The sequence below is a fragment of the Triticum urartu genome, chromosome 6A (genome assembly GCF_056163025.1).
Source record: "Triticum urartu cultivar PI428250 chromosome 6A, HENAU_Tu73, whole genome shotgun sequence".
Classification (NCBI taxonomy): Eukaryota; Viridiplantae; Streptophyta; class Magnoliopsida; order Poales; family Poaceae; genus Triticum; species Triticum urartu.
Genome location: NC_141878.1, coordinates 170,803,959 through 170,876,047, shown reverse-complemented (window position 1 = coordinate 170,876,047; position 72,089 = coordinate 170,803,959). Strand labels below are relative to the sequence as shown.

Sequence of the window (72,089 nt, the reverse complement as noted above, 5' to 3'; positions counted from 1 at the left end):
ATAATGCACCCTTCAGAACTTGCAGTTCTTGGAGCACACGTTGGAGCATATTTGCATTCTTCTGAATTTCCTCCATAAGATGCTTATTTTCAGCCCCCTAAGAACTCTTCCCTGCATTGCTTTCACTTGGACCGGATATGTCCCAATTGGAGGGTATATGTGTATGAGGGGTGTTCTCCACTCCATAATTATGAACCAAATTATGAAAGTTGTTCAGATGTAACCTGTGTAAGGGCCTCCTAGGGGGAAGCCCTTCTCGAACCTCTTGTCCTTCATGATTGTTTGTAGCTTCTATTGCTTGTAGGGATTCAAAATAGTGGAGATGCCCGCCGAAGTACCCCTCTCCGAAGCCGGAGGTTGTTCCTCAAGTGAATCTCCATCATCCTCCTCCATCATGGCTCCCTCGACATCCTCTATTCTAAGTTCCATCTGCATCAACCAGGCATCGCCGTCTGCTTTGTTGGAGGAGGAGGATGACATAATGCTTGGCCTTGGAAACTCTGGCAGAAAACAAGTCAAAACGAAAATAGGGGATTTTGTCATGGTACGGTGGTCAGAACCTTCGGGAGATTATATAATGAATTTGTATCGACCAAAATAAGTATCGTGCAAGAAAACAGAGTTCGGAGGGCACACGAGGTTTCCACAAGGCAGGGGGAGCACCCTCCACCCTCGTGGATGCCTAGTGTCCCTTTCGGACTACTTCTTATTTTCCTATTTTTTAAATATTCCAAAACGGAGAAAAATTGCTATTAGAACTATTTCAGAATCGGTTTACTTACCGTATCACATACCTATTCCTTTTCAGAGTCTGAAATGTTCTGGAAAGTGTCCCCTATGTACTCCTCCTGGGTTACAGTGTCAATAACATTGGTTTCAACATTTATGGGATTACCTGAGATATAATGTTTGATTCTTTGACCGTTAACCACCTTCGGATTTGTGCCTTCGAAGTTGTTGATTTTATGCCACCGGAACGATATACCTCCTCGATAATGTAAGGACCATCCCATTTAGAGAGGAGTTTTCCTGCAAAAAAATCTTAAACGAGAGTTGTACAACAGAACATAATCACCTACATTAAACTCATGCTTTTGTATCCTTTTGTCATGCCATCTTTTAACTTTTTGTTTAAACAGTTTGGCATTCTCATAGGCCTGGTTTCTCCACTCATCAAGTGAGCTAATGTCAAATAGTCTCTTCTCACCGGCAAGTTTAAAATCATAATTGAGCTCTTTAATGGACCAATATGCCTTATGTTCTAGTTCGAGAGGTAAGTGACATGCTTTTCCATAAACCATTTTATACGGAGACATACCCATAGGATTTTTATATGCAGTTCTATAGGCCCATAATGCATCATCAAGTTTCTTAGACCAATTCTTTCTAGATCTATTAACAGTCGTTTGCAAAATTAATTTAATCTCTCTATTACTCAGTTCTACTTGACCACTAGACTGTGGGTGGTATGGAGATGCAATTCTATGATTAACATCATACTTAGCAAGCATTTTACAAAAAGCACCATGAATAAAATGTGAACCACCATCAGTCATTAAGTATCTAGGGACTCCAAACCTCAGAAAAATAACTTCTATAAGCATATTAATAGAGGTGTTATGATCAACACTACTAGTTGGAATAGCTTCTACCCACTTAGTAACGTAATCAACAGCAACTAAAAAATGTGTATACCCATTAGAGGAAGGAAACGATCCCATATTATCAAAGCCCCAAACAGCAAATGGTTCAATAACAAGTGAATAGTTCATAGGCATTTCTTGACATCTACTAATATTACCAATTCTTTGACATTCGTCACAAGACAAGACAAACTTATGGGCACCTTTGAAAAGACTAGGCCAATAAAAACCGAATTGCAATACCTTATGTGCATGCTCAGGTACACAATGCCTAATAACACCATCTACTCCTTTATAAAGGTGTGGGTCATCCCAGAAGTAATGTCTTAAATCATACAAAAACTTGTTATTTTGCTGGTATCTGAAAGTAGGTGGTATAAATTTAGCAACAATGTAATTAGCATAATCAGCATACCATGGAGCAGTACGAGAAGCATTTATGACAACTAATTGTTCATCAGTAAAACTATCATCAATAGGGAGTGGGTCATCAAGAACATTTTCTAACCTAGACAAGTTATCTGCAATGGGGTTCTTAGCTCCCTTCCTATCAATAATATGCAAATCAAATTCTTGTAGCAAGAGAACCCATCTAATAAGTCTAGGTTTAACATCTTTCTTTTCCATAAGATATTTAATAGCAACATGATTAGTGTGAACAGTTACTTTAGAATCAACAATATAAGGTCTGAACTTATCACAAACAAATACAACTGCTAAAAATTCTTTTTCAGTAGTAGCATAATTTCTCTGGGCACTGTCTAGAGTTTTACTAGCATACTGGATAACATTTAATTTCTTATCAACTCTTTGTCCTAGAATAACACCTACAACATAATCACTAGCATCACACATAATTTCAAAGGGTAAATTCCAATCAGGTGGCTGAACAATAGGTGCAGAAATCAAGGCTTTCTTAAGTATTTCAAATGCTTCTACACAATCATCATCAAAGACAAAAGGAACATCTTATTGTAAGAGATTAGTCAGAGGCCTAGGAATTTTTGAGAAGTCTTTAATGAACCTCCTATAAAAACCGGCATGACCAAGGAAACTTCTTATACCTTTAATGTCCTTAGGACACAACATCATTTCAATAGCATCAACTTTAGCTTTATCAACTTCAATACCTCTTTCAGAAATTTTATGACCCAAGACAATACCTTCGTTAACCATTAAGTGGCACTTCTCCCAATTCAAGACAAGATTAGTTTATTCACATATCTGCAAAACTTGTTCAAGGTTGCTTAAGAAATCATCAAAAGAAGTTCCATACACGAAGAAATCATCATAAGTTAGAGAATATAGCAGTCATACATCTTTGAAAGGTAGCAGATGCATTACATAAACCAAAAGGCATATGTCTATAAGAAAAGGTACCGAAAGGGCAAGTAAAAGTGGTGTTCTCCTAATCCTCTTTCGACACAGGTATTTGAGAGAAACCAAAATAACCGTCTAGAAAGCAAAAATGTGTATGTTTGGATAATCTTTCTAGCATTTGATCAATGAAAGGTAAAGGGTAATGAACCTTTCTAGTAGCTTTATTTAATTTGCGGAAATCAATTACCATTCTATAACCTATAACAATTCTTTATGGGATCAATTCGTCTTTATCATTAGGAACAACAATAATACCTCCCTTCTTACGGACACAATGGACATGACTTTTCCACTAACTATCAGCAACATGATAAATTATACCTGCCTCCAGAAGCTTTAGTATTTCATTTCTTACCACTTCTTTCATCTTAGGATTTAACCGTCGTTGGTGATCAACAACCGGTTTAGCATCTTTCTCCACTTTTATTTTGTGCTGGCATAGAGTGGGACTAATGCCCTTAAGATCATCAAGAGTATATCCAATAGCAGCATGGTGCTTCTTCAGAGTTTTAAATAATTTTTCTTCTTCCTTCTCTGAAAGGTTAGCACAAATAATAAAAGGATATATCTTCTTTTCATCAAGATAAGCATATGTAAGAGTATCAGGTAAGGGTTTAAGCTCAAACATGGGATCACCCTTGGGTGGAGGAGGATCTCCAAGAATTTCAATAGGCAAGTTGTGTTTCAAAATAGGTCCCTATCTAAAGAATACTCCATCTATTTCCCTTCTTTCTTTCATAAACATATCATTTCCATGGTCTAGAAAATATTGTTCGAAAGGATCATTAGGAGGCACGGCAATAGAAGAAAGACCAATAATTTCATCTTTACTAGGAAATTCTTTATCATGGGGTTGTCTACGAAATTTTGTAAAATTAAAATCATGAGACATATCCCCTAAACCAACAACAACAATATCCTTTTCATAGTTTATCTTAGCATTAACAGTATTCAAGAAGGGTCTACCAAATATAATGGGACAAAAGTCATCTTGTGGGGAAGCAAGAACAAGAAAATCAGTAGGATACTTAATTTTCCCACACAAGACTTCAACATCTCTAACAATCCCAACTGGTGAAACAGTATCTCTATTGGAAAGCTTAATAGTAACATCAATATCTTCTATCTCAGCAGGTGCAATATCATGCATAATTTCTTTATATAAAGTATAAGGTATTGCACTGACACTAGCACCCATATCACATAAGCCATGATAACAGTGATCTCCTATTTTAACAGAAACAACAGGCATGCCAACAACGGGTCTACGTTTATTTTTAGTATTGGGTCTAGCAATTCTAGCAGCTTCATCACATAAATAAATAACATGCCCATCAATATTATCAACCAAGAGATCCCTAACCATAGCAATACTAGGTTCAAATTTAATTTGCTCAGAGGGTGTAGGTGTTCTAGCATTAATCTTATGAACCACAGTTGAAGCTTTAGCATGATCCATTATTCTAATAGGGAAAGGTGGTTTCTCAATATAAGCGGTAGGAACAATAGGATCAACATTATAAGTGATAGTCTTTTCTTCAACTTTAATAGGTTCAAATACTTTTAATTCAATGGGAGGATGATATTTAAACCACTTAACCTTAGGGAGATCAGCATGAGTAGCAAATGATTCACATAAAGAAGCTACTATCTCAGAGTCAAGTCCACATTTAGTGCTAAATTCACGAAAAGCATCGGTATCCATAAAGATTTAACACAATCAAACTTAGGTGTTATACCTGACTCCTTACCTTTGTCGAGTTCCCAATCTTCAGAGTTGCGTTTAATTCTTTCCATCAAATCCCATATGAATTCAATAGTCTTCACCATAAAAGAACCAGTACAAGAAGTATCGAGCATAGAGCGATTATTGAGAGAAAGCCGAGCATAAAAAATTTGAATACTAATTTCTCTTGAGAGCTCATGATTGGGGCATGAATATAAAATTGACTTCAGCCTTCCCCAAGGTTGAGCGACACTTTCTCCTTCGCGAGGCCAAAAATTATATATATAATTACGATCACGATGAACTAGATGCATAGGATAAAACTTCTGATGAAATTCCAATTTCAATCGGTTGTAGTTCCATGATCCACTATCATCACATAGCCTAAACCATGTCAATGCCTTTGCATTCAAATATAAAGGGAAGACCTGCTTCTTGATAACATCCTCGGGCATACCTGCGAGCTTAAATAATCCACAAACTTCATCCACATAGATTAGGTGCATATCGGGATGTAATGTTCCATCTCCTATAAAAGGATTAGCTAGCAGTTTCTCTATCATACCCAAAGGAATTTCAAAGTAAACATTTTCAGAAGGTTCAGTAGGTTGAGGAGAAACTCTTTGCTCTACTGGTCAGGGTGAAGATACCCCGAACAAGCCCCTCAAATGATTATTTTCCATAGTAATAAGGTACAGTAAATTTCAGCACACTATATAAATTTTTCCTTACCAAATTCCACCTACCAAAGACGCTTCACTCCCCGGCAACGACGCAAGGAAAGAGTCTTGATGACCCACAAGTATAGGGGATCTATCGTAGTCCTTTGGATAAGTAAGAGTGTCAAACCCAACGAGGAGCACAAGGAAATGACAAGCAGTTTTTACTAAGGTATTCTCTGCAAGCACTGAAATTATCGGTAACAGATAGTTTTGTGATAAGGTAATTCGTAGCGGGTAACAAGTATCAAAAGTAAACAAGGTGCAGCAAGGTGGCCCAATCCTTTTATAGGGAAGGACAAGCCTGGACAAACTCTTATATAAAGGAAAGCGCTCCCGAGGACACATGGGAATTATCGTCAAGCTACTTTTCATCATGCTCATATGATTCGTGTTCGTTACTTTGATAACTTGATATGTGGGTGGACCGGTGCTTGGGTTTAAGCTTCTGTCACTCTAGCAACCCATCATCTACATATTACTTCCCAATGCCTTCCCTAGGCCCAAAAAATGGTGAAGTTTCATGTAGTCAACATTCACGTAACACCACTATAGAAGACAACATACATCTCATCAAAATATCGAACGAATACCAAATTCACATGACTACTTATAACAAGATTTCTCCCATGTCGTCAGGAACAAACGTAACTACTCACAAATCATATTCATGTTCATAATCAGAGGGGTATTAATGTGCATAAAGGATTTGAACATATAATCTTCCACAGAATAAACCAACTTGCATCAACTACAAGGAGTAATCAACACTACTAGCAACCCACAGGTTCCAATCTGAGGTTTTGAGACAAAGATCAGATACAAGAGATGAACTAGGGTTTGAGAGGAGATGGTGCTGGTAAAGATGTTGATGGAGATTGACCCCCTCCAGATCAGAGGATCGATGGTGATTACGATGGTGACGATTTCCCCCTCCCAGGGGGATGTTTCCCCGGCAGAACAGCTCCGCCAGAGCCCTAGATTGGTTCCGCCAAGGTTCCGCCTCAAGACAGCGGCGCTTTGTCTCGAAAGCTTCCTTATGATTTTTCCAGGGCAAAAGACACCTTATACCAGAAGATGGGCATCGGGGGGCTTCCAGGTGGCCCACGAGGTAGGGGGCACCCTCAACCCTCGTGGACGGTGGGTGGCCCCCCTCTGGTGCTTTCTTCGCCCAATATTTTGAATATATTCCAAAACTGACTTTCGTGGAGTTTCAGGACTTTTGGAGTTGTGCATAATAGGTCTCTAATATTTGCTCCTTTTCCAACCCAGAATTCCAGCTGCCGGCATTCTCCCTCTTCATGTAAACTTGTAAAATAAGAGAGAAAAGGCATAAGTATTGTGGCATAATGTGTAACAACAACCCATAATGCAATAAATATCAATATAAAAGCATGATGCAAAGTGGACGTATCACCTCGTATTACCTTCCAGCCTAACAGTCAGGGATATCCTATTGAATGATCTGATGGAATCATATCTTCTAACTACTAAGAGAGAGGTGTGTCTGTGGGGGGGGTGCAATGCGTGCGAGAGAGGCCTAAAGATAATGTGTGTGCGGGAGACACGTAGGCACATATATGTGCATATAGAAGGCTAGTAGGAATCGTGCGTGTGTATATATATGCATGCGAGAGAAATAGTGTTTTCCAACTAAGATTAGTGAAAAGAGTGGTACATAGTAGTCAGAAAGAGAGAGGGAGATATATGGAGAGTGTCAGTGTGAGACACCACCAACACCCTGGGAGAGATTGTGAGCATGTATGAAAGAGAAATGCCGAATTATATAAAGTGTGTGCACTTATGCGTTAGATAGAGAGATATATAGTGCGTCAGTGAGAACGGGGCGAGGAATAGTGCATCTAGTGTAAAAGGCGGTTCTACGCATTAAATTAAAATATAAGTGGAATTATTATTTTTGGATGAGATCATGAATTTTGCAATTTGCGTATGAACGAAAATCGGTCTATTAGACACCCATACTCTATTGAATTCTAGCATGTGCATGTGTTTATTTCATATTATCGGCCCATAGAGTGAGAGCGGTTTGAAATATAGGCAATGCATTGCTTTTGCAATTCATATATAAACATTAATTAGTGCACTCCATGTTGTTAGTGTGAAGCACTTTATACATTTGTCACTTACATGGATACATTCCAAATTGCTAGCTACGAAATAGAATACATGTTGAATTCAACAAAATGGGGGTTTCAAAGATTCGAATTCATAGGAAGTGCATTCATCTATTGGAATCCGAGATAATGGCATTTGTAAATCATATCTAAAAGGGGGCATCAATCTTTGTTGTGCGTTTGAACATGCTATATATTCATACGCATGTCTAACTATTTTTTTGCAATCAAGGAGATTATATTTAGAACCATGCATGAACTGAGGTAAGTTGCGTATTTTTTTACTAATATATACTCGTGTACAATGTATATTCAAATGTACCCCCTCCATTCCAAAATAATCGTAGTTTTAGGATTTTCAAGAGTTAAGATTTTTGAAGTTTGACAAATCCTGAAAGTTCAATTCAAGAGAACCAAAAATGTTAATGCTTCTGCTCCAAAATATTGAACGAAGCGCCAAATAAGCCTATGGTCACCCGAAACCATGCGAGACTAATGTTTGGTGGTAGGAAATTACTGTCCTGACTCTGGCCCGTTTGGCCTATCGGCCCAATGTTCAAAGGTCTAAACCGGGGTAGGTTTGTAACCTCACCAAGACGCCAGTCTCAAAAGCCTCCGAGAAGCATTCATACACTGTGGGCGCCTAAACACCCATGCGCTCGGCCGAAATGTATCCCACCCACCATTTGGGACACCTAAGATTACTGTCCTACCCCCAACCCGCAATATGTCCGAAATTTTAGATGGGGGCAAAGTTTGTAACTTTCCCCAAATTTCAAACAAGCGTGTCACAAACCGAAACATTGTTTCCCCTTAGTTCCCCTCCCTCCATTTCCCCATTCATACTCCGTGGGCGCCAAAATACCCTCTCCACCAGCTGCGAAACACCAGCCTCCTCCGTCATCCACCCCATCACGCCTAATCCACCGCCGCCCTCCTCCATCATGCCGTAGCCGGTACCCCAACATCGTCGTCCAACGCAACCGCAACCGCAACGCCCTCAAGGACTTAGCAGCTGAAGCCGAGGTAGAGCTGCCTCCACGATGCCGACGCCGACGTGCACCGTACCAGAACCACTTCAACCACGCCGTCCTGCACCTCACCGTTGCCGCTCAACTGTCGCAACCGTCCACCGCACCGGAGTTGTTCTGGCTATGCCATCGTTCACTGCCTTGGATCTGGTTCCCCACCGCCGACAGATGGCCATCACACCAAACTCAACAACTTGGCCATGGGTTCGTCCAAGGCTCCATCGTCCTCCACAACTTCTCGTTTCCAGCGAACCACAAGAAGATCGTTGGAAAAATAGGTGGACACAACACTGCCAGCAGAAAGAGGTACTCCTCTTCCCTTATTCATGCAAATCTTACGTCTCTGCTCACACCGTATTCATCCCACAAAACAAACTAGTTGAGCGCTTCTTACTGTATCTTCTTCATGATACTAAATGCACAACGTTTCCTCCCATTTATTATTTCACCTTGGCTAGAGGTTAGTAGCATGCCTAGATTTCAATTCAGGGTCAGTTGAATCACAATTAAAAGAAGCAGCTCCCGCTTAGGCACGCGGAGCACCTAGTCCATCTGTTCACCGAGGGAGCGGCGCATCGGTGTGTATCATAGGGCTGTGGGGCGCAGGAGCTACTTGCGCCTGATCTGGAGGTCGGCGGGGCTTGAAGTGATGGCCAGGGGCGGTTCCAAGAACGATGGTGCGGTGAGGTCGAGGGGAGGGTGGAGGCAGAGGACTGGGCCGGTGGTCGCTGGCGTTCCGAGGAAGATCGTAACACTGACTGGCTAGAGGTAGATGAAGGTGATCTGTCCATTCTTTGTACATCTGACGATACAGAAAAATGGACTGACCTATTTGTTTTCAGTCGACTGTTGTTTTCATAGGACCACACCTTGTGGTGTGCTGGAGGAGCATCTGCATTTCCCAGCCATTCCTGTGCTCAAATTTCAAAATCCTATAATCTAGTAATTTCTTGTGCCATGCATGTTGTAGAGCTATCATATGTCTCCCGTCATTTATTTCTCACCGACCTGCTATCTGCTACTTTTACACTGTACTACTTGTGCACACACTTCACCCATACTCACACTATTGTTTTTTTGTGCATGGGTATTTAAGACTCTGAAGCAATGTTGATGAATACACAAAAGAAAAGACAGAAGTGGCTCTAGTGTAATTCGAAGATAAGCACTGAGCATTTCAGTGCTCTAAAGGGTTTAGTATCAGCAGATGGAGACAGTAGACGTAGCTCTGCAGTTGATGATCTCCATTGCCACACACAACCATCCCAGGTGCTTGCTTTAACTTTGCTCTGTCAAATGTGGTTGCATGTTGCATATGGTGTCTAACTTGTATTGCTTCCAATTTGGTTAGATTGCATCTGCTTACTTTACACATTATACCTTTGATAATGACATGCCTTCTTGTTTTTGATACATACTACATATGTCTATTAACCATGTTCGTACATCAAACTAATGCTCTTTTCAATCCCTCATCAATCACTTATGATGAGACAGTCACCCCAGTGGGTTACTGTGAGACGCGCTACTCGTTTAAAGAGTGCAGTGTCATCGTCCCCACATGATTCTCAAGAAACTACAAGGCTAAATGAAGATAGTCAACGTAGCTCTCTAGTTGATGACCACAATTCCCCCACACCACCATCGCAGGTGCTTGCTCTTACTTGGCAGTGTGATATGTGGTTGCGTGTTGCATATGGTGTCTACCTTGTAATGCTTATAATTAGGGTAAATTGCATCTCCTTAGTTAACACATTATACCTGTGAATATGACATGCCTTCCTGTTTTTGGTACATACTACATCTTTCTATTAACCATGTTCTTACATCAAACTACTTTTCTTGTGTATCCCTCATCAATCACTTCTAACGCGACACCTTCAAGTTGACAGTCTAATATTGGTTGCATATTGCATATCATTTCAAACATGTATTTCCTCTAATTTGTTGAAGTGCCACTTATAATGAGACACTGTCGGCATTCTGGGAACGGGGGTCCCCAGAGTTGCCTGCCTGCAGCCCATGGCGTGGCTCTACGAGCGGGACCGTATGGCCCATCTTCACCAGCAAGGACTCAAGACCCTCGCAACTAGGGATGGCAATGGGTACCCATTACCCATGTACCCAGTGGGTAAAAACCCTATTAGGGTAAGGGTATGTGACAAAACATTACCCATGGGTATATAAATAGGAAAATCTCAAACCCATCGGGTAGAGCGGGTACGGGTATGGGATTATATAACCCATACCCGCATACCCATGTACACTTATAAAATCTAACAAATATGGACAATTACCTCTACTCTTTGTCGTGGGTTTGTCAACTTGAAATTTATGACTATGTGCTACTATTTATGACTATGTGTTGATGTTTTGTTGTGTTGTTGTTTACAAGAAAGTGTTGATTTTTATAGAATTTTTTGTTGTTTAGGATATGTTGTTATTGCTATGTGTTGTTGTTTATAAAATATGATTGTATGTTATTGTTTGTAATAACGTGATGCTCAAATTAATGTTATTCAAACATTGGTATTTTTACCCGCGGGTATCCATTTACCCTGTCGGGTAACAGGTATGGGAAAAAATTGTACCCACTAGCGGGTATGGGTATGGGTGATGGGTCAATTCAAATGGGATCGTTAAGGGTATGGGGTGGCTCCACCCATGCCCAAACCCTGTGGGTGCCATCCCTACTCGCGAGGGGCCAAGCCTCGCGAGGCAGACGAGACAAGACCTCCTCAGGAGCGGTGTGACGCCCTGAGACCGTTGCGCCACGTGTCTTCCAGTTATTCGCTGTTGTTGCCTTGTCATGTGTTTGCGTGTCATGCATTTCATATCATGTCATCATGTGCATCGCATTTGCATACATGTGCGTCTCATGCATCCGAGCATTTTCCCCGTTGTCCGTTTTGCAATCCGGCGCTCCTATGTCATCCGGTGTTCCCTTTTACCTCGTTTCGTGTGCGAGTGTTAAACTTTCTCGGATTGGACCAAGATTTGCCAAGCATCCTTGGTTTACCACCGGTAGACCGCCTGTCAAGTTTCGTGCCATTTGGACTTCGTTTGATACTCCAACGGTAAACCGAGGGACCGTAAAGGCCTCATGTGTGTTGCAGCCCAACACCCCTTCAAATTGGCCCAAAACCCACCTAAACCTCCTCCATCATCAACATCGTTCGATCACGATCGCGTGGCTGAAAACCGCGCTCAATTTGTAGCCTCCTAGCTCCTCCTACCTATAAAAAGGTCCTCCCCTTCAAAATCCCGGGTCATTTCGCACCCTAACCCTAAAATCTGCATCTCCGCCGCCGGACATGTCCGCCACCTAGCCGGACAGATCGCCGCTGCCCACTCCCGTCGCGCCACATGGCAGCACGCCCACATCGCCACCGCCGGCCCGCTCAGCCCGCGCGGGGCCCTCCCCGGCCCGAAGCCGCGCGCCGCCCGCGCCATCGCCCCGCCACTGTCTTCGCCCAGACCGGTCGCCGCACCTCGCCCCGCCGCCGTCTTCGCCCGCACCGGTCCCCACACCTCGCCCCGCCGCCGTCTTCACCCGCACCGGTCGCCGCACCTCGCCCCGCCGCCATCAGCGCCCGCCGACGCCGGCCAGCTCCTCCCGCACCGGCGCTGGCCACCGCCACCGTCCGCGCCCACCGGCGACGCCGCTCCCCGCCGCGGCCGCGCCACCGCACCTCGCCGACCTCTCCGGCGACCTCGTGTACAGCTCCGGCGAGCTCGGATCTGGCGACCTCGGGATGTGTGCAAACCTGATCCAGATCTGATATTCGGTTGACTTTTTGCTCTAACCCTAGTTGTTTTTGTATTTTTCATCGCATCATAACTCTGCAACCGTCGCTCCGTTTCGGGCGTGTACCATATCGAATTGTTCGTCTCGATGAGTACTTCATTTCATTCCATTGCACCATGTTCATTTGAGTTCATCTTGATGCCGTAAATGTTGTTGCAAGAGTGCTAGTTTATATTAGTTTCAGATTCTTATCAGTTTTTGGACATTTGTCATTTTTGCCATGATTAATGTGTGCCTCCTATGAACTTGATCCCTACATGAGTTTTGAAGTATGCCATGCCATCTTTACAGGGCTGTATTCCATGTATTTTTGTGACCTCTGTGGTGACTAGCACAAGCATGCAAAGTAGCTCTCGTAATGTTGCTGATTTCAGGGACTTAGAAATCTTCCAAGTCTTTGCCCTGTTAATATTTTTATGCCATGTATCCTTGTTGCTACAGAGTGATCCATGCCTCTTTTGAGCATGATCAGTAAGGATGTTTTGAGATATCGTTATTCTCTATCCATCCATGTCTTTGTTTGCAATTATGGAGCACCCTAGCATGACTCAATCTTGCTCTACTTTTGCTATAAAATGTTCCTGGCAGAATGTTTACATGTTAAGCATTTTTGCCGAGCTTGTTGTAGTTGATCCATGCATGCTATGAGGTTGTTCTTGCCATGTTTAGCTTCTATGCCATGTCTACTTGCTGGGTGAATGCTTAGTTTGTGATGATATGCCTTGTGGTGAGTGCATCGAGCTCGTAAACATGCCTACTTAATATATGTTTTGCCATGTTCCAGTTTTCTACTAAGTCTGAATCTGTTAACGAAGTTGCTATGTTCACATGGTTGCCATTGTATTTTCTGATCCCTTTTGGCTTATGGTTAGTAAGGGACTTTTGTTGTATGCTTTGAGTAGCTTCATTCCATGCCTTGCTTTGCCATGTTATGTTCCTGTAGCATGTTGTTATCTTGCTCTAAACATTGCTTCCCGATGTTAAATTCCTGACATGTTATTTTCACTAAGTCTGTAACCTGTTATCTTTTGCACTTTTGCCATGCTTGTTTGAACCTGCTATTGAGTGTATTAGCCGTAGCTCAGTGTTCATCTTTTGTCAAGCATCTTGAGTGGATCACTACCATGTGTTTTGTTGTCATGTTAGAGTGCAGTAGCTTGTTGTTCGTGATGCGTTTAGATAGCCTCGTGCTGTTAATCGCAGCTTTGTGCCATTATTGTTTTGCTTGCCATTTGCAAACCGTGCATCCGATTCCGGTGATCTTTATATCGATTTTGACCGAAATCATTCATCTTTCCAGCAGCAATCTTGGTTTTCCAAGTTGAGGCTTAGTTCAATCTTTTCCTTCTGAAGCTTGCATATGCATTGCATATTAGTTCCCGCATATCATGCCATGTTTTGCATCATGTTGCTTGCGCATTGCACCGTGGTTGATTGTGTCTCCCTTTTGCTTGTGTTCTTGCTTGGGTAGAGCCGGGAGACGAGTACGTGATCGAGGAGCCCGTTGAGAACGTTTACGAGGTTCAAGCTAACGTCAACTCGGAAAACTTTGCAGGCAAGATGACCATACCCTTGAAATCACTTCTATCTTTGCTTGCTAGACGCTCGCTCTTTTGCATTGCCTATGCTACGATACCTACCACTTGCTTATCATGCTTCCCATATTGCCATGTCGAACCTCTAACCCACCTTGTCCTAGCAAACCGTTGTTTGGCTATGTTACCGCTTTGCTCAGCCCCTCTTATAGCGTTGTTAGTTGCAGGTGAAGATGAAGTTTGTTCCTTGTTGGAACATGGATATGTTGTTCCTTGTTGGAACATGGATATGTTGTTCCTTGTTGGAACATGATTATTGTTGGGATATCACAATATCTCTTATTTAATTAATGCATCTATATACTTGGTAAAGGGTGGAAGGCTCAGCCTTATGCCTGGTGTTTTGTTCCACTCTTGCCGCCCTAGTTTCCGTCATACCGGTGTTATGTTCCTTGATTTTCCGTTCCTTGCGCGGTTGGGTGATAATGGAACCCCTTGAGAGTTCACCTTGAATAAAACTCCTCCAGCAAGGCCCAACCTTGGTTTTACCATTTGCCACCTAATCCTTTTCCCTTGGGTTTCGCGGACTCAAGGGTCATCTTTGTTTTAAACCCCCCGGGCCAGTGCTCCTCTGAGTGTTGGTCCAACCTGTCAGCTGCCGGTGGCCACCAGGGGCAACTCTGGGCTGGCCTACCAGAACCTTGGACAATCTGGTGTGCCCTGAGAACGAGATATGTGCAGCACCTATCGGGATTTGTCGGCACATTCGGGCGGCTTTGCTGGTCTTGTTTTACCTTGTCGAAATGTCTTGTAACCGGGATTCCGAATCTGATCGGGTCTTCCCGCTAGAAGGAACATCCTTCGTTGACCGTGAGAGATTGTGATGGGCTAAGTTGGGACACCCCTACAGGGTTTTGAACTTTCGAAAGCCATGCCCGCTGTTATGGGCAGATGGGAATTTGTTAATGTCTGGTTGTAGAGAACTTGACACTTAACTTAATTAAAATACATCAACCGCGTGTGTAGCCGTGATGGTCTCTTTTCGGCGGAGTCTGGGAAGTGAACACGGTCTCGTGTTATGCTTAAACGTAGGTTGTTCTAGGATCACTTCTTGATCATACATTCTCGAACGTGCTTTGCCTTTCTCTTCTCGCTCTCATTTGCATATGTTAGCCACCATATATGCTAGTGCTTGCTGCAGCTCCACCTCATAACTTTTCCCTTCCTATAAGCTTAAATAGTATTGATCGCGAGGGTGTGAGATTGCTGAGTCCCCTTGACTCACATATTACTTCCAAAACTAGTTTCAGGTGCCATTGATAACCGTGCAGGTGATGCAACCGAGCTCAAGGAGGAGCTCGATGAATATCGTCTTCGTAGTCTTTTTTCGTTTCTAGTTGATCAGTAGTGGAGCCCAGTTGGGTCGATCGGGGATCTTTTGCATTAGGGGTAGTCTTCCTTCATTTTGGTTCCGTAGTCAGACCTTGATTGTATCTGGAAGATGTAATGCTTTATTTATGTATTGTGTGAAGTAGCGATTGTAAGCCAACTCTGTATCTCTATCTTATTCAGTACATGGGTTGTGTAAAGATTACCCCTCTTGCGACATGCCTACAATGCGGTTATGCCTCTAAGTCGTGCTCCGACACGTGGGAGATATAGCCGCATCATGGGTGTTATAAGTTGGTATCAGAGCCTTCCCGACTTAGGAGCCCCCTGCTTGATCGAATCGCTGGCGTTGTTGAGTCTAGAAAAATGTTTTGAGTCATTTAGGATTATATATATCGGAGAGTAGGATTCTTTTTACTCCTTAGTCCCTTCGTCGCTCTGGTGAGGCATCCTGACGTAGAGTTTTGACTCTTCTCTTCTCAAATTTCACTAAAAAAATTAGGATCACGCGGGTATTTCTGGCATACTCTGCGAGCCAATCCTTTGTTTGTTTTGAGTTGGGGTATTCGAGTTGCTTCAAAGTCAAATGTTGATTCCATACCTTGTCTAAGCAGTGTTCTCATACTTCTATGTGAATACTAATCCTTCTTGATCATCGAGATTGTCATGTCAATCCTTTTCTACCGGCGTGTTTCTCTTCAAGTGGATCCGATCTTTTCAACATCCGCAAGATCTATTATCAGTTCTTTTCAACGGTGCTCATTTCTTCCATCCCAAGTTGTCTTTTTTTCCCGCCATCCCACCCTTTTTTCCTTCAAGGACTCGGTTTTCTTAATCAAGTATCCATCTTATTGATGCGAAGTCTCTCCATTCTTTTCCATCAATGTTCTTACCTGATGATTTCTCGTGGAGATTCTCAGAAGCTTCAAGTTCATTATTCTTCATTCTCTTTTCTTCTTCGGTGGATTCAATTCAAGATTTTGGTGTTGATCATTTCCTTTCCTCGTTTCAAAAGTTTTATCATGCTGGTGCACCTCTTAATCACCCACCTCTCGCTATTCAATCGTTCCGGAGTGCTCAAGATATCTCGAAGATTCACGTTTCCACTCTGCATTCGTTCAAGCTCTTTCAAGATTGTTATCATTCAAGCTATTTAATTCAACCGGTGCATTCTCTCTTTTAAATCGTTCAACGGTGTTTCTTTTAAGTGGGCCCTAACCCACAGGTCTTTTTCCAGGATCTTACCCGACTCTTCTAATTTCCTCGGAGTTATTCTCAAATTCTTTTCCAAGTTTGACGTAAGAATGAATTATCATCAGTCAGATGGTTTCTCCAAGATCTTTCAAATTCTTGCCATCGTCGGTTCAACCTTTTCTAATTTTTCATCCCGGAGTATCTCAACGATTCTTGGTGGTGTTTCTCATCGTCATTCTCGGATTTTGAAGACCGAAGAAGAGTTTCTCTTAAATATTCCTTCATTCCCTTCAAGATTCATGGTTCTAGCTTGTCGCCATCCTCTCATAATTATTTTCGATTGTGAGAATTCTTTTCACCTATCCGGAGCAATTCTAGATTTTTTTCAGTTTGATTCTCCGGAGGCCATCATCTCAGAATTATTCATTCTCAGCTTTCAGCTCTTATTCTCGAAATCTTACTGGTGCATCGCTCAAGTACTCTCTAATCAATTCATGATCTCTTCGTTCTCTTGTATCTAAACTCTCTCATGTATCTTCGTTCATCTGCTAGTTCTTACCGATGATTCATCCCTTTACTTCTTTATTTTTCAATTCTTACGGTGGTTCTTCCAAAATTCTTCTTCCTTCATTTATCATATCAATTCATTCGTTGTTTCAAATCCTACCGGTGGTTCGTCGAAGACTTTTCTCAAGTTTTGCGCATATCTCTCTTAATCCTTCAAACGAGAATAAGTTGTATGCAATCCGTTGCTTGTCATCAATTTAATTGGTGAAGGGTGGGCATAATTTAATTCTTATTCTTGTTTCATCGAGTAAATTCAATTCCTTATTCTGGAGGCTCATCAAATTCTCGATTTCAATTGGTTCATCTTTTCTTTTTCCCGGAGTTCCAAGCTCTCTCAATTTTCTCATCATGAAGATCCATCTAATCATTGCAAGTCTTCACCTTGTGTTGTCAACTTCTCTTTCCTTCGTTATTCTTTTACTACCAGAGTTTTTCATGGAGGCTCTACATGATGTTTCATCAAGGATTTAATTCTTTCTCGAAGTGATCATCAAGATTCTTTTCAGAGGAGATCAAGTTTTCTTCATCTTGCAATCCAGAGTGCAATTCTTTCTACCGTATCATTGGAGGTGGTATTATGTCATTCTTGTTCCTTGGCTATCTCGTTATACCGGTGTGGTTTCATATTCTTTTGGTTCATTAAGTCCTTGTTTCATGTCTTTCAACCCACAAGGTTCTCATAATGTTCCTTGTTCCTCTTTTCTATCAGAGCTTTTCAATCTCGTTCATCTCTGTTGTATTCCTTCTTTCAAGTTTTTCAACCTCTCAAGGTTCTTTGGTTTCACTCGTCTGTCGAGGAAGCAACTTAGTTTTACCTTTTCTCTTCCTCTTCCGTTTTCCCTCCGGTGCCATTCTAAATCGCGAGACGAGATCCTCTCGTAGTGGTGGAGTGTTGTGATGCCCCGAGACCGTTACGCCACGTGTCTTCCAGTTATTCGCTGTTGTTTCCTTGTCATGTGTTTGCGTGTCATGCATTTCATATCATGTGATCATGGGCATCGCATTTGCATACGTGTGCGTCTCATGCATCCGAGCATTTTCCCCGTTGTCCGTTTTGCAATCCAGCGCTCCTATGTCATCCGGTGTTCCCTTTTACCTCTTTCCGTGTGCGAGTGTTAAACGTTCTCGGATTGGACCGAGATTTGCCAAGCAGCCTTGGTTTACTACCGGTAGACCGCCTGTCAAGTTTCGTGCGATTTGGACTTCGTTTGATACTCCAACGGTAAACCGAGGGACCCTAAAGGCCTCGTGTGTGTTGCAGCCCAACACTCCTCCAAAGTGGCCCAAAACCCACCTAAACCTCCTCCATTATCTAGACCGTTCGATCACGTTCGCGTTGCAGAAAACCGTGCTCAATTTGGAGCCTCCTAGCTCCTCCTACCGAAAAAAAGGTCCTCCCCTTCAAAATCTCGGGTCATTTCGCACCCTAACCCTAAAATCTGCATCTCCGCCGCCGGACATGTCCGCCACCTAGCCGGATAGATCGCCGCCGCCCACTCCCGTCACGCCACGTGGCAGCGCGCCCACATCACCGCCGCCGGCCCGCTCAGCCCGTGCGGGGCTCTCCCCGGCCCGAAGTCGCGCGCCACCCGCGCCATCGCCCCACCGCCATCTTCGCCCGCACCGGTTGCCGCACCTCGCCCCGCCGCCGTCCGCGCCTGCCGACGCCGGCCAGCTCCTCCCGCGCCAGCGCAGGCCACCGCCGCCGTCCGCGCCCGCCGGCGACGCCGCTCCCCGCCAGGGCCGCGCCACCGCACCTCACCGACCTCTCCGGCCTCCTCCTCTCCGGCGACTCCCGCTCCGGTGGCCTCCTCCTCTCCGGCGACCTCGGGACATGTGCAAGCCCGATCCAGATCTAAGATTCGGTTGACTTTTTGCTCTAACCATAGTTATTTTTGCATTTTTCATCGCATCATAACTCTCCAACCGTGGCTCCGTTCCGGGCATGTACCATATCGAATTGTTCGTCTCGACGAGTACTTCATTTCATTCCATTGCACCATGTTCATTTGAGTTCATCTTGATGCCCTAAATGCTGTTGCAAGAGTGCTAGTTTATATTAGTTTCAGATTCTTATCAGTATTTGGACATTTGTCATTTTTGCCATGATTAATGTGTGCCTCATATAAACTTGAGCCCTACATGAGTTTTGAAGTATGTCATGCCATCTTTACAGGGGTGTATTCCATGTATTTTTGTGACCTCTATGGTGACTAGCACAAGCATGCAAAGTAGCTCTCGGAATGTTGCTAATTTCAGGGACTTAGAAATCTTCTAAGTCTTTGCCGTGTTAATATTTTTATGCCATGTATCCTTGTTGCTATAGAGTGATCCATGCCTCTTTTGAGCGTGATCAGTAAGGATGTTTGGAGATATCGTTATGCTCTATCCATCCATGTCTTTGTTTGCAATTATGGAGCACCCTAGCATGACTCAATCTTGCTCTACTTTTGCTATAAAATGTTCCTGGCAGAATGTTTACATGTTAAGCATTTTTGTCGAGCTTGTTGTAGTTGATCCATGCATGCTATGAGGTTGTTCTTGCCATGTTTAGCTTCTATGCCATGTCTACTTGCTGGGTGCATGCTTAGTTTGTGATGCAATGCCTTGTGGTGAGTGCATCGAGCTCGTAAACATGCCTACTTGATATCTGTTTTGCCATGTTCCAGTTTTCTACTAAGTCTGAATCTGTTAACGAAGTTTCTATGTTCACATGGTTACCATTGTATTTTCTGATCCCTTTTGGCTTATGGTTAGTAAGGGACTTTTGTTGTATGCTTTGAGTAGCTTCATGAAATGCCTTGCTTTGCCATGTTATGTTCCTGTAGCATGTTGTTATCTTGCTCTAAACATTGCTTCCTGATGTTAAATTCCTGACATGTTGTTTTCACTAAGTTTGTAACCTGTTATCTTTTGCACTTTTTCCATGCTTGTTTGGACCTGCTATTGAGTGTATTAGCCGTATCTCAGTGTTCATCTTTTGTCAATCATCTTGAGTGGATCACATCCATGTGTTTTGTTGTTATGTTAGAGTGCAGTAGCTTGTTGGTCTTGATGCATTTAGATGGCCTCGTGCTGGTAATCGCAGCTTTGTGCCATTATTGTTTTGCTTGCCATTTGCAAACCGTGCATCCGATTCCGTTGATCTTTATATCGATTTCTACCGAAATCAACTCATATTTCCAGTGGCACTCTTGGTTTTCCAAGTTGAGGCCTGGTTCAATCTTTCCCTTCCGAAGCTCGCATATGCATTGCATATTACCTCCCGCATATCATGCCATGTTTTGCATCATGTTGCTTGGGCATTGCACCGTGGTTGATTGTGTCTCCCTTTTGCTTGTGTTCTTGCTTGGGTAGAGCCGGGAGACGAGTACGTGATCAAGGAGCCCGTTGAGAACGTTTACGAGGTTCAAGCTAACGTCAACTCGGAGAACTTTGTAGGCAAGATGACCATACCCTCGAAATCACTTCTATCTTTGCTTGCTAGACGCTCGCTCTTTTGCTATGCCTATTCTACGATACCTACCACTTTCTTATCATGCCTCCCATATTGCCATGTCGAACCTCTAACCCACCTTGTCCTAGCAAACCGTTGTTTGGCTATGTTACCGCTTTGCTCAGCCCCTCTTATAGCATTGTTAGTTGCAGGTGAAGATGAAGTTTGTTCCTTGTTGGAACATGGATATGTTGTTCCTTGTTGGAACATGATTATTGTTGGGATATCACAATATCTCTTATTTAATTACTGCATCTATATACTTGGTAAAGGGTGGAAGGCTCGTCCTTATTCCTGGTGTTTTGTTCCACTCTTACCGCCCTAGTTTCCGTCATACCGGTGTTATGTTCCTTGATTTTGCGTTCCTTACGCGGTTGGGTGATATTGGGAATCCCTTGACAGTTCGCCTTGAATAAAACTCCTCCAGCAAGGCCCAACCTTTGTTTTACCATTTGCCACCTAAGCCTTTTTCCCTTGGGTTTCGCGGACTCAAGGGTCATCTTTATTTTAAACTCCCCGGGCCAGTGCTCCTTTGAGTGTTGGTCCAACCTGTCAGCTGTCGGTGGCCACCAGGGGCAACTCTGGGCTGGCCTACCGGAACCTTGGACAATCCGGTGTGCCCTGAGAACGAGATATGTGCAGCTCCTATCGGGATTTGTCGGCACATTCAGGCTAATCGGGTCTTCCCGCTAGAAGGAATATCCTTCGTTGATCGTGAGAGCTTGTGATGGGCTAAGTTGGGACACCCCTGCAGGGTTTTGAACTTTGGAAAGCCATGCCCGTGGTTATGGGTAGATGGGAATTTGTTAATGTCTGGTTGTAGAGAACTTGACACTTGACTTAATTAAAATACGTCAACCGCGTGTGTAGCCGTGATGGTCTCTTTTCGGCGGAGTCCGGGAAGAGAACACGGTCTCGTGTTATGCTTAAACGTAGGTTGTTCTAGGATCACTTCTTGATCATACATTCTCAAACGTGCTTTGCCTTTCTCTTCTCGCTCTCATTTGCATATGTTAGCCACCATATATGCTAGTGCTTGCTGTAGCTCCACCTCATACCTTTTCCCTTCCTATAAGCTTAAATAGTCTTGATCGCGAGGGTGTGAGATTGCTCAGTCACCGTCACTCACAGAATACTTCCAAAACCAGTTTCAGGTGCCGACGATAACCGTGCAGGTGACGCAACCGAGCTCAAGGAGGAGCTCGATGAAGATTGTGTCCGTAGTCTTGTTTCGTTTCCAGTTGATTAGTAGTAGAGCCCAGTTGGGGTCGATCAGGGATCTTTTGCATTAGGGGTAGTCTTCCTTCATTTTGGATCCGTAGTCGGACCTTGATTGTATCTGGATGATGTAATTCTTTATTTATGTATTGTGTGAAGTGGCGATTGTAAGCCAACTCTGTATCTCTATCTTATTTAGTACATGGGTTGTGTAAAGATTACCGTCGGTGTCAATACTGGCGGATCTCGGGTAGGGGGTCCCGAACTGTGCGTCTAGGCCGGATAGTAACAGGAGGCAGGGGACACGCAGTTTTACCCAGGTTCGGGCCCTCTTGATGGAGGTAAAACCCTACGTCCTGCTTGATTAATATTGATGATATGGGTAGTACAAGAGTAGATCTACCACAAGATCGGAGAGGCTAAACCCTAGAAGCTAGCCTATGGTATGATTGTTGTTCTGTATGTTGTCCTATGGACTAAAACCCTCTGGTTTATATAGACACCGGAGAGGGTTAGGGTTACATAGAGTCGGTTACAATGGTAGGAGATCTAAATATCCGCATCGCCAAGCTTGCCTTCCACGCCAAGGAAAGTCCCTTCCGGACACGGGACGAAGTCTTCAATCTTGTATCTTCATAGTCCAGGAGTCCGGCTGAAGGTATAGTCCGGCCATCCGGACACCCCCTAATCCAGGACTCCCTCAGTAGCCCCTGAACCTGGCTTCAATGACGACGAGTCCGGCGCGCAGATTGTCTTCAGCATTGCAAGGCGGGTTCCTCCTCCAAGTACTTCATAGAAGATCTTGAACACAAAGATAGTGTCCGGCTCTGCAAAATAAGTTTCCACATATTGCCATAGAGAGAATAATATTTACACAAATCTAATCTGCTGACGTATTCCGTAGCGTGACACCGCACCACGTCCAAGCCTTTATTCGAATCGTTTTACTGTCCCACCTCAGCATGTCATGCCAGGCGGTTTCCTTGGCACATCTTGTTAAAGCAGAGATCATGTCCCCTTATCTCGGGATTCTCATCAATACGGGCGTGGGTAACCCAACCGCGCCCTTGATTACGGCGCTTGGAGATAAGCGAGTTTTACCAGGCTGGTGGGGACACGTAGTTGTGTCCACCCATATAAGGGGATAAGGATCCACCTTTTCACCTACACCTTCTTCCTCCTTTGCCTATCCATTTCCGCGCACTCGAGCTCCAGCGCCCAAGTCCGCACTCCCCACCTCAACCTTCTCCGGCCATGTCCGGAGCGGGAGGCAAGTGGATGGTCTCCTCCGTTATGGAGGGCCACATCAAAAATCTGAGGAAGGCCGGATACTTGTCTAACGACATCGCGTATCGGCTTCCCGAAGAGGGGCAGCTCCTCCCCACCCCAAGGCCCCATGAGAGGGTTGTGTTTCTTCCCCACTTCCTCCGCGGACTGGGCTTTCCTATCCACCCATTCGTCCCGGGACTCATGTTCTACTACGGCCTGGATTTCCACGATCTGGCCCCGAACTTCATCCTCAACATCTCAGCGTTTATCGTCGTGTGCGAGGCTTTCCTCTGCATCCGCCCCCATTTCGGCGTATGGCTCAAGACATTCAATGTCAAGCCGAAGGTGGTGCGTGGCAACCAGGCGGAGTGCGGAGGCACCATGGTGGGCAAGATGCCCCACGTCCTATGGCTCGAGGGCTCCTTTGTGGAGACCCTAAAGGGGTGGCAATCGGAGTGGTTTTACATCACCGAGCCGCGCGACCCTAAGTGGGTCGCAGCCCCTAAGTTCCGGTCCGGACCCCCAATGCGGCTCACGTCCTGGAAAGAGACGGGCCTGTCATGGGGCAGCAAAGAAGAGGTGACTAGACTGCAAACATGCATCCAAACCCTGGTGAACAAGAAGTTCAAGCTTGACAATGTAGTCCAGGTTATGCTCACCCGCCGGATCCTCCTGTGTCAACAACGGGCCTTCAATCTATGGGAGTTCAACCCGGCGCAGCACCAAACCCTGAGCAGGCTCTTCGACACGACGTATGAAGATGGCTGGAATGTGCTTTTCAAGGGCACTGAGGCTCCCGCATCCGCTACCGAGGATCGCGGATTCAGCGCGCAGCGTCACGCTAGCGCGGTAAGTTGTTTGTACCTTTTACAGGGTATTAGTTTTTCATAGTTTAACTCTATGCGGGATTTAAGCTCCCTTACTTTTGACAGGGTTGGCAGGCGAAGTCCAGACAGATCGACTGTCCGGCTCCTTTGCCCGAAGACCCAGCCGATGCCCGCTTGGCGAAGCTGCTGGTTCCGGCACCCTATGTGGTGCCGGAGAAGAAGGCCACAGGGACTCGAAAAAGTGCCCGGCGCCAGGAGGTGTCGGGTTCATCATCCGACGGCTCCAAGGCGCACTCCTTCCGCGAAGACGAGGAGGAGGAAGAAGAGACCTCTCCCCCTCCAGCGGGGGGAGGAACGAAAAGGAAGGCCGCCCCAACTGGGGAGGCCGAAGGGTCCAAGAAGGGGAAAACCCTCCTTCTGGACTACTCCACCAACGCCGACGATGGCGAGGAGGAGTGGCTGCTCAGGGCGAAGCCCCTGGCGAAATCGTAACTATTTGGATACCAGAGTAATTCATAGTATTCCTTTATTGCATAGCTTTCCCTTATGTTGAATACGACTATGCAGCCCACCCAAAGACCGGCTCGACGTGTCGTCGAGCGGTTCACTGGACTCGTCGGATGTGAATTCGCTTCCGACGGCTACCTCCCCCCGCCCTACGGAAGACGCCGAAGTGTTGTCCCAACAGGTTCCAAACCGGGAGGAGGTGGTCCTGGAGGCGCCGCAAGGCTACCACCCGGACTCCAGGAGTAAAGGGGATATAACCCCCCAGGACTCCAAGTCCGGCCCTAGGCCGGGCACTGCTCCGGAACCTTCACAGGTTCCAGAGTCCGGCGGGCGACCTCCTTCCAACAGGAGCAAGCCCACCGTGCTGGTGACCCCCGTCCAACCGGAGGCGCCGGACAATCTATTCGAGGTGCTCATAGGCGCGTCCATCAACGAGGAGCACCACACTATTATGAGTGCGGTGGTCCAGAAGGTTCAGGCCGCCAAGAGCGGACTGACTGAAGCTTGTGCCAGCCTTTTAACAGGAATTGAGGTAAGTAAAGAATGTGTAAATAATATTACCGCATAGACAGTAGCCCCTGATGCTCTATTTGGCATTCGGGAAGAAAAGCCGAATAGAGGATCAAATAAAATTCGCAGGAGTCTAACAAAAAGGAGTCAATATGCGTATGCAGGCTTCCCTGCTGGCGTCCGCCACACTGACTGCGAAAGTGGACACGCTAAAGCAGAACCTCGAGCAGTCCGAGCAAGAGCTCGGGCGTGCCAAGAAGCAGCTCGAGGACAAGGAAGGTAAGAAATACCATGTTGAAATATATAAAAAAGTGCAATTGCAAAAAATGACAGGATTATCGTGGCTATTGTAGGGGCCACGTCTGAGGTGGCGACCCTTAAGCAAGCACTATCCGAGGCCGAGAAGAGGGCGGCCACGGAGCGCATCGAGCGGGAGAAGTATGAGGCCCAGGTTAGCAAGGTGCGGCAAGAGCTCCAGGCTCTCATGAAAAAACATGAGAGCTTGGAGCTTGACTCAACGACGCGAGCGTCCGAGCTCGCGGCGGCTATTAAAAATGCCGAGTCTGCCAAGGCCGAATCCCAGTAGGCCCTTCAGGAGTTGGATGCGGTGAAAAGAAAGCAAACACATAAAAGTGAGTTACTTGTTACTTACCCGAATCCGGAGCTCTCCAGGAGCATTCACAGATCTTCCCTGTAGCGTGTCCGATGCCGCCGCATTCTATTGAGCCGAGGAAGGCAGCTCGAAGGAGAAGGTGTTCTGGTCTCAGTATGCTGAGGCCGGACACCCCGTGTCCCTGAGCGACCAGCTGAAGCAACTGGTCGAGCTCCACAAGGTGGCCGAACAGGCCATGAGGGGCCTCATAGTTCGGCTGTGCCCTGGAGAGGCTCTGCCTGGGAGCTATTTCGGGTTGGTGGAGGCCTGTCCAAGGCTCCAAGTCATCAAGCGCTCCATCTGCATTGAAGGTGCCCGTAGGGCCCTTGCCCGCGCTAAGGTGCACAGGGGCAAGCTGGACGCTGAGAAGCTTGTGAAGGACAGGCCACCGCCAGGGAAAGAGCATCGCAAACACGAGAATTATTATAAGGATGTTCTGGAGGGTGCCCACCTTATGGCGGATGAATGTTCCAGGGATGTAATTTTTCAGTAAAGCTCGCTCGTTTTGTCCTGTGCGCTGAAAACTTGTTCATATGCGCTAAGCAATGCTGTTGGAATTTAAAATATTACCTTTTGTGTGGCTGTTTATCAGTTCTGAGAGATGGCGAGTCGTCGGCTTCTGCCCCTGTGCCGCTAGTGCTGGTGTGTTCAGGGATATACCTGAGCGCTCTTTTTCCCATGTTTGGGTCCTTCGAGGGAGCCGCTCAGCACAACGAACAAGGCAATCAGACTATAATGCGTGAACACTCTCACTTAGCCATAGAATTCTATAATTTTAAATTTTGGCAAAGCCCCTGGTATTCGGAAGACTGAGTTCGGGGCGCTATCCACGCCTTGGCCGGACAGAGCCGACTCCTCGCTCTAAGCAGCATAAGTCTTGAGGGACTCGAAAAACCTCTCGAACAGCGACCAACTCTCGCTTCATCATGACAGTCAGTTTTAGCTTTCTCTACTAAGGTGCTCGGCCCAGCTCAAATGGGGCACAATCGCAGTAGTTCTCCTAGTGCTACCTTAGCCGACATAGCGGAATATAAGGCACCAAAACATAGGAGCCGGGCAAACCCAACTATTGACCCAAGACATGATTCGGAGCCGATGCATATAATGCTATAAGTTCGGGGTGACGCACTTGTTAAAGTGTTTGGACTTCTCACACCATATTGAGGGGTACTAAAGCCCCTGGCGTATTTTGGCCGTACCAAAGTGTACGGGTGCAACATGTCGTTAAGGAACATATATTTGTAAAAAAAAGAGTAATGCAAAAATAGACAAAAGCTATGCATTGTTTTTAAAAAAAGGGCTGCGATCAAAGCAGAACGATACAAATAATGCGATAAGCAAAAGGTTGGACTATTTAACATGTTCGTTCCATAAGCAAAAGGCTGCGGAATGGTATGCGAAACAGGTATACTGCTCATGATAGAGACCACCTGGGAGTTCCATAATGCGGCATGGCTTGGCTGCTTCCCTGGTTCTTGCATCGTTTGTGCGGCAATTGAACTGCCGAACAGGCCTTCCGAAGAATGGAGTCCAGGCGGTCTTGTTGTAGGTTACTCCGGGCGCGCTTCACGGTGTCCGGACGTTTAATGGCCGGACTAGAGAACTGCCTGGAGAGGCTGCTTTGTACTTCCACTACAAGGGCCGCCGTGTGCTCCTCCGTTCGGAGGGAGCGTTCGGTGTTTCCATTGACCGTAATTACTCCTCGAGGGCCTGGCATCTTGAGCTTAAGGTGTGCGTAGTGCGGTACTGCATTGAACTTGGCGAATGCGGTTCGCCCAAGCAGTGCGTGATAGCCACTGCGGAACGAGACTATGTCGAAGATTAACTCCTCGCTTCGGAAATTATCCGGATATCCGAAGACCACTTCAAGTGTAACTGAGCCTGTACTGTTGGCCTCTACACCTGGTATGATGCCTTTAAAGGTTGTTTTGGTGGGCTTAATCCTCGAGGGATCTATGCCCATTTTCCGCACTGTATCCTGGTAAAGCAGGTTCAGGTTACTGCCGCCGTACATAAGGACTCTAGTTAGATGAAAGCCGTCAATAATTGGGTCTAGAACCAATGCGGCGAATCTGCCATGACGGGTGCTAGTGGGGTGGTCCCTTCGATCAAAGGTGATCGGGCAGGAAGACCATGGGTTGAACTTTGGGGCGACTGGCTCTATCGCGTATACGTCCCTTAACGCGCGATTCCTCTCCCTCTTGGGGATGTGGGTTGCGTATATCATGTTCACCGTCCGCACTTGTGGGGGAAAACCCTTCTGTCCACTGTTGTTTGGCGGACGAGGCTCTTCATCGTCATCGCTATGCAGCCCCTTGTCTGTATTTTCGGCATTTAACTTGGCTGCCTGCTTGAACACCCAACAATCCCTGTTGGTGTGACTGGCCGGCTTTTCAGGGGTGCCATGTATCTGGCACAAGCGGTCGAGTATTCGGTCCAAACTGGATGGGCACTTCGGATTTCTTTTGAATGGCTTTTTCCGCTGACCGGATTTATAGCCTCTGAATCCGGCATTAACTGCCGTATCCTCAGCATTGTCGCCGTTAATGCGGCGCTTCTGCTTGTTGCGACGCGACCTGCCACTACTGTCTCTGGTATCCGAATTACCAGAGTTCTTGGTCATATTGTTGCTGTGAGCGAGTCAGCTGTCTTCTCCCGCGCAAAAGCGGGTCATGAGTGTCGTGAGCGCTGCCATAGATTTCAGCTTTTCCTGTCCAAGGTGCCGGGCAAGCCACTCGTCACGAATATTATGCTTGAAGACTGCTAGGGCCTCTGCATCCGGACAGTCAACTATTTGATTATTCTTTGTTAGGAACCGTGTCCAGAATTGCCTGGCTGATTCCTCTGGCTGCTGAATTATGTGGCTGAGGTCATCGACGTCTGGTGGTCGCACATAGGTGCGCTGGAAATTGTTGAGGAATGCGGCTTCCAGGTCCTCCCAACAACTGATTGATCCTGCTGGCAAGCTGTTAAGCCAATGCCGAGCTGGTCCTTTAAGCTTGAGTGGGAGGTATTTGATGGCATGTAGATCATCGCCGCGGGCCATGTGGATATGAAGGAGATAATCCTCGATCCATACCACAGGATCTGTTGTGCCATCATATGATTCATTGTTTACGGGTTTGAAACCCTCGGGGATTTGATGATCCATTACTTCGTCTGTGAAGCATAGTGGGTTTGCTGCGCCTCTGTACTGGGCTATATCACGATGCAGCTCCAATGAGCTTTGTCTACTGTGTTCGGCCCTACCGGATTTGTGTCCGGCGTGACGGTTATCGTCTCGAGTCGTGGGGCGCCAACGCGATCCGTAGATCGATCTTTTTTGCCTTGCCTTGTCCTCCAACATATCTCGCAGGTCTGGCGCATTTTCCTGTGCCTTGGTACAGGGTGCGGCTTGAGTGGAGGGCCGAGAGGCCTCTCTGTCGCGGCCACGAGGTGGCCGGTCGGCCGTATCATAAGCTGGTGATGTAGGTTTAAGTGCTTCCTCCTCTAATCGGGGTAGAAACCTGCGCTTTGGGTAGCTCTTGGAGGGGCGTTCGAGTTTATACTCTTCGGCCGCAAGGACTTCAGTCCATCTGTCAACTAGCAAATCTTGATCAGCTCTAAGCTATTGCTGTTTTTTCTGGAGGCTTCTTGCCGTGGCCATAAGCCTGCGTTGAAAACGCTCTTGCTCAACGGGATCCTCTGGCACGACGAATTTGTCGTCGTCGAGGCTTGCCTCGTCTTCGGAGGGAGGCATATAATTATCGTCCTCGACCTCTCTGTCTGCCGCTCTCTCATGAGGGCTGGCTTCTCCATCCTCCTGTGCTGAATCTTGCTGGAGGGGGTTTTCTTCGGCACTCTCCGGAGTATTATTATCTCCCGTGCTGGAATCACCATATTTGCTTTGGCGGGATTTTGAGCGGCGCCGCTGATGTCGGTGCTTAGGCTATTTCTTGGAGGGGTTGTCCTCCGCTATTCCATCGCCATCTCCTTCTTTTGGGGTGTCCACCATGTATATGTCATATGACGAGGTGGCTTTCCAGGGCCCAATAGGCGCTGGTTCTTCATCGTCTCCTGCATCGGCGTCCATACCGTCGATGTCTTTGGAGTCGAAGTCGAGCATGTCAGTTAAATTGTCGACAGTGGCTACAAAGTGGGTGGTGGGTGGGCTTTGAATTTCTTCATCCTCCATATCCCAACCTTGCTGACCGTAATCCGTCCAGGGCTCTCCTGATAAAGAGAGAGACTTTAGTGTCTTCAGAATATCGCCGAAAGGCGAGTGCTGAAAGATGTCCGCGGCAGTAAACTCCATGATCGGCGCCCAATCGGAGTCGATCGGCAGGGGCGCGGAGGGCTCGGAGTCCGAAGAGGAGTCCGGCTCCTTGGAGTCACGAGTCTCGCGGAGTGCAGGGCTGGTGTTCGGCTCGATCGCTGTTGGGATCGCAGCCCCCGAGGCGGCGTCCAACCACTCATCCTCGATCGGCGCAGTTGGCTCCGAATTAAGGGTCGAAGCCGATGCGGGTGCGGCCTCCAGGGCACTGTTCGGCGGCAGAGCTAGATCATGCCCATCGTGACAGTGCGGCGCGCTTGGCAGTGGCTCGAATCCGTCGAATATCAAGTCCCCGTGGATGTCCACCGTGTAGTTTAAACTTCCAAATCTTACCTGACGGCCAAGGGCATAGCTTTCGATCTACTCCAGATGGCCAAGCGAATTGGCCCGCAGTGCGAAGCCGCCGAAGACGAAGATCTGTCCGGGGAGGAAGGTCTCACCCTGGACTGCATCGCTATTGATGATCGTAGGAGCCATCAAGCCTAATGGCGACGACACAGAGGAACTCTCAATGAAAGCACCAATGTCGGTGTCAAAACCGGCGGATCTCGGGTAGGGGCTCCCGAACTGTGCGTCTAGGCCGGATGGTAACAGGAGGCAAGGGACACGAAGTTTTACCCAGGTTCGGGCCCTCTTGATGGAGGTAAAACCCTACGTCCTGCTTGATTAATATTGATGATATGGGTAGTACAAGAGTAGATCTACCACGAGATCGGAGAGGCTAAACCCTAGAAGCTAGCCTATGGTATGATTATTGTTCTGTATGTTGTCCTACGGACTAAAACCCTCCGGTTTATATAGACACCGGAGAGGGTTAGGGTTACATAGAGTCGGTTACAATGGTAGGAGATCTAAATATCCGCATCACCAAGCTTGCCTTCCACGCTAAGGAAAGTCCCTTCCGGACACGGGACGAAGTCTTCAATCTTGTATCTTCATAGTCCAGGAGTCCGGCTGAAGGTATAGTCCGGCCATCCGGACACCCCCTAATCTAGGACTCCCTCAATTACCCCTCTTCCGACATGCCTACAACGTGGTTATGCCTCTAAGTTGTGCTCCGACATGTGGGAGATATAGCGGCATTGTGGGTGTTACAAGCGGCCTCACCAGGCTGGCTCGTGATGGGCGGAGAAATCAAGGCCAGGCAAACCTCACGAGGTTCCGATGTTGTGAGCCATGACGATCGAGATCAGGCGGGCGTCAGGTGGGCGCCAGCGCACACAGTGTCCTTATTTCCTCTTTGGTGCCAAGGGAACAAACACAGGCGAGGAGTACCGAGGCGTCAAGCAAAGGGTTCCACATCGGTGCAACGAGACTAAGACCAGCAGGACGACAAGACGGAGGTCACCGTGGAGCCCACGACGGCGTCACCACCAGAGCCTTTGGCAAGCGAAGACCACTTTTGGCAGGATAAGCTGTACTACCTATCCCCTTTTGAATTGTCTGTTGTTGGCTCCCTTTCCACTCAACATTTGGGGAGAGGACCAGGGCCTCTACAAATAGGATTAGCCACCAACATAGCTAGGGGGATCGATCGGTCGGATCAAGAGTTATCTTCACAAATCTGACTTTGGCTCCAAGCCAGTCAGCATAGTAGCGATCAAATTCATCACTCAATTTCTTGATCTTAGATTGAAGAGAACAAGTTCTTCAGGTGAAAGATTCATAATGTTCTGCTTCAAAAAGCGCTCTTTCTTGTACTGCGCTTTCTTCACCCTCCATCCCTGTTCAAATTTCCATTTTTCTTAATCAATGAAATGGGTTAGCACATGACTTTGACCAGGAGTGAGGTTCAGCTCAGGAAGAGGTGTGTTGGGGTCCTTGTGCCACAAGTCAATGAAATCTAGGATCAACTTCGGATCTAGTATTAATGGCACATTGCTGCCTTTGGCTCTAGCGGCCCTGTGCTGCCTATCTCTGATGATTTCAGCGAGTTCTTTATCATCAGCTTCGTCATCTTCGGATGGTACTTGAAAGGCGACCTTCTTCTTGTGAGGACTTGGTCGAGAGCCTCGTCCAGCAGTGTCCTCTTTCTTTAACAGAGAGGGGCCAGTTGATGAATTGGGTGCAGCTGAAGAACTAGCAGAAGCTCCTGAGGCAATAGAGATGCCTGTTGTCCTTTGGCACGTGGCGAGATACACAAGTGTTGAGGATTTTGACGGAGGAGCTGATGACTTTGGAGGAGCTGGAGCAGCTTGAGGAATTGGCCGTGAGGGCTTTGAAGAATCTGGCCTTGAGGGCATTGCCGAGGAACTTGGCCGTGAGGGCATTGGGAGTGAAGCACTTGGCTTATGAGCAGGCTTCTTAGGCATGGACTTCTTCGGCTTGCTAGTAGAGGCCTCAATAGTGGTAGCAGCAGCATCAGAGTCTTCATTAAATTTCCTCACTGCTTCCTTAGCTACTTTGGCTAGCTTGGCCTAGCGCTTGGCCCATTCATCAGGATAGTCCTCACCACGCTTGAGGCTGGTGGGATCAGCTTCTTGGCTAGGTGCCAATGGAGGTCTTGGGCATGGAGGATTAAGAGCAAATTTCTTCATATACTTGGGAGTAACATATCTGTACTCTCTCCATTCCCATGCCCATCTCCTCTCTATTCTTTGTATGCGCACCTTGCGCTGATTTTTGTCCTCCTTGCCATGTGTGGCCTCATCAGGAGTGCAATAATCCTTGTATATGTCATCAGGAATATCGAAAGCAGTATTGACCTCAGGCCTTTTTCCTCCCTTCTGTGGCTTCTTACCGTCAGCCATTTTCTTCAGCTGAGGAATTTGAGCAATGGAATTCTCTGAAGAGGTGTGCAACTTTTTTTCAAGGAACATTGCAAATGAGTTAAGTTTATGAGAACCTAGTGATTCAGCAGCGGACATGTGTACCTGTGAACAGAGTATAGTTGCGAGGAATTTGGAGAGGTCATATGCATTCTCAGAAGGTTTTGCAATAAGAACAAGTTTGAGGAATTTGACCAGTTGAGTCTTGAAGAATTTCACTAAGCGTTCTTTGACTTAGGTTCTAGAGTTGTGCAGATTGAAAAATCCACACAATTGAGGAATCTTGATGAAAAATGATGCTTAGGGAAACATATCAAGAACAGATGATATGGGAGGTGTCCAGTGTGTGAAGATTTGAAGAATAAACACCTTTTGAAGATTTTGTAGAGAATATTTGAATCAAAGAGGGTAGTAAAAGTAACTTTTAATTACCCTGGACGAAGAACACGGTGAACTGGGAAGTGTAGATTTGAAGCTCGTCGTTTCAGATCTTCCACGCCCTAACTTGGCTGAGGAAGACAGCTACGGTGGTGGCAGAGTAAAGAAATCCGTGGCCGGCGCGAGTACGGCGGCGACGAGGTCGAGGCAGTGAAGCTCTTCCTGACCAGTGACGATAGAAGTAGTGGAGGCGCTAGGTTTTGGGAAGCTCGAGCGGGAGAGAGGTCGAGCGGAGTAAAACTGAAGTGAGGAAGGGGTGGGGTATTTATAGTCGAAGTGAAAAACTGTTCGCCCAAAGAAATTGGACGAACGTGCCCCTGACCCTTCTCATGAACTTGACATGTGTCGCCCACGTACTGAGAGGTGACGATCGTGTGCGATCGTGGGTGAATAGGATAAGTATTATCGTGGAATGTGTAATGGTTTGAGCAGCAAAAACCGGAAATTCAGATAAGATAAGTTTAAAATTCCGTTTGCAATTTCTTCAGCTGACAAGGACAAAGTGAAGATTTTGAACGAGTTTCAAATAGAATGCACATGAAGAATTTGTGAATAGACTAGGTTGAGTTTAGCATAGAGGGGGAAAGGGTCCGATCACATTCACTTAGCAGAACAAGCAACTTGAAGAATAAGTGAATGTTGTAGAGGACATAAACTCTCACACACACACACATAGATATATATATATATAGCCAATGAAGAAAAAATGACGGAAAGAGTGAAGACAATGCAAGTTGAAGAATAACTGAGGAATTTAAAAGTGAGAAAAAAACTCAAATTGAGGATTTTCAATTTTTGGTGGTGGCGAGACCCACCGTATAAGAATGATGATTTCACACACCGCGTACAGTTGTCGTAGGGTTCTGAGAATCAAATTCTTCATTAATTTTTCACACCTAGAGTGTTAGTCTTCATTGATTGAAGAAAAATGTTTCTTCATGTGTAGCACATCTAAGTCATCAATTTTGTATAAGTGTTAGGATGTGTTTCCTTTTCAAAGAACATTTGAAGATTCTAAGATATTTAGCTCACACCGCAACTTGCTAAATCTCTTCTTATCCAAGGGCTTAGTGAAGATATCGGCTAGCTGTTCTACAATCTTCACATGCTCAATAGAGATGTCGCCTTTCAACACATGATCATGAAGAAAATGATGACGAATTTGAATGTGCTTTATCTTCGAGTGATGAACTGGGTTATGAGCAATCTTGATGGCACTCTCATTGTCACAGTAGAGTGGCACATTCTTCACGTTGACGCTGTAGTCCTTGAGCGTTTGCTTCTTCCATAGCAGTTGAGCACAACAAGAACCAGCAGCAATGTACTCAGCTTCAGCAGTAGATAGTGATACGCAGTTCTGTTTCTTCGAGGACCAACAGACCAAGGATCGTCCGAGGAAATGGCATGTGCCAGATGTTGACTTGCGGTCCACACAATCACCAACATAGTCAGAGTCTGAAAATCCAATGAGATCAAAAGCCGAGCCCTTGGGGTACCATAATCCAAGTGTTTGTGTGTGAGCTAGATACCGAAGAATATGCTTCACAGCCTTATGGTGTGATTCCTTCGGTGTAGCTTGAAATCGGACACACATGCAAACATAAGTACAATAAAGAACCAATCATGGAGCGGTATACCTTTTTATCGAAGTCAATACCATTTTCATTACTGCATAGATGGCTATTTGTGGGCATAGGGATTTTGACTCCTTTGCAATCTTGCATGCCGAATTTCCTCAGTACATCCTTGAGGTATTTCTCCTGAGATATGAATATGCCATTGCGCTGTTGACGAATCTGAAGACCTAAGAAGAATTTCAATTCTCCCATCATAGACATTTGATATTCTTCACTTATCATATAGGCAAATTCATGACTGTAACGTTGGTCAGTACAGTCGAAAGTGATATCATCAACATAAATTTGGCACACAAACAATTCACCATCATAAGATTTAGTGAAAAGAGTTGGTTCAAGTGAACCAGGTTTGAAGCCTTTCTACGTGAGGAATTCCTTCAAAGTATCATACCATACCCGAGGGGCCTGCTTGAGGCCATAGAGGGCCTTATTGAGTCTGAAGACTTTGTCAGGACACTTTGGATCTTCAAAACCTGGGGGTTGAGCAACATATACTTCTTCCTCAAGCTTACCATTGAGGAATGCACTTTTCACATCCATTTGATATAAGATGATATCATGATGGTTAGCATAAGCAAGTAATATGCGAATAGCTTCAAGTCTAGCAACATGTGCAAAAGTTTCATCAAAGACAATTCCTTCAACCTGTGTTGTAGCCTTGAGCTACAAGTCATGCCTTATTGCTCACCAGAAGGCCATTTTCATCTTGCTTGTTGCGGTAGATCCACTTTGTGCCGATGATATTGTGCTTGCGAGGATCTGGACGTTTGACCAGTTCCCAGACGTTGTTGAGCTCGAATTGATGTAATTCCTCTTGCATAGCTTGAATCCACTCAGCCTCCAGAAATGCTTCATCTACCTAAGTGGGCTCTGTGATAGAGACGAAAGCAAAGTGCCCACAAAAGTTAGATAAATGTGAAGCTCTTGAGCATGTGAGAGGACAAGGAATGTTGATGTCGCTGATGATTTTCTCAACTTGCACTTCATTTGCAATGCGAGGATGAGCGGGTTGTTGTTGAGGAATTTGATCAACATTTTCTTTAGAACCATTTTCCTTAGGTGCATTAGCATGATGTTCTTCATGTTCTGGAATGACTTCTTCAGCAGATTCTTCGGTAGGAATGACATCCTTAGTAGCCTTGAACTTAATAGATTCCTCAGGAGGTATTTCATCTGTCACAGGAGGTAGGTGCTCTCTTTGCGAGCCATTAGTTTCATCGAACCACACATCTACAGTTTCAACAACCTTGTGGTGATAGGTGTTGAAGACTCTGTAGTTGTGCGATCCTTACCATAACCGAGCATAAAATCTTCATGTGCTTTCGATGCAAATTTAGAACTGTGATGAGGATCTCTAATCCAACATTTAGCACCAAAGACTTTGAAATAACTCACATTGGGTTTCTTGTCAGTGAGGAGTTCATATGCATTCTTCTTGAAGAATTTGTGAAGATATACCCTGTTGATGATGTGGCACGCGGTATCAATTGCCTCAGGCTAGAAGCAAGGAGGCATCTTGTACTCATCAAGCATAGTGCGGGCCATCTCAACAAGAGTCCTATTCTTGCGCTCCACGACGCCATTTTGTTAAGGAGTATAAGGAGCAGATAACTCATGAGTAATACAAAGTTCATCAAGATAGTCATCAAGACCAGTATTCCTGAACTCAGTTCCATTATCACTTCTGATGTGCTTGATCTTCACACCAAAGTTGGTTGAAGCCCTCGAAGAAAATCGTTTGAAGACTTCCAGCACTTCAGTTTTTTAAGTGATGATATGCACCCGTGTATATCGAGAATAATCATCAACAATGACAAAGCCATAGAAAGATGCAGCATTAGTAAATGTGGCGTAGTGAGTAGGGCCAAAGAGATCCATGTGAAGCAATTCAAATGGTCGAGTAGTATTCAAGATAGTCTTCGCTGGATGCTTGGCCTTGGTCATCTTTCCAGCTTCACAATCTCCACACAAATGGTCCTTGAGGAATTTGACACCCTCGATGCCAATGACATGCTTCTTCTTCGCGAGCGTCTGCAGATTCCTCATGCTAGCATGACCAAGTCGACGATGCCATAGCCATCCTTCTGAAGCTTTTGCAAGTACACACGTAGCAGGTTGTGGTCCTGTAGAGAAATCAACAATATACATATCTCCTCTCTTAAAGCCTTCGAAGACATTGGAATTGTTAGATTCCATGATCACAACACAACGATACTTTCCGAAGACAACAACTATATCAAGATCACAAAGCATTGAGACAAACATGAGGTTGAACCCTAAGGACTGGACAAGCATGACTTTGTCCATGTGTCGATCCTTTGATATTGCAACCTTACCTAGACCCAATACCTTGCTTTTGCCTTTGTCAGCATAGGTCATATGCTTCAGATGTGATGGAGATAAAGCAGAGTCCATCAATAAGGTCCTGTCACCAGTCATGTGATTTGTACATCCACTATCTAGGACCCACTCAGTGGCTTTGGGTTGATCATCCTGCAGATTAATTAGTGCAACTTACAAACTCATATACTTCATCAGTGAAGAATATGGTATCAATTTCATCAGATCAATTTCATCAAGCAATAGAATAGATAAAGCAGTATGAGGACATGAGAAATGAAAATTCATTTCTTCATGATTAGCTTGCGTCCTTTCAAGCATACTCAGGTCTCCAGCAAATTCCTTAGACAATTAAGTTCGTCTGGAGACCTGACCCTGCATAAGAGATTAGTTCTTGCTCTTCACCACCCACATCTGAAGGGGTGGCACAAAGTTCATCATTCTGCGAGCTCCATAAGAGAAAGGTGGCATAGATGCCAATCCACTTTGTTTCACATAAGAGGGATTAGGGTAAGCATAAGAGTAAGCAGAGAAATTCTTCGAGGATTTATGAACATAATGGTTTGAAAAATAATGAACATATCCATAATCCTTAGATCTCCCCTGCGAAACAGATGGGTTAGCACGATGATGTTCATATGAGGACTTTGATCCTTTTGAGGAATTTGATCCACGTGAGGAGTTTTGTCCGTATGAGGACTTGGATCCATATGAAGAATTTGGTCTGGGGTTCCTATTCTTCACAGGTGGTGTCATGATGACATTCACCTGAAGATTTTCAAGGCACCTTTTGGGAACCCAATTTTCTTCATAGGAGAACCGTTCCTACAGTTCGTGCCAACATATCTAGCAAATACTTCACCATTCTGATTTTTGAACAGTTTATAATTGGAGTCAAATGACTCATCAGAAGAATATGAAGATTCACATGTAAAGCCAGATAAAGTAGATGGATCCACTGAAGGTCCCTTTGCAGCAACCCATGAGGTTTTGGGATACTGCTTAGGTTTCCAATAGGTCCCATCAGCATGGAGTTTCCTCTCAAAGGCAATACCCTCCTTCCTAGGGTTCTTGTTGAGGATCTGCTTTTTAAGCATGTCACAAAGAGTCTGATGCCCTTTGAGGCTTTTGTACATGCCTGTCATATACAATTCCTTCAGCCCTGCATCATTAGTGATACTCGCAATGTCCTTAGATGAGTAATTAGTCATAGCAGAAGAAGTTGAAGAATTTGCAGCAATGGAAGTACTTGAGCATTCAGGTGAAGAATTAATAGTTTCACATTCAACGCACTTCAAACATGGAGGAACAAATTCATCCTGAGTAGCGCTGATCTGTTGAGCAAGTAATGAATCACGCTCCTTCTAAAGATCTTCATAACTCACTCTTACTGCTCAAGATCTTGCTTTCTCTAAAGAAATACATAAGAAAGCTTCTCATGATCAGATAGGAGAGCGTTATGATGACCTAGAAGATTGTCAAACTTGGATTGAAGTCTGTGAAGATTTTCAGTCAAAATTTTAGTGCGATCCATTTCCTCGCCCAACATATCATCGCTTTTATCTAGCATGTTTTGAACCTTTTCCAGAGAATTTTGCAGTTTCAAAGCAATCTTAGCAAGTTTAATAGCTGGTGAGGGAGTCCTGGATTAGGGGGTCTCCGGACAGCCGGATTATATCCTTTGGCCGGACTGTTGGACTATGAAGATACAAGATTGAAGACTTCGTCTCGTGTCCGGATGGGACTCTGCTTGGCGTGGAAGGAAAGCTTAGGCAATACGGATATGTATATCTCCTCCTTTGTAACCGACCTTGTGTAACCCTAGCCCCCTCTGGTGTCTATATAACCCAGAGGGTTTTAGTCCGTAGGACAACATATAATCATACCATAGGGTAGCTTCTAGGGTTTAGCCTCTCTGATCTCGTGGTAGATCTACTCTTGTACTACCCATATCATCAATATTAATCAAGCAGGACGTAGGGTTTTACCTCCATCAAAAGGGCCCGAACCCGGGTAAAACATCGTGTCCCCTGCCTCCTGTTACCATCCGCCTTAGACGCACAGTTTGGGACCCCCTACCCGAGATCTGCCGGTTTTGACACCGACATTGGTGCTTTCATTGAGAGTTCCTCTGTGCCGTCGCCAGAAGGAAGGATGTCTCATCTCGTCTTTAAAGACGGTACTACTATCGGGGGAGCTTTGGCTTTCGGCCAAACTCTCCGGCTAGGCGGGTTCATCGTGGCCGCCTGTTCGGCCGCCGCGCCAACGATGACTTCTTGGGTCATCGAAAACAGCCTCCACGTCAAATCAGCACTCACCGAACAGATGGATCCAATGGAGCTGGCCTCCTTAAACGAGCTCTTGGATCACATCGCCGCCTTGGGAGTCGCTACGGACTATGATCAGATTGGGCTTAAACCCGATCAAAGGGAGATTAAATCTCCACCGGTCACCCATCATATTGCAGTGGTGGAGGAACAATGCGGCGACCTCTCCTCTATCTTGAGGACCAACTATGTCCGGATTCCCGAGATCTCCGAGTCGGACGCCCGTTCACGGGAGGACAACATCCAATCCATGAACTTAGAGTCAGGCAGCAGACCAGGATTATCGGGTAACACCCCGGAACCGGAACTTCCAAAATTGGAAACTCCTCGGCCCCTGGATCCCAGATCGGTAAGGTTTCAGATTCAATTCCACCCACCCACCCAAACATAAGCGATCTTTCCCATATCAGGCAAGAGCCCCAGGAAATAGTACATCACTATTGGCCCAGATTCCTCCTTGCGACGAACAAGGTTAAGGACTGTTGCGAGGAAGACGCAATCTCATTTTTCTGCAATAATTGCACGGACAAGGGAATCCTTAACGCCATAAATCGTCGTGAGATAACACGCTTCGCTAACTTGGCGTCCATAGTACGAAAGTATTATGTGATGGAAAGTGCCTGGAAAACGGAAACAAACTTTTGGGATAATCCGGCCCTGAATACAAAGCTAGTCCGAAATAAAAGGGTGCATTATCACAATACACCCGGGTCAACTACAAAAAAGCAAAAACCCTCTACAGGGCATGGAACCGTACTGGAGGGATGGCTCAACGGACCCTGCAAAATTCATAGCACAGCGGATACAATACCAACGCACAGCCTTAGAGCATGTTGGATACTCCGGCAGGTGGCCAAAAGTGGTGATGATCTTCTTATCCCAAATACCACAGAGCACCATCCTGTGGATAACAATACGGTGTTAACAGTGTTCGAGACCTTTGCGTCAAATCTGCAACGTAGCAACAATAAATCCATGTAGTGACATGGCTATTACCTTCAATGCCAGTGATGAACCTAAATTCCGAACAGCTCGAGCACCAGCCGCACTAGTCCTCATTCCAATCGTGGACGGCTTTCCACTCACTAAAGTACTCATGGACGGCGGCAGCGGACTAAACCTCATCTACGAGGAAACTCTTCAAAAGATAGAAATAGATTGGAACGCATCAAGCAAAGTAGCACAACCTTTAGAGGAATTATCCCCAGTCGGGAAGCACGCTGTGCTGGGAAAATCACACTAGATGTGGTATTCAGCACGCCGGAAAATTACAGGTCCGAAGAAATTACATTCCAAGTGGCCCCGTTCAGCAGTGGCTATCACGCTCTTTTAGGACGGGAGGCGTTTACAATCTTCCAAGCCATACCCCATTACGGGTACATGAAGCTTAAAATGCCCGGGCCCAACGGAATCATCACTCTCGCCAGTGATCCGGAAACAGCACTCCGCGCCGAAAACAAAACAGCCGCATTGGCCCTCGAGGCATTATCCGAAGCCCTCTCGGCCGAGGAATTAACCACGCTACGCTCCACAGTGGACAGGGACGACGTGATACTCGACAAGAGATCCAAGTCCACCTCTTTTAAACCAGTGGATGAAATAGTCAAACTCCAAGTCCACCCAACGGACCCTACAAAACAACCTCCATCGGGGCATAGTTAAAACCCGCTGTGGACGCCACACTACAAGAGTTCCTACGCGAGAATTGGGACATATTCGCCCGCATCCCTCAGACATGCCAGGAATCCCACGCAGGCTGGCCGAGCATAGCCTCAATATCCTAAAGGGATTCAAGCCGGTCAAGCAAGCTCTTCGGCATTTCTCCGAACCTAAGAAACATGCCATGGGAGAAGAACTAGCCAAGTTATTGAAGGCCGGATTCATCAGAGAAATAAAACATCCGGACTGGCTAGCAAACCTGGTCATGGTACCAACGAAGGACAAATCCTAGCGCCTTTGTGTCGATTTCAAAGACCTCAATAAAGCTTGCCCAAAGGATCCCTTCCCCCTCCCACGCATCGATCAAATCATTGATGCTACCGCAGGACACGAGTCATTGTGTTTCCTCGATGCATACTCCGGTTACCACCAAATCAAGATGGCGGAGTCTGACCAAGCCGCAACGGCATTCATCACACCATACGGTCCCATCTGTTTCAACTCAATGCCTTTTGGGCTCAAAAACGCCGGCGCAACATATCAGCGCATGATTCAGACATGTCTGGAGAAACAAATCGGCAAAATAGTAGAGGCATACATAGACAATGTGGTCGTCAAAACCAAACACGTCGACTCTTTGATAGACGACTTGAGGCTCACATTCGACAACCTCCGAACATATGACATCAAGCTCAATCCAGAAAAATGTGTTTTCGGCGTACCAGCCGGAAAGCTCCTAGGATTCATTGTCTCCAGTAGAGGTATTGAAGCTAATCCGGCCAAAATCCGAGATTTGTCACAGTTGGCTACCCCAACAAACCTCAAACAAATCCAGAAGTTAACTGGATGCGTGGCGGCTCTAAGCCGCTTTATCTCCCGCTTAGGAGAAAATGCTTTACCCCTTTATCGCCTCCTTCGGCGCACCGAACACTTCGAGTGGACGGACGCGGCCACAGCCGGATTGGAAGAAATAAAGGCCATTTTGGCAACCAACCCAATCCTGGCCGCGCCAAACATCGGCGAACCAATGCTGTTGTACATTGGGGCAACTCATCAAGTTGTAAGCGCGGTGCTCGTTGTCGAACGGGAAGCGGGCGGACACAAATTCCCTCTTCAAAAGCTGGTATACTATGTATCCATTGTCCTCACTCCATGCAAATCACGGTACCCGCATTACCAAAAGATAGCATATGCGGTATTCATGGCATCGCGGAAACTGCGACACTAATTTCAAGAGTATTCAATTACAGTAGCCTCGGAAGTGCCACTTAATGATATTATAAACAACCGCGATGCTACGGGCTGGATTGCCAAATGGGCCATGGAGCTCCTCCCGTTCGACATAACATACAAAGCTCGACAAGCCATTAAATCTCAAGTATTGGCTGACTTCATCGCTGAATGGATGGAGGCCGAGCTCCCTAAAGAGTACGGCGCATACTCCAATTGGATAATCCACTTCGGCGGTTCTAAAATGCTGGCCGGTTTAGGGGCTGGCGTCGTCCTGATGTCCCCAACCGGAGATACCGTTCGGTACGTACTACAAATATTGTATACAGACTCCAACAATGCAGCCGAATACGAAGCTCTGTTATATGGTCTTCGGATGGCAGTCTCCATGGGCATTCAACGCCTGGAGGTGCGTGGGGATTAAAACCTCGCAATATCCCAAATAAACGGAGACTTTGATGCCAAGGATCCGAAAATGGCGGCCTATCAAAATACCATCCTAAAAATGTCAGCTCGGTTCGAGGGGCTCGAATTTCACCATGTGGCTCGGGAAAACAATCAGGCGGCGAATATCCTTGCCCGCATCAGCGCAAAACGCGATGTGGTCCCCCCCCCAACATATTTTTGGAAAGGTTGTTCAATCCATCCGTAGTATGGGAAGGGGACACCGGTAACAACAGTCCGGACCCGGCCAAAATACCTGATACCGAACTCTCTGACACAATCAGAGGCTCCGCCACCGAAATAACACATTCAGCCCACGAAATAATGGCCATTATTGCCCCATGGACAGAACCATTCCTGGCCTACCTAACTAGACAGGAACTTCCGGAGGACCAAAATGAGGCAGGCTGCATAGTGCGGCGATCCAAGGCCTACAGGGTCCATGAGGGAGAATTGTACAAAAAAAGCACTACCGGAGTCCTTCAAAGGTGCATCTCCGAAGAGGAAGGGCGGAATCTTTTGGCAGAAATTCACACTAGACTCGGTGGTCATCAAGCCACAGCCCGGGCTTTTGTAAGAAAGGCCTTCCGTACATGATTCTATTGGCCAACGGCCCGGGCAGATGCACAGGACTTGGTCCAACGTTGCGCCGGTTGCCAGCTCTTTGTAAATCAAAGCCACATGCCACCCACAGCCCTCCAAACAATCCCCATTACATGGCCCTTTGCGGTCTGGGGGCTTGACATGGTTGGTCCCCTTAAAGGGGGAACCCACAAGAAAAAATACTTATTGGTCATGGTGGATAAGTTCACCAAATGGATAGAGGCCAAACCAGTTAAAACAGCCGAATCCGGACCGGTGATAGATTTCATATCCGGGGTTGTACACCGTTATGGCGTCCCCCACAGCATCATCATTGATAATGGCACGAACTTGACAGCCGACGAGGTAAAACTCTGGTGCAGCAAAATGGGCATCACGCTCAATTATGCCTCAGTCTATCACCCACAAACCAACGGTCAAGTCGAGCGAGCAAACGGTCTTATAATGAGCGGCATTAAACCCAGATTAGTGCGTTCCTTAACGGAGTCTAACATGCACTGTGTAGAGGAGCTCGACTCCGTACTCTGGGGGTTGCGGACCACGCCGAATCGTAGTAACGGATATACACCCTTCTTTATGGTGTACGGCGCAGGGCAGTCTTTCCCTGTGACATAATTCATGACTCACCAAGAGTGCGCATGTACGAATAAAGAGAAGCTGATCTCAATCGGAAGGACAGTCTGGACACCTTGGAGGAGGAGAGGGACGTAGCCAAAGCCCGTTCCGCATTTTATTAGCAACAGGCTCGCAGATACCAAAGCAGAGATGTACGGGTGTGACGCCCCCGATTTGACCGTACACTAATCATACACGCAAACGTGTATGATCAAGATCAGGGACTCACGGGAAGATATCACAACACAACTCTACAAATAAAATAATTCATACAAGCATCATATTACAAGCCAGGGGCCTCGAAGGCTCGAATACAAGAGCTCGATCATAGACGAGCTAGCGGAAGCAACAATATCTGAGTACAGACATAAGATAAACAAGTTTGCCTTAAGAGGGCTAGCACAAACTGGGATACAGATCGAAAGAGGCGCAGGCCTCCTGCCTGGGATCCTCCTAAACTACTCCTGGTCGCCGTCAGCAGGCTGCACGTAGTAGTAGGCTCCTTCCGAGTAGTAGTAGTCGTCGTCGAAGGTGGCGTCTGGCTCCTGGGCTCCAACATCTGGTTGCGACAACCAGTTAGAAGGGATAGGGGGAAAAGAGGGAGAAAGCAACCGTGAGTACTCATCCAAAGTACTCGCAAGCAAGGAGCTACACTACATATGTATGCATTGGTATCAACTGGAATAAGGCTATTATATGTGGACTGAACTGCAGAAAGCTGGGATAAGGGGGGATAGCTAGTCCTTTCGAAGACTACGCTTCTGGCAGCCTCCATCTTGCAGCATGTAGAAGAGAGTAGACTGAAGTCCTCCAAGTATCATCACATAGCATTATCCTAACCGATGATCCTCCCCTCGTCGCCTTGTGAGAGAGCGATCACCGGTTGTATCTGGCACTTGGAAGGGTGTGTTTTATTAAGTATCCGGTTCTAGTTGTCATAAGGTCAAGGTACAACTCCAAGTCATCCTGTTACCGAAGATCACAGCTATTCGAATAGATTAACTTCCCTGCAGGGGTGCACCACATATCCCAACACGCTCGATCCCATTTGGCCGGACACACTTTTCTGGGTCATGCCCGGCCTCGGAAGATCAACACGTCGCAGCCCTACCTAGGCACAACAGAGAGGTCAGCACGCCGGTCTAAATCCTATGGCACAGGGGTCTGGGCCCATCGCCCATTGCACACCTGCATGTTGCGTACGCGGCCGGAAGCAGAACTAGCCCCCTTAATACAAGAGCAGGCTTACGGTCCAATCCGGCACGCGCCACTCAGTCGCTGAAGTCACGAAGGCTTCGGCTGATACCACGACATCGAGTGCCCATAACTGTCCCCGCGTAGATGGTTAGTGCGTATAGGCCAGTAGCCAGACTCAGATCAAATACCAAGATCTCGTTAAACGTGTTAAGTATCCGCGAACACCGACCAGGGCAAGGCCCACCTCTCTCCTAGGTGGTCACAACCTGCCCTGTCGCTTCGCCACAAAAATCCACACAGAGAGCCGTTGGGACGAAGGTCCTTTCAGCCCCCAATCCATGAATCACTCGCGGGTGCTCCACAAGCCGACCCGTCTTTAGTCACCACACGTATCATGTATAAAGTATATAGTATATACCCGTGATCACCTCCCGAGTGATCACGGCCCGATAATATAGCATGGCAGACGGACAAGAATATATGGCCACTGATGATAAACTAGCATCCTATACTAAGCATTAGGACTGCAGGTAAAGGTAACAACAATAGTAGCAAGGACAGGCTATGCATCATAATAGGATTAACGGAAAGCAGTAACATGCTACACTACTCTAATGCAAGCAGTAGAGAGAAGAGTAGGCGATATATGGTGATCAAAGGGGGGGGGCTTGCCTGGTTGCTCTGGCAAGAGAGAGGGGTCGTCAACACCGTAGTCGTACTGGGTAGCAGTGGCGTCGGTCTCAATGTCTAGCGAGAGAAGAGGGGGAAGAAACAATAAATATAATGCAAACAAAAGCATGACGATGCATGACATGACAAAGCATGATGCTAGGTGTGCCCTAACGCGGTACGAGGTGGTACCGGTTAAGGGGAGGAACATCCGGGAAATTATCCCCGGTGTTTCGCGTTTTCGGGCAGAGGAGTCGGAGGGGAAAAGTTGCGTGTTCTCTATGCTAGGGATGCGTGGCGGATGAACGGGTTGCGTATCCGGATTCGTCTCGTCGTTCTGAGCAACTTTCATGTTGAAAATAATTTAATCCGAGTTACGGTTTATTTTATATTAATTTTTAAAGATTTATCTATTTTCTAGAATTAATTTAATTTTTTAAATCCGAATTATCCAAAACAGTGACTTGTGATGTCAGCAAGACGTCATTATTGTGTCAGCGGTCAACTAGTCAGTTGACCTAGTCAAACTGACATGTGGGTCCTACTGTCATTGTCTATGACTAACTAAACATGTTTAATTAGTTTAGTTAATTGATTAGGTTAGTTAAACACAATTAATTAAGTTAATTAATTATTTAACTAATTAATTAATTAGTTAATTAGTATTTTTGTACAATTTTGTTCTGGGCATGGGCCCCGTTCGTCATAGGCCCTAGGGGCCTTTGCGGGCGTGCGGGTATCGGGTGCAGCCCGAACGGGCGATGGCCATCGCAGGGGCGCACCCGACGGTGCGGCTGGCGGGCGCGGGCTCCGGTGCACCGGCAAGCGGGCGACGCGGCAAGGCAAAGGCGGCCGGCGCAAGAAGCAGGCGCCGGCAGGGGTGAGTGGGGCGAGTGGCAAGGGGACGAGGCCGCGGCGGGGCGGCAGAAGCACAGGCGCAGCAAGGGGGGTGGCCACGGTGCGGGAGCGAGGCGAGGAGGGCCGCGGGTGCACGCCCAGGGTGCGGTCGGCAGGGGTGGCCGCATGCGCTGGGCCGGCGGCGGGCTCGCGCTGGCCCGCAAGCAGGGGTCGCAGGCGTGGTCGGCGAGGACGGCCGGTGCAGGAAGGGCTGCGGGATTAGGGGGCTGCGGCCGCGGGTGCGCGTGGAGGACCGGGCGCACGCGGTGATAGGCGCGACGGGCTGTCGGTGACCGCGGCGAGGAGAAAGGGAGAGGAGGGAGGCGCTCATAAGGGGGAGTAGGGCACGCGGCAATGGGGGACGAGGAGGCAGTCGGGGACGATACGGCGGAGCGGGTGCAGGCCGGTGGGGAAGGGGAAGCACGCCGGCGAGGGAGCTCCGGTCGCCGGCGCGTCCAGGCAGCGATGGGCGCGCGAGGGAGAGGGGCGAGGGGATCGGGATTCCCCGATCCAGATCCAGGCGATGGGAGTGGGGGGGGGAGCGAGTGGGGGAGTGGTTAGGTTAGTGTTCGGGTTCGTGGGGGGATATGGAGAAGGGGGGGGAGGCCGGTTGGGCCTTCGGCCGGAAGGGCCGGCCTGCTGGGCCGAAGCCCAGTGGGGCCTTTCTCTCCTTCCATTTTCTGTTTGTTTGTTTTCTGTTTTCATTTATTATTTCTTTCTTTTCTGTTTAAATCATTTTAAACCATTTAGCCATTTTATAAAAATGTGTTTGTTGCACCATAATTACCTTTGTAATATATGGCAACCACCGAACATTTTTGTTTCAATTTTTGAAAACTTTTATTGCCGACATTAATTTTAAATTTGAATTTGACGCGGTTTGAACTAACGGATGTTTAGCAACAGTAATCGGGATGACGTGGCATGATTGGCGTGGGATTACTGTAGCAAGATTATCCGGGCGTTACAATTCTCCTCCACAACAAGAAATCTCGTCCCGAGATTTAGGAGGTAGAAGGAAACAGTGCGGGGTATTCATCACGAAGACAATCCTCGCGTTCCTAGGTGGCTTCGTCTTCAGAGTGATTCGACCACTGGACCTTGAGGAACTTGATCGCCTTCTGACGTGTGCGGCGTTCAGCTTGGTCGAGAATGCGGACCGGATGCTCTTTATTGGAGAGGTCCTGTTGCAATTCGAGCACTTCATGATCCACTGCTCGGATTGGGTCCTTGAAGCAGCGTCGGAGTTGTGACACATGAAACACATCGTGAACCTGAGAAAGGTTCGGCAGAAGCTCCAGTTGATAGGCACCTTTCCATGCCTTTCGAGAATAGTGAAAGGACCAATATAGCGGGGAGCTAGCTTTCCTTTGATCCCGAAGCGGTGTGCACCCTTCATTGGTGTAACTCGAAGATAAGCCTTTTCGCCAGGATGATAGACCATGTCTTGGTGATGATGGTCATACTGACTTTTCTGACGTGACTGAGCAGTCTTGAGATTCTCGCGAATAATGCGAACTTGTTCTTCGGCCTGTTGGATAATATCCGGACCAAAGAGTGGACGTTCCCCCGTTTCTGACCAGTTCAGAGGGGTTCGACACTTTCGTCCATATAGCACTTCGAAGGGGGACATCTTCAGACTAGCTTGATACCTATTATTCTAAGAGAACTCGGCATATGGAAGAGATTCCTCCCATTTCTTGCCGAATGATATTACACAAGCTCGAAGCATGTCTTCGAGAACTTGGTTGACACGTTCAACCTGTCCTTGCGACTGAGGATGAAACGCAGTACTGAACGACAGATGAGTTCCCATTGCTTCTTGGAAACTCGCCCAAAACCTTGAAGTGAATAAGCTGCCACCGTCTGAACTGATAACTAGTGGAATACCGTGAAGTGAAACAATTCTGGCCATGTAGAGAGTAGCAAGCTGACTAGCAGTGATTGTCTCATTGACCGCCAGAAAATGGGCAACTTTGGAAAGCCGGTCAATGACGACAAGAATAGCATCATTACCTTTCTGCGATTTGGGAAATCCAGTGACGAAGTCCATTTCAACATGGTCCCATTTCCATTCAGGAATAGAGATAGGTTGCAGAGTTCCAGCAGGCCTTTGATGATCTGCTTTGAGTCGGTGACAAATGTCACACTCAGCAACATAACGAGCAATGTCCTGCTTCATATTAGACCACCAGAATCTTTGACGAATATCCTGGTACATCTTTGTACTACCAGGATGGATGGACAGAGACGTATCATGGGCTTCTTGCATAACCCTTTTAGTCTTATCCAGGTTTTTCTTCGAACATGGTACCACTAGGCAGCCTTTGAAATACAAGGCGCCATCACCGGCGATAGTGAAGAATGAGGGCTTTCCTTCTGCTAGATGGCGTTTAATCTTGTGGACTTCAGAGTCATAACCTTGAATAGTCTTTATACCAGCTACGAGATCTGGTACGACAGCCAGGGTATTTAGAGAACCCTTAGTAACAACAGGAAGATTCATCTTGCGGAACTGCGGGGGAGGGGGAGCGAGTGCTCCAGGAGGAACAATATGGAGGTTCAGCTTTCTAAATTCTTCGACAAGCGAGGGCTGAACTTGGTGAACCAGGAGGTGGTTGCAGTAAGACTTGCGGCTCAAGGCATCAGCCATTACATTAGCCTTGCCGGGGGTATAAGATATACCCACGTCAAAGTCTGCAACAGTCTCCATCCATCTCTGCTGGCGGAGGTTCAGATCTGGCTGAGTAAATAGATACTTCAGACTTTGGTGGTCAGTGAAGATCTTGCAACGATTACCGAGAAGGTAATGTCGCCACTGCTTTAGTGCATGAATGACAGCAGCAAGCTCGAGGTCGTGAACTGGGTAGTTTTCTTCGTGAGGGCGCAGTTGACGAGAGGCATAAGCAATCACTCTGCGCTCTTGCATTAGGACACAGCCTAATCCTTGACGGGAAGCATCGCAGTAAATGACGAAGTCCATCTTAGTATCAGGTGGAGCAAGCACGGGGGAAGAGGTCAACTTGTCTTTGAGCGCCTGAAAACTTTCCTGACACTTGTCTATCCATTCGAACTTGACACCCTTATGCAACAGATTAGTTAGAGGCCTGGCAATCTTGGAGAAGTTCTCAACAAATCGACGGCAATAGCTGGCGAGACAGAGAAAACTTCGGACTTGCTTGACATTCTTCGGAGGAGTCCAATGAAGAATAGCCTGAACTCGTTCAGGGTTGACGGCAATACCATCCTTCGAGATGACATGCCCAAGATAGGTTACTTCGGGAGCCCGAATTCACAATTGGAATACTTAGCATACAGTTGGTGCTCTCGAAGCTTTTCTAGCACCAGACGAAGATGTCCAGCATGTTCTTCCCCGTTCTTGGAAAATACAAGGATATCGTCTAGATAAACCACGACGAACTTGTCGAGGTAATCCATGAATATATAATTCATCAGATGAGAGAAGGTGGCGGGAGCATTCGTTTAGCCGAATGACATGACGGTGTACTCGTATGATCCATACCGAGTCACGAAGGCGGTTTTTGGGATATCCTCTTCATGAACACGGATCTGGTGGTAACCTAACCTCAAATCATGTTTGGAGAACACTGATGAGCCAGCCAGTTGATCATAAAGATCATTGATCCGAGGAAGAGGATATTTATTCTGAATGGTAGCTTGGTTTATAGGACGGTAGTCTTGGACTAATAGGTTTGTCTCATCCTTTTTCTTAACAAAGAGAGAAGGTGCCCCCCAAGGAGAGAAACTTGGTCGAATGAAACCTTTGACAAGAGATTTGTCGATTTCCTCCTTAAGCTCAATGAGTTCATGCGGCGGCATCTTATAGGGTCGTTTAGCTATAGGGGTGGTGCCAGGTTTCAATTCGATGATGAATTCGATAGCTCTAGCAGGGGGAATCCCTGGAAGTTCTTCTGGGAAGACGTCTTGTAATTCACGAACGACGGGAATGTTTTCAATGCCCTCGAGTGGTGCAGCGTTCAACGCATTCAAGGCATAAAGTCGTGCCTCGGAGTTCTGAACTAGATGAGCTTGGTAAGCTATTATTTCGTCAGAAGGGTGTAGCAGATGGACGACCTTAGTGGCGCAAACTATAGAAGCAGTATGCGCTTTCAACCAATCCATTCCCAGAATGAGGTCGATGTTAGACGACTTCAGGATAATGGGAGAGGCATAGGATTCCAGCCCTTCGATTTCCATGGGGACATCGATGCCAACCAGTGAGGTTTGACATTGTCCCACGGGGGTTTTTACCAATACCGAAGTGTTCATCTCCTCACATTTAACGTCATGCTTGTATGCAAAATCTTCTGACATGAATGAATGCGATGCTCCTGAATCGAATAAAACAGATGCAGGTACTGAGTTTACGAGGAGTGTACCCATCACGGTAGCAGGCTGGTCTAGAACTTCATTGAGATCAACGTGGTTGGCATGAACACGACCATAAGACTTGGCATTGTTGTTGTGAGGCTGGTTGCTTCCACGGACAGCTGTGGGGAGGGCCAGTTCATTGTGGTTCTGATTGCAATCCCTAGCACGGTGACCCGGCTGACCACACTTGTAGCAGAGACCATTATTGGGAGTGGGAACAGGAGCCTGTGGTGGTGGAGCTGGAAGTCTTGGCTGCCTAGTTGGAGGAGCAGGCAAACGAGGTGCAGCATAGGTCTGCCTTGGGGCAGGTGCATTCGGCTAGTACATGCTGCTGGGAATCCATATCTTGCGCTTCTGTGAAGACGGGCCCGAAGATGAGCCCGTGTCACGGTTGCACCTGTGAGAGCTCTGGTATTCCTGCAGACCAGTTTCGACATTGATGGCTTTGTTCACCAGAGTGGCGAAATCAGCAAAGTCATGCACTAGAAGTGCGAGCTTGATGTCAGCTTGAAGGCCATCACGGAACTTCTCCTGTCTGTGTGCATCAGTTGCAATGTCCTCTTCAGCATAGCGGGACAAGTCCAGAAACTCCCGCTGGTAAGCTTCCACAGTTTTGTTGCCTTGGGTGAGGTTGCGGAACTCATGCTTCTTCCGGTCCATGACTCCCTGAGGAATGAAGCGAGCACGGAAGGCAGCTTGGAAGTCTGGCCAGGTGATGATTGTTCCAGCTAGTAGAGTACGCCTGTGGCTGTCCCACCATTGAGCTGCGGGTCCTTTCAGGAAGAAGGAAGCAAAGGTGACATAGCTGGCAGGGGCTACATTAGCAGACTCCATCTCATAGGTGATGTCACGGAGCCAGTCGTCAGCATCCAGAGGCTGAGTTGAGCTGCGGTACACGGTTGGGTTGAGGCGCATGAAATCCTGCAGAGTCACTTGGGTTGGCTGCTGGTTCATATTGGGGCGAGGAAACTGAGCCATAATATTCTCCATGAACTGACGATTCAGCTCAAACTATTGCATCATCCCAGCCATGTACTCAGGCGGTGGTGGGGCGTTGCCACCACGACCACGACCACCTGGTCTAACCATCCTGCTAATATATAACAGGGGTAGTTCAACATTGAGAAATTTGCAAAGACAAGAATCATTCATGATGAAACATGCACGACGAAAGCATCACGATAGATACTACATAGTAGTCGGCATATCTTACAAAAGAGATCATGCATAGAGTTCGTTACACAGAGTTCAGTACACAAGCTAAGACATCATAGGCGGCACACAGGCTCGCGGCGAATGCATCTAACACTAACAAGCAAGTCTACATCAGTCCCATGCGGTACTGCGGAGGTAGGTGTAGCCCGACAGCTGGTAGTGACGCAAAGGGGAGACCTCCACGCGAGTAGCCTGGGGTCCGCGGATACTCTGGCACGGAACCCGATGCGCAGGTGGCAGGAGAGGACCCAATGCACGAGAGTAGCCTCCCACATCTGGCCAGCTGACGCCCTGGGGCATCACGGTCCGGGCAGGGTAGATCACAGACCGCGACAGATCACCAGAGCGGACAAAGGGGTGCAACAGCGTCAGAGCTCGATACAGGTGCTGACGGGTGGTGTACAGCTCGTGGCGAAGAGCTCGGTTAGCTCTATCCAGCCCATCAGCATGCAGAACCAGGTTCTGATGGTAGAAGGGCTCTCGGGTGACAGTGGAGTAGGCAGCAGTGTAGTATCCCTCCACACCAACATCGGATGCGATAGCAATGTGCCTGAAGGGGGAGGTATCCAACTCCTGATACTCTCCACGAAGACGTGTCAGAGCAGCATAAGCAGCATCGTGGACCGCCATATCGATAGTCACTCCAACACCATGAGCAGTGTGCAGCACGGTAGTGGAGTCATACTCCCGAGAGTAGAGGTGGACGATGGCACGATACTGCTCCTGGTTGAATTCCTGATACTCCTCATAGACGGTGTACTCAGGGTGCCAGCGATAACCCAGATAGGTCATCATATCAACCAACACAGCAGGTGATCCTGAGGCACCAATGGCCGTCGTGTGGCACACGACCTGCCTCGTGGGTTCCATCTGAAAAACAAATATGTTTTCACAGGAGGCAAATGACAATGTGGATAATGTTCAAATACTACTCTAAAGAATAACTAGGGCTCATCCAACTTTGGGGTGAACGTGGTCATGGGATCCTAGTGTTAGAGTTAGTAAAATCGTTTAACCCGAGTAGGAGAGAGTTCAGTGTCCCAGAGTAAGGATCGAGGAGTAAAAGAGCCTAATACCACCCAGATGGCGATGTGGGCCCGTAAGGCACACAGCCATGTTAGTAAAAGTTTTTGTAATGTCTAGACTCAACTTCGGCCAAGGAGTGTGGAAGGGGGATTCCTACAGGCAGTCGACTCTGATACCAACTTGTGACGCCCCCGATTTGACCGTACACTAATCATACACGCAAACGTGTACGATCAAGATCAGGGACTCACGGGAAGATATCACAACACAACTCTACAAATAAAATAAGTCATACAAGCATCATATTACAAGCCAGGGGCCTCGAAGGCTCGAATACAAGAGCTCGATCATAGACGAGCCAGCGGAAGCAACAATATCTGAGTACAGACATAAGATAAACAAGTTTGCCTTAAGAAGGCTAGCACAAACTGGGATACAGATCGAAAGAGGCGCAGGCCTCCTGCCTGGGATCCTCCTAAACTACTCCTGGCCGCCGTCAGCGGGCTGCACGTAGTAGTAGGCTCCTTCTGAGTAGTAGTAGTCGTCGTCGAAGGTGGCGTCTGGCTCCTGGGCTCCAACATCTGGTTGCGACAACCAGATAGAAGGGATAGGGGGAAAAGAGGGAGAAAGCAACCGTGAGTACTCATCCAAAGTACTCGCAAGCAATTAGCTACACTACATATGTATGCATTGGTATCAACTGGAATAAGGCTATTATATGTGGACTGAACTGCAGAAAGCCGGGATAAGGGGGGGATAGCTAGTCCTTTCAAAGACTACGCTTCTGGCAGCCTCCGTCTTGCAGCATGTAGAAGAGAGTAGACTGAAGTCCTCCGAGTATCATCACATAGCATAATCCTAACAGATGATCCTCCCCTTATCGCCCTGTGAGAGAGCGATCACCGGTTGTATCTGGCACTTGGAAGGGTGTGTTTTATTAAGTATCCGGTTCTAGTTGTCATAAGGTCAAGGTACAACTCCAAGTCGTCCTGTTACCGAAGATCACGGCTATTCAAATAGATTAACTTCCCTGCAGGGGTGCACCACATATCCCAACACGCTCGATCCCATTTGGCCGGACACACTTTTCTGGGTCATGCCCGGCCTTGGAAGATCAACACGTCGCAGCCCTACCTAGGCACAATAGATAGGTTAGCACACCGGTCTAAATCCTATGGCGCAGGGGTCTGGGCCCATCGCCCATTGCAAACCTGCACTTTGCGTACGCGGCCGGAAGCAGAACTAGCCCCCTTAATACAAGAGCAGGCTTACGGTCCAATCCAGCGCGCGCCACTCAGTCACTGACGTCACGAAGGCTTCAGCTGATACCACGACGTCGAGTGCCCATAACTGTCCCCGCGTAGCTGGTTAGTGCGTATAGGCCAGTAGCCAGACTCAGATCAAATACCAAGATCTCGTTAAACGTGTTAAGTATCCGCGAACACCGACCAGGGCCAGGCCCACCTCTCTCCTAGGTGGTCACAACCTGCCCTGTCACTTCGCCACAAAAATCCACAGAGAGGGCCGTTGGGACAAAGGTCCTTTCAGCCCCCAATCCATGAATCACTCGCGGGTGCTCCACAAGCCGACCCGTCTTTAGTCACCACATGTATCATGTATAAAGTATATAGTATATACCCGTGATCACCTCCCGAGTGATCACGGCCCGATAATATAGCATGGCAGATGGACAAGAATATATGGCCACTGATGATAAACTAGCATCCTATACTAAGCATTAGGATTGCAGGTAAAGGTAACAACAATAGTAGCAAGGACAGGCTATGCATCAGAATAGGATTAACGGAAAGCAGTAACATGCTACACTACTCTAATGCAAGCAGTAGAGAGAAGAGTAGGCGATATCTGGTGATCAAAGGGGGGGGGCTTGCCTGGTTGCTCTAGCTAGAGAGAGGGGTCGTCAACACCATAGTCGTACTGGGTAGCAGCGGCGTCGGTCTCGATGTCTAGCGAGAGAAGAGGGGGAAGAAACAATAAATATAATGCAAACAAAAGCATGACGATGCATGACATGACAAAGCGTGATGCTAGGTGTGCCCTAACGCGGTACGAGGTGGTACCGGTGAAGGGGAGGAACATCCAGGAAATTATCCCCGATGTTTCGCGTTTTCGGGCAAAGGAGTCGGAGGGGAAAAGTTGCGTGTTCGCTATGCTAGGGATGCGTGGCGAATGAACGGGCTGCGTATCCGGATTCGTCTCGTCATTCTGAGCAACTTTCATGTTGAAAATAATTTAATCCGAGTTACGGTTTATTTTATATTAATTTTTAAAGATTTATCTATTTTCTAGAATTAATTTAATTTTTTAAATCCGAATTATCCAAAATAGTGACTTGTGATGTCAGCATGACTTCATTATTGTGTCAGCGGTCAACTAGTCAGTTGACCTAGTCAAACTGACATGTGGGTCCTACTGTCATTGTCTATGACTAACTAAACAAGTTTAATTAGTTTAGTTAATTGATTAGGTTAGTTAAACACATTTAATTAAGTTAATTAATTCTTTAACTAATAAAGTAATTAATTAATTAGTTAATTATTATTATTATTATTTATTTTTACAATTTTGTTCTAGGCATGGGCCCCGTTCGTCATAGGCCCTAGGGGCCTTTGCGGGCGTGCGGGTATCGGGTGCATCCCGAACGGGCGATGGCCCTCGCAGGGGCGCACCCGACGGGGCGGCTGGCGGGCGCGGGCGCCGGTGCACCGGCGAGCGGGCGACGCGGCAAGGAAAAGGCAGCCGGCGCAAGAAGCAGGCGCCGATAGGGGTGAGTGGGTGAGTGGCGAGGGGACGAGGCCGTGGCGGGGCGGCAGAAGCAGAGGCGCAGCAAGGGGGGTGGCCACGGCGCGGGAGCGAGGCTAGGAGGGCCGCGGGTGCATGCCCAGAGTGCAGTCGGCAGGGGTGGCCGCGTGCGCTGGGCCGGCGGCGGGCTCGCGCTGGCCGCCAAGCAGGGGTCGCGAGCGTGGTCGGCGAGGACGGCCGGAGCGGGGAGGGCTGCGGGATTAGGGGGCTGCGGCCGCGGGTGCGCGGGGAGGCGCGGGCGCACGCGGTGATAGGCGCGACGGGCCGTCGGTGACCGCGGCGAGGAGAAAGGGAGAGGAGGGAGGCGCTCACAAGGGGGGAGTAGGGCACGCGACAATGGGGGACGAGGAGGCAGTCGGGGACGATACGGCGGAGCGGGTGCAGGCCGGTGGGGAAGGGGAAGCAGGCCGGCGAGGGAGCTCCGGTCGCCGGCGCGTCCAGGAGGCGACGGGCGTGCGAGGGAGAGGGGCGAGGGGATCGGGATTCCCCGATCCAGATCCAGGCGATGGGAGTGGGGGGAGCGAGTGGGGGAATGGTTAGGTTCGGGTTCGGGTTCGTGGGGGGGATATGGAGAAGTGGGGGGGGGAGGCCGGTTGGGCCTGCGGCCGGAAGGGCAGGCCTACTGGGCCGAAGCCCAGTGGGGCCTTTCTCTCCTTCCATTTTTTGTTTGTTTGTTTTCTGTTTTCTTTTATTATTTCTTTCTTTTCTGTTTAAATCATTTAGCCATTTTATAAAAATGTGTTTGTTGCACCATAATTACCTTTGTAATATATGGCAACCACCGAACATTTTTGTTTCAATTTTTGAAAACTTTTATTGCCGACATTAATTTTAAATTTGAATTTGACGCGGTTTGAACTAACGGGCGTTTAGCAACAGTAATCAGGATGACGTGGCATGATTGGCGTGGGATTACTGTAGCAAGATTATCCGGGCGTTACAACGGGCCAACACTTATAACATTGGTGAACTAGTTCTACGCCTGCCGGATAAGAAAAAGAAGAAGCTCGAGCCCAAATGGGAAGGTCCCTTCATTATTGACCAAGTTATGACCGGTGGAGCGTACCGACTGTGGGATGCATCAACTAGTCGACTTGAGCCAAACCCATGGAACGCGGCCAGGCTCCGAAGATTCTACGCCTAGCACCGGACTCTATGTTAGTCCCCTCCCTTTGTCCATTTTTCGCATATACATTATCTGTCTTGTTTTCCTTTCTTTCTTTCTTTTCTTATTCCTCTAGGCCTTCAAGGGTCACCTTGTGCCTCGCTTGCACATTACAGATGCGCTAGCCACACTCTTCATACCTGGGGGCTTCTTTCACAGAAGCTTAAATTATTTATCCGGGCTTCATGCCCAACACATGTGTTACACTTCCGCATGTACCTTTTTTCACCATTATATGCATCAATATGACTTCAGTTTTGGCCAAGCTGGGTTGCCTGGCTCTTGTATTTATGCCCTACGTTCCCGTTAATTCGGCTAGGGTATAAGGGGATCACCTCTGCGATTGTTACTGCCGGGTCAGCCGGATGTGTACCTCAGACTGGGTGAAGCCGAAAGCTAGCGTTCTTAAGGGAATATTCGGTCGGTGAACAAAAGATGATTTTTATTTTTCATATCTGTCCCCAGATGTTTTTCCTGCATTTCCTATCGCATTCCGGACATGCACTTTAGAGCATGCTTACCCAGGGAAAGGAACCCTTAACGGAACTATTCTCCCTGGAAGATGTTTCTTACTACCCATGTAATATAACATAACTAGTTGGGAACTTGTCTGATAAAGCACTAATGACCCCTATGCCTGGTCTCCACACATACCCCAGTCTTATATAACTGAGCGGGTATTCGGATACACTCCGGACTATTGGGCCCGGAGGCTGAAGCGAAAAGGTCCGCAACGACAAATGATCTACAATCCGGCTAGAAGGCATTATACATGTCACTTTAATTACATAGTCATGCACACTGACTAAATTCTTCTTCTATACCATCCAACAGGCGGTCTAGCTTACAATCCTGTTGGGAATACTTTGCGGCTAATTCTACTTGCCCATAAACTAAGCTAACGGGGATCTCTTTTCCGTCGGGCCCCACAGGTCCGGCCTCGGCCATGTGATTTGGGTCTGCTTTGGTATACCGCGTCTTCACCATGGCCCAGGCTTCTATGGCACCCTGTCGGCAGGCTGATATCTTCCATAATCGGAAGCGCCGCCATGCTCCTTTGAGCTTCTCCGCAAGCTCTGCAAACGCCCTCTGGCATGGAGACGGACGGCCACAAGGCCTGGGCAACACCCTGCATCACCTGCCGAACTTGTTCGTGCAGATGTGATAGCTCGGACAGAAGATCACCCGCAGACCCGGGCATTTCCTCCGCGGGATGACCCGTCAGCATACCTACAGACATAACACTGTTAGTCGGCTTCTTCGCCGAATACCTTTAAAAGGATTCGTTCAAGCACTTACTGAAAATGCCACGCCGAAGCCTCTTATTCTCCTTCTCGGAGTCAGCAAGCTGGCCCCGAACGTCTTTTAGTTCCATGTTCAGCTTTATATTGGCGTCTTGAAGATTGTTTTTCTCCCGCCTAACCTCAGTCAGCACGCGTTTGCCAGCCTCTAGCTGCCGCATAACATGCTGGTCGCCCGGATTTTCTCCGGATTCATCTGCAAAATCTATTGTTAGATCTGCAGCCACGCCGCACACTATATGGTAACCATCATTCTTTCAAATGTTACCAGTGGGAGGCTTTTTCTGTTCCTACAATGCGGCAACAGCGGCCCGCAGTTGGGTCTTGCATTCCTCCAGCTCCTAGGACAGCCTAGTATTCTTCTCTATAAGAACCTGCACAATGAAGATGATCCTTAAATCAGTTCTGCTAACTGTTTCAAGTCTCAGGGGCTAATGATACATATAAATCGTCAGATTCACTCACACGTACATCCTTTACACACTGATCCGTGGCTCTGGATAAACCATCTTGAGCGGCACGGAGGTACACCTCTCTAGAATTGAAGGCATCAAACACCTCTGGTGAGAAACAAGCGTCACGAAGTATGGCCCGGCGGCGCCTACGATTCATGGCGCTTTCCACTTCTAAAGTTTGTAGCGGATAATGTATCCACATCCTTTGTAGGGGGATTATCCGGCGCCTGTCCCTTATCGGCTTCTACCTCCATGTCCGGTCCTGGCGCCCGACTGGTGGAAGCGTGATCGGCAACATCGTCGGACATATTCCAGCGAGCGTTTTTTTCTGTTAAAGAAACACGGGAATCATTACATTTCGAGAAATACGACAACCACAGAGAGGGGTTTGTTATACCGTTGTGCCGGCGTCTCCGTCCTGACCGCCTTCCTTTTTGGCCTACCCGGCCTCGGTGCCTCCTGTTGGCGCGTTGCTGCGGGTTCGGCAGGGCGTCCCAAATGCCTTCCCTGTAAAGATGCCATGTGTGTATGGTTGGTGAAGTGCCTAAAAGGGGATCCTAGTTTTGGAGTTGGGATTTTGGTTTTCCTTACATGCAATGCAGGGAGCAGTCCGGGATAGTTGGCTGTAATGGCCACCATGGCATCGTCGCAGCTTAACTGATAGAACTGCCGGTCTATCAGCTCCACAAATATAACCGAATCTTCTTCAAGTACGGAGTCGAGGGCCCGGTCAGGGTCCTCTGGTTGTGGAGAAGGGCTGCTGACCTCCTTTATGGCTTTTCGCAGTTCCTGCCACAAAGTGGCAAGGTGAATACTTACCACAAAAGGTGCGGGAAAATGGGAGCAGGGAGATATAACTTACCCAGCTTGGAGGATTGTACATGGAGAATCCGTCCCGTGGCTTGATGCGGGTGAACTCCTCTTCTTCACCCTTGAACAATTCGGATAGAGTCTTCCCTAAAGCGGCAGCATTTTCCGGACCCTTACGCCCGCAGCGGGTGGCGTCATTCGCCCCGTTATAACACCACAAGGGGTGACCTCGATATTGAAGTGGTTGCACTCCCCGCATTTTGCAAATCGACATAACTTCCATCATTGTCAATCCTGATTGAGCCATTGCGTTGATCCGGTTCATCAGATAGAGGACTTCTCTGTTGTCTTCCGCATGGGGGCTCCGTGGGCGCCAACTTTGGCGCTTCTTCAGCGGAGCATTGTCGAACTCAGGAAGACCCCGCCGAACAGGGTCCGGAAGGGGAACGTCCTCCATATAAAACCATTCTGAAGGACAGTCTTCAGACGACTTCTTCGGGGTACCGGACGGGTATCCAGTATCGGCGATGCGCCATATTTTGGCTCTGCCCACTTGATAAAGTGATCTCCCCTGTATGCGAGGGACGAGGCAGAATAGCCTTTTCCACAGCTCGAAGTGAGCCTCCCATCCTAGGAACAACTCACAGAGAGCAACATAGCCGGCGATGTGTAGAATGGAGGCAGGGGTGAGATTGTGTAATTGGAGGCCATAGAACTCCAGGAGCCCGCGGAAATCCGAGTCCCCTTAGTAGATAAGGAACAAGGCAGACCCGTTCCCCCATGGAGGGACAGGGAAAGATCTCCGCTTGCTCCCCGCCATTGTAGGTGGCAAGCCCGGATCGAACGGGCACCATATACGCCGGAGGGAGAAATCCCTTAGTCTGCAGTTCGACTAATCAACTGTGCGGGACTGAAGACCTCTCCCAATCACCGGTCTTAGGGCTACGGGGGCGGGAGGAGGAGTTGCGAAGGTCGGCCATGCTGGAATGGATCTTTCTGAAATGCGCTCTGATGGATTCTCGCTGGGGGGGACGATGGTATGGACCGGATCTAAGAATCCCCATCCCTTTAATAGACAATTTATTTATCTAGCTAGGGGGGCGAATGTAAAAACGCCCTGGCGCCTCGTATTCATTTATGGAGCCAAGAGGTTCAACATTTATGGAGCCGGGCACTGCTTACGAACACTTGAAGATTGGAGAAGAGCCCGCCTTGCAATGCCGAATACAACACTACGCGCCGGACTCATCGTCATTGAAGCCTGGTTCATGGGCTACTAAGGGAGTCCTGGATTAGGGGGTCTCCGGACAGCCGTATTATATCCTTTGGCCGGACTGTTGGACTATGAAGATACAAGATTGAAGACTTCGTCTCGTGTCCGGATGGGACTCTACTTGGCGTGGAAGGCAAGCTTAGGCAATACGGATATGTATATCTCCTCCTTTGTAACCGACCTGGTGTAACCCTGGCTCCCTCTGATGTCTATATAACCCGAAGGGTTTTAGTCCGTAGGACAACATACAATCATACCATAGGTTAGCTTCTAGGGTTTAGCCTCTCCGATCTCGTGGTAGATCTACTCTTGTACTACCCATACCATCAATATTAATCAAGCAGGACGTAGGGTTTTATCTCCATCAAGAGGACCCGAACCTGGGTAAAACATCATGTCCCCTGCCTCCTGTTACCATCCGCCATAGACGCACAGTTCGGGACCCCTACCCGAGATCCGCCGGTTTTGACACTGACCAGCGTTTGAGGTTTTCATCAGATTCATCCTCACTAGATTCAGAGGAAGGATATTTGAGTACCTTTGAGCCTTTTGCCATGAAGCAATAGGTGGGAGCGTAGTTCTCATCACCGTCATTAGTAGTGTTGGGGAGGTCCTTTTGTTCAGAGTTGAAGATGGACTTGCTGACGAATGTGGTAGTGAGGGCTAGGCTCGCCACACCATAGTCTGACTCCTCAGATTCCTCCTCTTCCTCATTTTCCTTAGATTCAGCCTCTTCCTTGCCAATGAATGCCCGATCCTTCTTGGAGCTGCTCTTCTTGTGAGATGAGGACCATGAAGATTTTGATAACGAGGACTTTGAAGATTTCTTCTTCTTCTTTGAATCATCAGAACTGTATTCCTTGTACTTCTTCTTTGATTCCTTTTCCCACTAAGGACAATCTTGAATGTAGTGTCTGGGTTTCTTGCATTTGTGACAAAGTCTCTTCTTGTAATCGTGGGATGAAGAATCTGATCTCAAGTCACCACTTCTTGTGGATTTACCAAAGTGACCACGTCTTGAGAACTTTTGGAACTTGCTCACAAGCATTGCTAGCTCCTGACTCAGTTCTTCAGGGTCACCAAGGCTGCTGCCAGAATCTTCACCCTCAGATTCAGACACTTCCTTGGCCTTCAGAGCCCGTGATCTACCATAACTTGGTCCATAGAGATCTCTCTTCTCAGCAAGCTAGAACTCATGAGTGTTTAGTCTCTCGAGGATATCAGCGGGATCAAGTGACTTATAGTCTCCACGTTCTTGTATCATCAATGCAAAGGTATCAAATGAGGAATCAAGCAATCTCAGCAATTTCTTCACCGCCTCATGGTCAGTGATATCAGTGGCACCAGGTGCTTGAAGCTCATTTGAGATGTCAATGAGGCGATTGAAGGTTTGCTGAACATTTTCATTGTCGAGTCTTTTGAAGCGGTTGAAGAGATTGCAAAGAAGGTCAACTCGAGGGTCACGCTGTGTTGAGACTCCCTCATTAACCTTGGACAGCGTGTCCCAGATAAGCTTTGCTGTCTCCAAAGCACTCACTCTTCCATACTTCCCTTCGCTCATATGGCCACATATGATGTTCTTCGCTTGAGAGTCGAGTTGCTTGAATCTCTTCACATCAGCAACGTTGATGGTAGGAGTGACAGAGGGAACGCCATTTTCCACAACGTACCAGAGATCATTGTCAATTGCCTCAATATGCATGCACATCTTATTCTTCCAGTAGGGGTAGTCATACCTGCAGTCAACATAACTAAAACTCCAGGCGCTTAAACCCAAAATCACAGAGAACAAGGGAGTACCTTGCTCTGATACCAACTGAAAGTGCGTTATATCGACTAGAGGGGGTGAATAGGCGATTTTTATGAATTCTTCACTGAAGAATTCCAGGGTGAGGAAATTCCCGAGTGAAGAACTACTTGCAGCGGAATAAGTACTCAGATGTAAACATAACAGAACATAAGCATGGTCTTCATGATGAAATGAAAACAAGCACAGTGTACAGAAAGCATAAACACACGATAAACAGAATGAAGACAATCGGACTGGAGAAATTTGAGCTGAGGAAATAGAGAAAGTCTTCAGTCAAAGTCTTCAAACAGATATGAACAAGCACACAACACAGAAATGAGGAAATGGAAGGGTTGAGGAAATGGAACCAGTTAGCTCGGTGAAGACAATGATTTGGTAGACCAGTTCCAACTGTTGTGACAGTTGTACGTCTGGTTAGGGTGGCTAGGTATTTAAACCTGAGGACACATAGTCCCGGACACCCAGTCCTGAACATGCAGCATAGGACACTCAGTCCTCACCATATTCCCCTTGAGCTAAGGTCACAGAGACCTCACCCAATCACTCGTGGTAATTCTTCAGGTGACTTCCAAACTTTCACAAACTCGGTCACACGGCGATCCACAATTTCCTCTTGGATGCTCTAGACCATGACGCCTAACCGTCTGGAAGATGCATAGTCTTCAAAGGTAACAAGCATCGGATCCACGCAGGATCAATCTCTTCAGTGATGCTCAATCACTTTGGGTTTGTAGGTGTTTGAGTTTGGGTTTTTCTTAGTTGATGATTTTCACTCAAAGTCCTTGGAGGATGGGATGTTCTCAAATGACAAGTGTTAGTTTCTCTCGGAGCAGCCAACCAGCTAGTGGTTGTTGGGGGTGGCTATTTATAGCCTAGGGAGCAGCCCGACATGATAAGACATAAATGCCCTTCAATGATATGACTGTTAGGTGGGTAGATAGTTGGGACAGCTGGTGCATAGCACATCAACGGTCGGAATTTTGAGTATCAAATTCCTTAGGGCTATCATGTTCCTCACTATGTAGGCAATCCGCACTGGAGAATTCCTAACTCCTCAGTCAGAACAAATTCCTCAGAGACCAGAAGAACTTCGTCTCTGTCATTGAAGAAATTTGACTGAACTGTATGAGATTTCCAATGGCTTCACTCGAAGGGATTGGTAGATGTATGATTTGAATTGAGCATCACTTGGAAATTTTTCCTTAGTATTTCCTCGACCCCCTTTAACAATACAGTGTTTCCTATGACTCAATAAAGAGAAACTGAAACTACGAAAACAAAAGTCTTCATGCTTCATGTTCCTCGAATGAATACCAAGTCTTTAGGATCACACCAATTTCTTCACTTTCAAAGTCTTCAGGAAGTCTTCAGATATCCAAAGTTTTCAGTCGAAGAACTTCATTTTTAGGGGTCAAATTTTGTCGGTGTTCTGGGAACGGGGGTCCCCAGACTTGCCTGCCTGCGGCGTGGCTCAAAGGGGGCCCAGTGCGGCCCATCTTCACCAACACAAACCCAAGACCCTCGCGAGGGGCCAAGCCTCGCGGGGCGGATGACGCGGAGCTTCCTCAGGCGCGGCCTCGTCAGGCTGGCTCACGAGGAGGCGGAGAGATCAAGGCGGGGTACCTCACGAGGTGCCCGTGACGCATGCCATGACGACCGGGGGCGCCAGGCAGGTGCCAGCCCGCGCAGCGTCCTCCCTTCCTCTTTGGTGCAAAGGGGGCAAGCGCAGCCGCGGAGTACCGAGGCATCAGGCAAAGGTTGCCACTTCGGTGCAACGAGACCAAGACCAGGAAGACTACGAGACGGAGGTCACCGTGGAGCCCAAGACGGCGTCATCACCAGAGCTTTGCGCAGGCGAAGACCACTTTTGTCAGGATAGTTCATACTAGCTTGCCCCCTTCAAATTAGCCCGCCATTGTTGGCTCCCTTCCCGCTCGATATTTGGGAAGAGGGCCAGGGCCTCTATAAATAGGACCAGCCACCCACAGATCCAAAGGAGGCTGGAGGCCGGGGAAAAAGAGCTGGCCAGAGAGTTGGGAAGATAGAGAAGATCAGGTAGAGAGAGAGAGAGGGGTGACTGAGCTCCTCCCAGCAGTTCATCGTCCCAGCCAAGAGCAGACCCTCGCGAGGCCGTTCTTCCTTGTATTGTTCATCATCATCAGCCCAAGAGGCAATCCACCACACCACACACTGGAGTAGGGTATTACACCACAACGGTGGCCCGAACCAGTATAAACCCTGTGTCTCTTGTGTTGTTCTTTCCTTAGTTTAGATCCTAGTAAGGCGGAGGAGTGCAGGTAGGCAGGAGGCGAAATCTCCGCGCGCACCCCAGTGTTCGAACCTCAAGGGTCTGCTGTCCCCCTTCAAACTAGTGAAAGCTTGTGAGGCCTTCCAGTTCCACGCCAAGAAGATCCATCAGCCGGCAGGAGGCTTGCAGACTATACCCCTTTCGTGGCCATTCGCAGTCTGGGGGCTGGATATCTTGGGCCCGTTTCCTCGGGCGCCTGGGGGCTACCAGTACCTCTATGTCGCCGTGGACAAGTTCACCAAGTGGGCTGAAGTAGAGGCTGTCCGCACCATTCCCGCGGGTTCCGTGGTCAAGTTAATCAAGGGCATCGTGAGCCGGTTCGGGGTGCCGAATTGCATCATCACGGACAACGGTTCGCAGTTTACCAGTAACCTCTTCAAAACATACTGTGCTAACCTTGGAATGCAGATATGCTACACTTCGGTGGCGCACCCCCGAAGCAACGGCCAGGCCGAGCGAGCCAACACGGAGGTCCTAAGGGGCCTCAAGACCAGGACGTTCAAGAAGAAGCTGGAGGCCTGCGGCAGAGGTTGGTGCGACGAGCTTCAGTCCATGTTGTGGTCCATCTGCACAACCGCGACCAAGCCGACTGGAGAGACCCCGTTCTTCCTGGTCTACGGAGCCGAAGCAGTCCTCCCTCACGAGGTCAGACGTCGCTCCGCGCGGGTCTTGGCGTTTGACGAGGCACAGCAGGACACCATGCGGGGGATGGACCTCGTGCTGGGGGAGGAACGTCGCCGAGAAGCCGCGCTACGAGCGGCGAGGTACCAACAAGCACTGCGGCGATATCACTGCCGCAACATCCGCCCCAGAACTCTCGAGGTAGGAGACCTCGTGCTCAGGCAGGTTCTCTCCATGGAGGGGCTGCACAAGCTCTCTCCCATGTGGGAGGGCCCGTTCAAAGTTGTTCATGTCTCCAGGCCCGGCTCCGCGCGCTTGGAGACTCAGGAGGGGGTGCCAGTCTAGAATGCATGGAACATCCAGCACCTCCGGAGGTTCTACCCCTAAAAAGGCCCGGAGCCTATGAAGAAGGCGAATGCTTGTGAAGCTATCGTGTTTTGGAAAAGGCCCAGAGCCTGTGAAGAAGGAGAATGCCTGTGAAGCTATCGCGTTTTGGAAAAGGCCTGGAGCCTGTGAAGAAGGCGAATGCCTGTGAAGAAGGCGAATGCCTGTGAAGCTATCGCGTTTTGGAAAAGGCCTGGAGCCTGTGAAGAAGGCGAATGCCTGTGAAGCTATCGCGTTTTGGAAAAGGCCCAGAGCCTATGAAGCTATCACGTTTTGGAAAAGGCCCAGAGCCTGTGAAGAAGGCAAATGCCTGTGAAGCTATCACGTTTTGGAAAAGGCCCCGAGCCTGTGAAGAAGGCGAATGCCTGTGAAGCTATCGCGTTTTGGAAAAGGCCCGGAGCCTGTGAAGAAGGCGAATGCCTGTGAAGCTATCGCGTTTTGGAAAAGGCCCAGAGCCTGTGAAGAAGGCGAATGCCTGTGAAGCTATCGCGTTTTGGAAAAGGCCCGGAGCCTATGAAGAAGGCCAACGCCTGTGAAGCTCGCCGCCCGTGACACTCTCACGTAATAATGAGTTGGGGCTGTACACGCCCCGGAGTCTCAGGAGCGCCGGCCTCAGGCCCTGGGGCTCCCTCCCATGCCCAGTGGCAGCACTTAGCTCCACGCGGCTTTTCATTTGCTTTCCGCGGTTGGCTTGTTCCTTCTCATTCGAAGTTTTATTGAAGTTGTTGCCGTCTTTGGCTTGTGGTTCTTCGACTTTTCACTCTCCAGCCTCGACTTCTCTTATGCAAGGCCTCGCGAGGAGGGCAGCTGAGCGCCCTCGCGAGTGTTCCTATCTTAGTCATTCAAAGAATTCGCGGTCTGGGCCCCTTACAGGAGCACCCCTCCAGTCCGTGCCCCACGGGTACCGCGACACAAACAAAGGGCCTGGGTCGGTCGCCCCCCCCCCCACGGCCGGGGCCGGGAACTATCCACGCTCAGGCACGTAGCCGGAAGGTACGGTAATGAAAGAAAAATGATGATTAACAGCAATAACCCAAACACGCCCCCGCGGGGTTCCACACTATTGTCTTTGTTACGCAGGAAAAGGAAAAGAAAGAACAAATCCGATGCGGCTCGCCTCACACCGGCCCGCAGGGAAGGCCCGAGCTGCCTCCGGAGCTCAGGCGGACTTCCTCTCGCGCTTCACCGGGGCGCGACGGCGGGCGGACAAGTTGCCACCCCCCAAGAAGATACGACGGCGTGGAGGCTGACCGCGGCCACCGCTAGAAGAGTCGCCGCCCAAAGTAGAACCGGAGAAGCATGAGGAATCCAGAGCGCCGCCGGCCGCGCGAGCGCTGCCCTCTCCATCATCGCCGGAGCTGGGTTCCCAGCCGCGGTCGTCACCCTCGGGGAAGCACCCTGCGCGGCGACCATCTTCCCCAAACACCCTCATGTAGAGGGTGGCATTGCCGTCAAACTTGAAGTGTAGGGTGCATCGACGGCTCAGGCCACGCGCGCGGGAAAACGTCTGCCAACCGCGGGCCAGGAACAGGCTCCCGGCCGCGGAGACCTCCAGTGAGACCCATGAGACCCGGCTGCAGCAGCCGTCGGCCTGGAGCCAGAGGCCGCCCGGGGCGCCGGCCGGGAGCTCGCCAAGGAGGAAGCGAGGAAGTGGAAGCTGGGTGCTGGTCGGCCCCGCCGACCACACGACGAACTCCGGCAGCACTTCAGCAATGCGAAAGCGCAGCCTAGGGGGACGCGCAGCCGGAGCCCGCCCCCCGGCCGCAGCAATTCGCCCGTCGCTGTGCTGAAGATCGCCTCCACGGCCGTGGGGAGCCACCGTGGTGGCCACAGGATGTTTACGAGGGCGCCCTCGGCCATGCTTGGGTGGGGTAGAGGCAAGCTCAACCTGGTGAGCCTTCCCCTTCTCTGCGGCCGAGAACCTCCTTGACGGGGCCATGAAGAAAAGGAGAAGCAAGGAGGGATGAACTAGAAGGGCGCGCGCCGGTCCATACTTATAACTAGCGATGGCCAACCAACGGCCCCCACGATCGCAGGTAATTATGACCCGCTTTGCATGCAGGGACTTGTCCAATCCGTATAGTTGCCGAGGCGCCATGGGGAAGTGGAGACGCCCACGTCCAATCAACCGCCATGCGGCGCCCAAGGCCGCAGACTGTTAGGGCCCGCGGCGCTTCGCTCTTGCCCTTCCGCCTCCCTGCACGGCCAAGTCCGGGCGCGCCTTGCGCCCGGGGGCTACTGTCGGCGTTCTGGGAACAGTGGTCCCCAGACTTGCCTGCTTGCGGCCTGCGGCGTGTCTCAAAGGGGGGCCCAGCGCGGCCCATCTTCACCAACACAAACCCAAGACCCTCGCGAGGGGCCAAGCCTCGCGGGGCAGACGATGCGGAGCTTCCTCAGGCACGGCCTCGTCAGGCTGGCTCACGAGGAGGCGGAGAGATTAAGGCGGGGTACCTCATGAGGTGCCCGTGACGCATGCCATGACGACCGGGAGCGCCAGGCGGGTGCCAGCCCGCGCAGCGTCCTCCCTTCCTCTTTGGTGCAAAGGGGGCAAGCGCAGCCGTGGAGTACCGAGGCATCAGGCAAAGGTTGCCACTTCGGTGCAACGAGACCAAGACCAGGAGGACTACGAGACAGAGGTCACCGTGGAGCCCAAGACGGTGTCATCACCAGAGCTTTGCGTAGGCGAAGACCACTTTTGTTAGGATAGTTGATACTAGCTGTCCCCCTTCAAATTAGCCCGCCATTGTTGGCTCCCTTCCCGCTCGATATTTGGGAAGAGGACCAGGGCCTCTATAAATAGGACCAGCCACCCACAGAGCCAAAGGAGGCTGGAGGCCGGGGAAAAAGAGCTGGCCAGAGAGTTGGAAAGATAGAGAAGATCAGGTAGAGAGAGAGAGAGGGGTGACTGAGCTCCTCCCAGCAGTTCATCGCCCCAGCCAAGAGCAGACCCTCGCGAGGCTGTTCTTCCTTGTATTGTTCATCATCATCAGCCCAAGAGGCAATCCATCACACCACACACTGGAGTAGGGTATTACACCACAACGGTGGCCCGAACTAGTATAAACCCTGTGTCTCTTGTGTTGTTCTTTCCTTAGTTTAGATCCTAGTAAGGCGGAGGAGTGCAGGTAGGCAGGAGGCGAAATCTCCGTGCGCACCCCAGTGTTCGAACCTCAAGGGTCTGCCGGAACACGAAATCCGACAAATTTCTTTGTAAATAACAAACTCCTCATAGACTTATAGACCTGTGTACACTCACAAACGCATCAGTCCCTTAACCTATGAGTCTTCAATACACCAAAATCACTAAGGGGCACTAGATGCACTTACACAAGGCCATTGAAGACATGAGTCCACCGCAAACCCTCATGGAAATGTAGAAGCTTGCTGGATGGGTGACTGCGTTGGGACGCTTTACTTCCAAGCTGGGAGAGCATGCCCTACACTTCTTCAAGCTGATGAAGAAGAAGGGCCCATTCGACTGGACCTCGGAGGCCGACCGAGCATTTCAAGACCTCAAGAGTTACCCGACTAGCCCCCTAGTGATGGTGGCGCCGCGACCTCTCGAGCCCCTAGCGCTCTATCTTGCCGCCACTCCCTACTCCGCCAACACGGCTTTAGTGGTGGTTCGGGAAGAACACCAAGCCGAGGGCGCATCACGCCGAGCTACACCTCCAGCAGAGACGACGCAAGATCAGGAGGGCGCCACAAGGGCCGCCGCAGCAACAGCAGAAGAGCAAGCTGAGGAGGATGACGCCCCCGAACCCGCAAAGGTCTCGACAAGTGATTAAGCTTTGGGGGCTCCGCCACCTCAGGAGGCACCACAACTCCCGGAAGATGCAAGCCTCATTAGCGCGCCTACCCTCATCGAGCACCCGGTATACTTTGTTAGCATGGTGTTGCGGGACGCAAGAGCACGGTACCCCATGCCTCAGAAGCTCCTGCTTGCACTCCTGGTGGCCTCACGAAAGCTCACACACCAGGGCGCGGGGGCTGGAGCGGTGCTCATCTCACCCACTCAGGACAAGCTCTACTACGTTGTGCAGCTCTGCTTTTAGCAGGGCGAGAAGGTCTCCAACAGCATCACAGAATACGAGGGCCTCATAGCTGGCCTGAAAGCTGCGGTAGCTCTGGGGGTGAAGCGCCTCACCGTTAGGGGTGACTCGCAACTCCTCGTCAACTTATCCAACATGGTGTATGAGCCGAAGGACGAGCACATGGAAGCATACCTTGCGGAGGTGCGCAAGATGGAGAAGCAATTCCTGGGCCTGGAGTTGCAGCACGTGCCCCGTGGCACCAACAAGGAAGCTGGAGACATCGCCAGAAGAGCATCCAAGCGACAGCCCCAAGAGCTTGGCGTCTTCGAGGAGCGGCTCTTCAAGCCATCAGCAACACCACCGCTTTCAAGAACAGCTCAGCCTCGGGAGGAACTCCCGCGGCCGCCTGCCACAGGAGCCCCGGCCTATGGCCCGACCTCGGGAGCACGCCTACTCTTGGCACTCGAGCCCCAGCAGGGATCCTGGAACAAGGAATACATGACGCAAGGGATGTTGCCGGGGAAGGAGGAGGAGGCGGAGCGCGTGGCCCGGCAAGCCAAAGCATACTGCATCCAGGACGGTGAGTTATACAGGAAGTGGCCAAATGACATTTCACTGCGTTGTATCTCCAGGGAACAGGAGAAAGAGCTAATAGTCGACATACACAGCAGGGACTGCGAGCACCATTCGTCGTCGCGAACCCTCGTGGGCAAGGCATTCCGCAACGGATTCTACTGGCCTACGGTGCTCAGTGACGCAGATGAGTTGGTGAAGTTCTGCCAGGCCTGCCAATTCCATGCCAAGCAGATCCATCAGGCATCTCAGGGCCTCCAGACCATTCCACTCTCATGGCCGTTCGCAGCGTGGGGGCTAGATATCCTGGGCCTGTTCCCTCGGGCACCTGGGGGCTATCGATACCTCTACATCGCCATCGACAAATTCACTAAGTGAGCGGAGGTTGAAGCCGCCCGCACCATCCCAGCTGGCTCTGCGGTCAAGTTCATCAAGGGTCTCATGAGCCGTTTTGGGGTCCCCAACCGCATCATCACCGATAATGGCTTGCAGTTCACTAGTAATCTCTTCAAGTCATATTGTGCTAACCTTGGAACGCAGATCTGCTATGCTTTGGTAGCGCACCCAAGGAGCAATGGTCAGGCCGAACGTGCCAACGTGGAGGTCCTGAGAGGCCTCAAGACCAGGACCTTCAAGAAGAAGCTCGAGGCCTGCGGCAGGGGCTGGCACGATGAGCACCAGTCCGTGCTGTGGTCCATCCGCACCACCCCCACCAAGCCGACGGGCAAGACCCCGTTCTTCTTCGTCTACGAAGCAGAAGCAGTCCTCCCTCACGAGGTCAGACATTGCTCCGCACGGGTCCTGGCGTTTGATGAAACGCAGCAGGACACCAGGCGGGGGATGGACCTCGTGCTGGGGGAGGAACGTCGCCGCGAAGCCGCACTACAGGCAGCAGTATACAAATAGGCGCTGCGGCGGTACCACTATCGCAGCGTCCACTCCAGGACGCTCGAGGTGGGTGACCTTGTCCTGAGGCGGGTCCTCTCCAGGGAAGGGCTGCATAAGCTCTCACCCATGTGGGAGGGCCCGTTCAAGGTCGTCCATGTCTCCAGGCCTGGCGCCACGCGCCTGGAGACACAGGCTGAGTACCCATCTAGAACGCCTGGAGCATTCAGCACCTCCGGAAGTTCTACCATAGAAGAAACGCCCAGCGCCTG

At 48.4% G+C, this 72,089-nt stretch overlaps 1 pseudogene; it reads right to left on the bottom strand.

Moving 5' to 3' along the window:
- Positions 1-12,220: 12,220 nt before the first annotated feature.
- Positions 12,221-52,088, bottom strand: LOC147964611 (uncharacterized; annotated as a pseudogene).
- Between the last annotated feature and the right edge of the window lie 20,001 nt (positions 52,089-72,089).